The 72,089-nt window shown below is 43.0% G+C and overlaps 3 protein-coding genes, 2 long non-coding RNA genes and 2 pseudogenes across 8 annotated transcripts; 3 read left to right on the forward strand and 4 right to left on the reverse strand.

Moving 5' to 3' along the window:
- Positions 1 to 13,490: 13,490 nt before the first annotated feature.
- LOC127308180 (uncharacterized) lies at positions 13,491 to 14,159 on the reverse strand. Its single transcript, XM_051338946.2, has one exon. The coding sequence runs from the start codon at positions 14,053 to 14,055 to the stop codon at positions 13,717 to 13,719; it is 339 nt and encodes a 112-aa protein (XP_051194906.1). The 5' UTR covers positions 14,056 to 14,159; the 3' UTR covers positions 13,491 to 13,716.
- A 990-nt stretch (positions 14,160 to 15,149) lies between these two features.
- LOC127308179 (uncharacterized) lies at positions 15,150 to 16,476 on the reverse strand. Its single transcript, XM_051338945.2, has 2 exons — positions 16,065 to 16,476; positions 15,150 to 15,483 (listed from the first exon to the last, which is right to left on the reverse strand). Exons 1-2 carry the CDS (start codon positions 16,382 to 16,384, stop codon positions 15,375 to 15,377), a joined length of 429 nt encoding a protein of 142 aa, XP_051194905.1. The 5' UTR covers positions 16,385 to 16,476; the 3' UTR covers positions 15,150 to 15,374.
- Positions 16,477 to 22,271: 5,795 nt separating this feature from the next.
- LOC127308181 (uncharacterized) lies at positions 22,272 to 26,024 on the reverse strand. Of its 4 annotated transcripts, none has more exons than XR_007856321.2 (7): positions 25,149 to 26,024; positions 24,508 to 24,787; positions 24,226 to 24,375; positions 23,426 to 23,610; positions 22,784 to 23,288; positions 22,504 to 22,687; positions 22,272 to 22,415 (listed from the first exon to the last, which is right to left on the reverse strand). It is a non-coding gene; the product is annotated as an uncharacterized lncRNA (long non-coding RNA). The 4 variants fall into 4 exon arrangements; XR_007856318.2 differs by having other exon boundaries at positions 23,391 to 23,610; XR_007856319.2 differs by having other exon boundaries at positions 22,784 to 22,945; positions 23,102 to 23,610.
- Positions 26,025 to 28,895: 2,871 nt separating this feature from the next.
- Positions 28,896 to 30,708, reverse strand: LOC127308182 (mediator of RNA polymerase II transcription subunit 11-like; annotated as a pseudogene).
- Positions 30,709 to 30,777: 69 nt separating this feature from the next.
- On the forward strand, positions 30,778 to 30,963 carry LOC127311047 (small nucleolar RNA U3; annotated as a pseudogene).
- A 3,411-nt stretch (positions 30,964 to 34,374) lies between these two features.
- On the forward strand, positions 34,375 to 35,841 carry LOC127309692 (GDSL esterase/lipase At2g04570-like). Its single transcript, XM_051340445.1, has 2 exons — positions 34,375 to 34,869; positions 34,958 to 35,841. The coding sequence occupies exons 1-2, from the start codon at positions 34,480 to 34,482 to the stop codon at positions 35,642 to 35,644; spliced, it is 1,077 nt and encodes a 358-aa protein (XP_051196405.1). The 5' UTR covers positions 34,375 to 34,479; the 3' UTR covers positions 35,645 to 35,841.
- A 6,324-nt stretch (positions 35,842 to 42,165) lies between these two features.
- LOC139832189 (uncharacterized) lies at positions 42,166 to 45,874 on the forward strand. The gene is made up of 3 exons (XR_011746863.1): positions 42,166 to 42,980; positions 44,516 to 44,576; positions 45,663 to 45,874. It is a non-coding gene; the product is annotated as an uncharacterized lncRNA (long non-coding RNA).
- The last annotated feature ends 26,215 nt before the right edge of the window (positions 45,875 to 72,089 follow it).

Here is a 72,089-nt window from a genome sequence, read left to right on the forward strand (position 1 = left end):
TCCATAACGATAACTCACACCAAGGGATACATAGATAACCAACTAAAGGAGAGATACTTCCAAACTGCAACCCATCTTATATGATAACTTCCCTACTCATGATATGACACTACTTGACAGTAAAAAGTAAAAGATAGTGATGATGTGATACCGTGGCACTCCCCCAAGCTTGGAACAAACCAAGGGGATGCCAATACCGATGATGAGTTACTCCTGCGGCGATGGTGGTGATGAACTCCCGTCATCAAACTTCCAAGGAAGAGGCTCTCCATCAAGAAACGACATCTTGGTCTCGGGAATCCTGAAACTAGCAGCACGGCTTATGTATTTAAACCTGTTTTCATACTCACGATTACGATTACGAACGTCATAGAGTTGTGCTTGGAGCTTGTTGGTGGTGTCGTGAAGTGAGAGGATGTCACCCCAAAGCTTTGCAGTTTCCTTCTCATGTTCAGCAATGAGTTCAGACACAATCCTGTGGAAGATATCCACCTCACGCTCAGCCATCTTCTTGTATTTGAAAACCTCTTGTTCTAGCTTCTCCATCCTGTCTTCCAAGCTTCCTTCTCCTTTAGGACCCTGGACATCCTTGATCTGCAGTTCTCCTTCAACGAGCAGCAACTCCTTGGGGTGCATCCTCAGCTCCTCCATGTACAAGTTGCCAACATCCTTGCAGGAGCTGTCCTTCGGAGTTTCCGACGAAGACATGATGGCTCTAGATCCGAAGCAAATCCTGGCAGAAACAGCTCGAAACAAAACACGTCGAGAAAACGATATACGGGCCTCCAGGGGTCCGGGGGATTATATAGCAAAAATTTTCACGACAAAAGGAAAGTACCAGATCGAACCAGGGTCGGAAAGGGGCGACGGGGCGGCCAGACCATAGGTCGGCGCGGGCCCAGGTCAGGCCGCGCCGGCCTATGGTGGCACGCCCTCGTGCGTCTTTTCCACTCCGTTTCGATCTCGTAATTTTTCATATTTTCCAAAAACAGCAAAAATATTGTTCGGAAAGTAAATTGCGTACTTTTCATTACCAGTACTGTTACCTATTCAAAGTCGAGTTCTGGCGGACTGTCAATTTGCCCTTTGATGAAAGCCTCCGGTGTTTCCACTCGAATAATATCAACATCAACATTATAGGAATCACCTGAGATATAATGCTTGAGTCTTTGTCCATTCACCACTTGCGTGGCATTGCCTTGGAGAGAGCTAATTTTGATTGCTCCTGAACGATACACCTCCTCGACAACATATGGTCCTTCCCATTTCGAGAGTAATTTCCCTGCAAAGAATCTGAGACGAGACCGATACAATAGGACTTTATCTCCAATATTAAATTCTCTTTTGATAATCCTTCTATCATGCCATTTTTTAACTTTCTCTTTAAAGAGTTTAGCATTTTCATAAGCTTCACTTCTCCATTCATCTAGAGAACTCAATTGCAACAACCTCTTATTACCGGCAAGTTTAGGATCTTTATTTAATTCTCTAACTGCCCAATAAGCTTTGTGCTCTAGTTCTAAAGGTAAATGACAAGCTTTCCCATAAACCATTTTATAAGGTGACATTCCCATGGGATTTTTATAAGCAGTTCTATAAGCCCATAGTGCATCCTTCAATTTACTAGCCCAATTATTTCTAGTTTTATTAACAGTCTTTTGCAAGATAGATTTAATCTCTCTATTTGATAATTCTACTTGCCCACTAGTTTGAGGATGATAAGCGGAAGCAATTCTATGATTAATACCATACCTAGCAAGAGTTTTTCTAAAACCTCCATGAATAAAATGAGAACCTCCATCAGTCATAATATATCTAGGCACTCCAAATCTAGGAAAAATAATGTCTAAAAGCATTCTTAAAGAGGTCTCACCATCAACACTTTTTGTAGGTATGGCTTCCACCCATTTAGTAACATAATCAACAGCAACAAGTATATGAGTGTTACCTTCTGAAGACGGAAAAGGTCCCATGAAGTCAAATCCCCAACAATCAAATGGTTCAATAACAAGAGTATAATTCATAGGCATTTCATTACGTTCTGGAGATATTACCAACCCTTTGGCATTCATCACAAGATAAAATAAACTTTCTCGCATCCTTGAAGAGAGTTGGCCAATAAAAACCTGATTGTAGAACCTTTTGCGCGGTTCTTTCTCCAGCGTGATGTCCTCCATAAGCACTACCATGGCATTTACTCAATATCTCCTGTTGTTCATATTCGGGAACACATCTTCGCATAATACCATCCACTCCTTCTTTATATAAGTGTGGGTCATCCCAGAAATAATGCCTCAAGTCATAAAAGAATTTCCTCCTTTGCTGAGCTGAAAAGGTTGGAGGCAAGTACTTGGAAACAATAAAGTTAGCATAATCAAGATACCAAGGACTGTCTCGCGAGCTCACCTTTATTACAGCCAATTGTTCATTTGGAAAACTATCATTAACAGAACAGGATCATAAGCAATATTTTCCAATCTAGACAAATTATCGGCAACAGGATTATCAAGACCTTTCCTATCTACAATATGTAAATCAAATTCTTGCAAAAGAAGTACCCATCTAATAAGCCTCGGCTTAGCATCTTTCTTTGTCATAAGGTATCTAATTGCAGCATGATCAGTATGAATCGTAACTTTTGAATCAACAATATAAGATCTAAATTTATCACAAGCAAAGACTACAGCTAATAATTCTTTTTCAGTTGTAGCATAATTTCTTTGAGCAGCATCAAGAGTTTTACCAGCATAATGAATAACATTCAGTTTTTTATTTACCCGCTGTCCAAGAACAGCGCCTACAGCAAAATCACTAGCATCACACATAATTTCAAATGGTAAGTTCCAATCAGGAGGTTCAACTACAGGAGCAGTTGTTAAGGCTTTCTTTAGAGTTTCAAAAGCTTCCTTACAATCATCATCAAAAACAAAAGGTACGTCTTTTTGAAGAAGATTAGTAAGAGGCTTTGAAATCTTGGAGAAATCTTTAATAAATCTCCTATAAAACCCAACATGACCAAGAACACTACGAATACCTTTAACATCCCTCGGATAGGGCATCTTCTCAATTGCTTCAACTTTAGCTCTATCAACTTCAATACCTCTCTCAGAAATTTTATGTCCCAATACAATTCCTTCATTAACCATAAAGTGGCATTTCTCCCAATTAAGAACAAGGTTAGTTTCTTCACATCTCTGCAAAACTTTATCAAGGTTTCGCAAGCAACTATCAAAAGAATTCCCATAGACGGAAAAATCATCCATGAATACTTCCACAATACTCTCACAAAAGCCATGAAAAATAGCAGACATGCATCTTTGAAAAGTAGCAGGAGCATTACATAAACCAAAAGGCATACGCCTATAAGCATAAGTTCCATAGGGACAAGTAAAAGTGGTTTTCTCTTGATCTTTAGTTTTAGCTACAATGTGTGAAAACCCAGAATAACCATCAAGAAAGCAAAAATGAGTATTTTTAGACAATCTTTCTAGCATTTGATCAATAAATGGTAAAGGGTAATGATCTTTCTTAGTAACTTTATTAACTTTTCGAAAATCAATGCACATTCTATACCCTACAAATACTCTTTGAGGGATGAGCTCATCATTATCATTAGGCACAACAGTCATTCCTCCTTTCTTGGGAACGCAATGCACAGGACTAACCCATCTACTATCAGCAATAGGATATATAATACCAGCTTCAAGAAGTTTTAATACCTCATTCCTTACCACCTCCTTCATCTTCGGAATTAGACGACGCTGATGATCAACAACAGGCTTTGCATCATCTTCCATATTAATAGCATGTTGGCAAATAGAAGGAGAAATCCCCTTCAAATCATCAAGAGTGTAGCCAATAGCGCCTCGGTGTTTCTTCAATATTTCCAATAGCCTTTCTTCTTCAAACTCTGTAAGCTTAGAACTAATAATAACAGGATATATTTTCTTATCATCAATATGAGCATATTTAAGATTATCAGGCAATGGTTTTAAATCAAAGACAGGATCTTCCTTTGGTGGCGGTGTTGTACCCAGATCTTCCACCGGTAAATCATGCTTAAGAATAGGTTGGCGAAGAAAAATTTTCTCAAGCTCATCTCTTTCTTTCCTAAAAACTTCACTCTCGCTATCCTCCAAATGTTGCTGCAAAGGATTATTAGGAACAAGAACAATAGATGCACACTGTTCCATTTTAAAATCATTATTAGGCAAATCAGCTTTATAAGGAGATTTGGTAAATTTAGAGAAGTTAAACTCATATGATTCACCAGCAAATTTAGTCAAAATTTTCTCTTTCTTGCAATCTATAATAGCTCCACAAGTATTTAGAAAAGGTCTACCAAAAATAATAGGACAATAATCACTAGCAGCAGAACCAAGTACCAAAAAGTCAGCAGGATATTTAATCTTACCACATAGAACTTCCACATCTCGAACAATACCAATTGGAGAAATAGTTTCTCTATTAGCCAGTTGAATAACCACATCAATATCTTCAAGTTCACAAGAACCAATTTCGTGCATAATCTCCGTATAAAGCTCATAAGGAACAGCACTAACACTTGCACCAATATCACATAAACCATAATAGCAATGATCACCAATTCTAACAGATAGCATAGGAACACTAACTTGTTTGGGTTTATTAGGATGTGAAACAATATTAGAAGCATCTTCACAGAAAATAATATGACCATCCTCCACATTTTCAGTCACAAGATCTTTAACTATTGCAACAGCAGGTTCAACTTTTATTTGTTCTTCAGGTTCTACAGGTTTCTTTTCACTTTTATGAACCACACTATTTATAACAGAGTACTCCTTCATTTTAGCAGGGAAAGGAGTTTTTTCAATATAAGCTTCAGGAATAACATGATCAGCAGTTTCAACTACAACGCATTTATTAATAGATCAATCAATTTTATCTTTATACGGTTCATGATACTTATCAAAATTCTTCTTAGGAAATTCATAATGAGAGGCAAAAGCTTTATAAAGATTTGCAGCAACTTGAGAATCAAGACCATATGTAGCACTCATATTATGAAATTTATCAGTATCCATAAAAGCTTCAATGCATTTATAATCATAAATTATACCTGATTCTCTATCCTTGTCGTTCTCCCAACCTTCAGTATTTTCTTGGATCCGATCAAGAAGGTCCCTTTTAAACTCTTCTTTGTTGCGTGTAAATGATCCAGAACAAAAAGTATCCAGCAAGGTCTTGTCTTGAAAAGAAAGTCTTGCATAGAAATTATCAATAATAACATTACCAGGAAGCTCATGAATGGGGCATTTGAGCATTAAAGACTTCAATCTCCCCCACGCTTGGGCAATACTTTCTCCATCATGAGGCCAAAAATTATATATGCGGTTACGATCTTTGTGAATTTCACTTGGAGGATAGAATTTAGAATAAAATAAAGGCACTATGTCCTCCCAATCAAGAGAATCACCATTCTTCAGCAATTTATACCAATGCGCCGCTTTACCAGACATCGATATAGAGAATAGTTTCTTTCTAACTTCATTCATGGCAATACCTGCACATTTGAATAACCCGCATAATTCATGCAAAAACAGTAAATGATCACCAGGATGGACAGTTCCATCCCCTTCATAGCGGTTATCCATAACACGTTCAATAATTTTCATAGGTATTTTATATGGTATCACTTCCTTACCTGGCGCCTCATCCACTACCCTTGCAGTAGTAGTAGATTTCCCAAATAGAAATTAAAGAGAAGATCTCTCCATAATGACTTATAGCAGCAGGCAGAAATAAAATCAGCACAAACAGTAAAGGTTTTCCTTACCAATTCCACTTACCAATAGCGCTTCACTCCCCGGCAACGGCGCCAGAAAATATTCTTGATGACCCACAAGTATAGGGGGTGTATCGTAGTATTTTCGATAAGTAAGAATGTCGATCCCAACGAGGAGCAGAAGGTGTTGACAAGCAGTTTTGATGAAGAATTCAATGTAAATGCTCACAGACAAGTATTCAGGGGGTTTTGATGTAACAGGTGAATAAAGTACGAGTAAGTAAAGTGCGAGAGTAACAATTGCAGCGAGTGGCCCAATCCTTTTTAGCACAAAGGACAAGCCGGTTTGTTTACTTATAATGACCAAACGTTCTCGAGGACACACGGGATTTTAGTCTAGTGCTTTCGCTACATACGGCTAAATAATCTTCATTGTTATGATAAGTGTTGTGTGGGTGAACCTATGCTAATGTACCGCCCTTCCTAGGACTAATACATACTTGTGATTATACCCCTTGCAAGCATCCGCAACTACAAGAAAGTAATTAAGAATAAATCTAACCACAGCCTTAAACTCTGAGATCCTGCTATCCCTCCTGCATCGATATACCAACGGGGTTTAGGTTTCTGTCACTCCGGCAACCCCGCAATCGGCAAACGAGTACAAGATGCATTCCCCTAGGCCCATAAAGGTGAAGTGTCGTGTAGTCGACGTTCACACGACACCACTAGAAGAATGACACCACAACTTAAATATCATAACATTGAATATTACTCAACCATAGTTCACTACTAACATTTAGACTTCACCCATGTCCTCAAGAACTAAACGAACTACTCACGAGACATCATATGGAACATGATCAGAGGTGATATGATGATGAATAACAATCTGAACATAAACCTTGGTTCAATGGTTTCACTCAATAGCATCAACAACAAGTAGAAATCGATACCGGGAGAGTTTCCCCTATCAAACAATCAAGATCAAACCCAAATTGCTACGGCGGTGACGGTGTCCAGCGGTGGAGACGGCGGTGATGATGGTGGAGATGATGATGATGGTGATGGAGATGATGTCCAGCTCGATGACGGTGATGATGGCGTCGATTTCCCCCTCCGGGAGGGAATTTCCCCGGCGGATTCCTGCCCGCCGGAGAGCTCTTTTCTCTCTGGTGTTCTCCGCCCCGTAGAGGCGGCTGTAACTCTTCGTGAGGTACCCTCTGGAGCTTAGGTCTTCGGGACGAAGGGTTTCGCGAAGAAAAGGAGGCGAAAGGGGCTGTGGGGCCCCCACACCACAAGGTGGCGCGGCCAGGCCATGGGCCGCGCCGGCCTGTGGTCTGGCCCCACCTTGGGCCTTCTCAGCTCCCCCTTCTGGCTTCCTTCGTCATCTGGAAAAATAGGATTTTCGGTATAATTTCCTTCCACAGTTGATCTTCCGAAATATTGCGTTCTGACGGTGCTTTTTCCAGCAGAATCCTGGCTCCGGTGCTCGATCCTCCAATAATGATGAAACATGCAAAATAGATGAAATAACATAAGTATTGTGTCCAAATATGAAATATATCAATGAATAACAGCAAATTATGATACAAAATAGTGATGCAAGTTGGACGTATCAAGTACCAATTGACGAAACTCCAGAAAGACTCCAGGGGCGCTGCCGCCATCGCGAAACTCCAATTCGGGGGACAGAAGTCTCTGTTCCGGCACCCTGCCGGGACGGGGAAGTGCCCCCGGAAGCCATCTCCATCGACGCCACCGCCTTCATCATGCTCCGTGAGTAGTTCCCCCATGGACTACGGGTTCTAGCAGTAGCTAGTTGGTATACTCTCCTCCATGTACTTCAATACAATGATCTCATGAGCTGCCTTACATGATTGAGATTCATCTGATGTAATCGGTGTTGTGTTTGTTGGGATCCGATGGATGATACATTATGATTAGTCTATCTATAAAGTTTGTGAAGTTATTGTTGCTGCAATCTTGTTATGCTTAATGCTTGTCACTAGGGCCCGAGTGACATGATCTTAGATTTGAGCTCTATATTGTTGCTTAGATTGTATCTACAAGTTGTATGCACATGTCACTGTCCGGAACCAAAGGCCCCGAAATGACAGAAATCGAGACAACCGGAGGGGATGGCGGTTATGTGAGGGACACATGTTTTCACCGAGTGTTAATGCTTTGCTCCGGTACTCTATTAAAAGGAGTACCTTAATATCCAGTAGTTTCCCTTGAGGCCCGGCTGCCACCGGCTGGTAGGACAAAAGATGTTGTGCAAGTTTCTCATTGCGAGCACGTACGACTATATACGGAAAACATGCCTACATAATTAATAATCTGGATGTTCTGTCTTAATGCTTTGATTCCTATCAATTGCCCAACTGTAATTTGTTCACCCAACACTTGTTACTTGTTATTGGAGAGTTACCACTAGTGTAGATCGCTGGGAACCCCGGTCCATCTCTCATCATCATATACTCGTTCTACATGTCATTGGAAGTAGTATCAACTATTTTCTTGTGCCATTGCTCTCATATTGCTATTACTGCTGCTGTGTTACTGTTACTACTGCTCTCATATTACTGCTACTTTCACATCACCCCTGTTGCTAGTGCTTTTCCAAGTGCAGCTGAATTGACAACTCAGTTGTTAAGGCTTATAAGTATTCTTTACCTCCCCTTGTGTCGAATCAATAAATTTGGGTTTTACTTCCCTCGAAGACTATCGCGATCCCCTATACTTGTGGGTTATCATCCATCTACCAGGGGTTTTGGCCTATGCAACGAGACCTCTAAATCTAAGGGGCGTAAAGGGTGGGAAATCTGTCGAAAGGTTCCAAACCCTGCCACATGTCTTCTCAAAGCCTAGTGGAATTGCAGCTACACATATGGTATCTAGCCCCCGAGCTAAAGAGGTGTTTCACCTTCTAGATCGAGTTCCAAAACTGTGAGCCCGGACTGTGCTCAATAACCAGCTGATCCTTGGAGCGGAGATGGTTTCTCCTGATAATATATGGCCAGAGGCCTTGGTCCTGAGCATACAACTTCCAGATCCACTTTATGATAAGTTTCGTGTCAACAATGCCAAGTCCCCCCCCCCCCCCCCCCCAACACACAAGGACTTGGGCAAACACAACACATGCAACCTAACCCAATGGTATTTGCGCTTGGGGCCTTTACCTTCCCAATAAAAGAGGGATCAATGTTTTTCCATATAATCTGATGGACCCATCCCTGAGAAAGCACACCCCATGGGGTGCATCAGAAGGTTGGAGAGACACACAATAACCAACGTGAGTCTCAATGCCGAGGACCTAAATTTCCCCATCCATGGGTTTGCCCTCTTGGCCACCTTACCTGACAAAGAACTCCAATCCGATGCTAGAACATATACATTGCTCACTAGCTATTGAATAGCAGCAAGGCTTTCCACAACATAGTCAAATAGGATGGATGAGAGGGGGTCCCCCTAGCGCACCCTCTGCCGTTGGGGAAGTAGATTCCTACCTCTCCATTGGTGGTGATGGCAGCTTGGCCTCTCGGGACCAAACCCATCGCTCTATGGACCCACCCTGACTCAAATCCCTTCCTCAAAAGGACTTCTGGGAACAATGACCAATTGGCACGGTCAAACGCTTTTTTTCAAAATCAGGCATCAAGAAAACTTTCCCAAGTTTCTTGGCTTTAGTTTCGTGAATAATCTGTTGTAGAGATAACACCCCCTCATGAAAGTGCGTCCTTTGATAAACGCGGATTGGGTCCTACTAATATTTCGGTGAGCAATAAGCAAGAGACGAGTCACATAAGCTTTTACAATGATCTTGAAAATTACATTAATAAGCGCGATGCATAATCTTTTTACTAATTTATGCTGTCAAATAAGAGAAGTGTATATCTTGCCTTGCCTGTTGAAATATACAAACGCGCGGCTTGCAGAACGCGAGTCATCTATACATGTGGATGGCGGGATAGTGGTTAGAAATATAAAGTGTATCACTACTGAAAACAGAAGGAACAATGGGCTATAACAAGAAACTAAGGAGAGATGGCCTCACCTTGTAATAAGCAGAGCATCATGTATACGTATATATGGTGGAAGGAAAGTGATATTGGCGCGGCTCAATCAGATGCTGGGTTTATGACGGCGTAAATCCCCATCATCGGATTGAACCTCCCCAATATCGCTCTGTCCATCCGCCAAGCAATTCTTCTTTGCTTCCCTCCTCCTCTTTCTCATTTCATCAAAAATCTCTCTTATAAGAGAAGAGATCATCACACCGACCTAGCTAGGAATAAATCGGAGATGCCAATCAAGAAAGATCGATCGCATTGTCTCGCTGCTAGCCATATACAAGACAATCAGATCGACGAACGATATCTGCTTGGAGCTTCTTATCATGATTCATGACAGGATTGAAGCAGTAGTCGTGGGGGGAGGTAAAGCTAGTAAAGCTGCTGGCTTTTGCAGGGGGATGCAGGAGGAGTCATGTAGCACTGGCTTGCGAGCTAGGGCTCGTACGTTGCCTAACTACCGGCCTGGCAAAATCCCTGGGTATATATAGCGGCAAAAGATGATTGTCACTTTAGAATTGGATGAATTGGAATAAGGTAGTGAGTGGAAAGATGGGGAGTGACTCCGTTGATCTCCATCATCTTTTTTATCTCTAGCAGGAAACTCGATGCATGCATACTGTACATGCAACCAACGATTAATTAATCAGATGCCAATTGACCATGATAACAAATTGACACACGATCGTATAGAATAGGGATTGATCGGGCAACGATGCGGTTCGGTTGGGAATTAGAGGAGCGGAGAATCTTCTCCTCTCCGATCGAAGGCCATCGGGGGCAGGAGCGCCGAATATGTGGCGCCTCGAATGAATCCTCGGAGGAGCGTAGAAACCATATGCACGCCCTCAATTTCTTATGGCTAATTTGGACTCTCACATCTCTGCATCTGCCTCGGTATGCCTGTGAATCTTTCTCATGCGTTGCGTATGTACATACAAAGGAGCATACGACGAACACGCAACAAGAAAGCGGGAACATCGGCCGTGGCACCCGGGCCGAGGACAGTGGCCTCGCGTTGCTGCTCTCCTTCCCTTCAGTTTCACGACGCCTACTTCTTCTTGCCCTTTGCCTCTGACGAAAAGGCCAGCAAAAGAAATCTGATCAGACACAAGGGAATGTTTGTCACAGGTCAGTGTATATATACGGCGTAAGGAATGTGGAACAAGCATTTCCTTTGATATCTATGAACATTTATTTTTCATGTACTATTTTTTATGATACATGAACATTACTAGTTGCGATATGCTTATTCATGGACATTTAGTTATATAAATTTATATTCTACTTTATTTTTTGGTAGACACATAAATGCATTTTCTTTGATACATAAAGATTTAGTCTGAAGTATATGAACATCATTTCAACAATATAAGGAATTCATTTCAAAAAACATGAACATTTTGTGTGTGATACCAATTACATATTCAATATTCTTTATATACATCGATTAGTTGTTGGTCGAAAACAAATTTTGAAAAACATGCGCGTATTGTTCATTGGAATGGGGGAAGTGATACTTTTTCGTATTTAAATACAAGGCCACTAAATAAAAATATTGTTCTACATATACAAGGCACAATCCCTGGTGTCACAGTACAGTATTGGACCACCCTCCCAACTCCGTGCGGCCACGCCAGGCCCCATCGGGCGGACACCACCGACAACCTACTCGAACTCCTCCGCCCCCTCTCCGCCCATCGCTGTCGGGATCATCATCGGGCAAAGTCCCTGTGGCGCGGCGGCGGATCTCCTCACTCATCGGGTGTACAAAGGCAGCGGCGGTTCCGATCTCAGCTACTCCGGTGGTGGTGGCGGTGGCGGACGCATTTGTTGATTGCTGGCAAGAGTCGGCGGTGCTGAGGAGGTGAGTGTGATCTAGGCCCATGGCCATGCCGGCTGCAGCTGTCTCGCGTATCGGCACATGTTTCTTCTCGCATGCTTTAGTGGTGTCTCACGGAGGCACTCCTCGTATTGCCCCGCATCACAAGGACGCCCCGGGAGGTGGCCTCGGGTATAGCTGTGGGGGTCTCCTCCTTCGCCGGAGGTGGTCAGAAGGCTTGAGTATGGTTGTGGGATGTGGCACCTAGTTTCTGCTGCGAGTTGGGGAGGTATGGTTGTCAGTGAAAACCAAGCTATGACTACGGACATGCTAGGCGATGGCCGCATTTTTTGCACCATTACCTCGTTGAAGGAAACATTGTGCAGCTAATGTCTACCCACTCATGTTGCTTTAGGGGAAAGCCTAAGATCCAGTATCCCAATTCAGACAATAGAGACACCAAGGTGTCGCTGTCTCTCTTGAGAGCATCGTTTCTTGGAGCAGTGTTGGATGGAAGATGCAAGAGGTACAGTGGTGTTGCAACTACCGCATCGACGACAACGGAAATCGGTTGTGTGGGTACAATGGGGTCTTGGTGATGGACATTTCTTGGTAGACTCAAGTATGGTGAGGGCACTTGTTGGCGCCATGTTGGCACCGACGATAGGTCCGCCGAGGGCTACGCGGATCTTATCCATGAAGATTTCTCGTAGGATCGATGGCGGCTTCTGTACCGTGCACATGGGGTGCTCGCTAAAAGTCTTCTAGACCGGGTGAGCGCTCCCGTTTCACCAAGAGGGTGTCTCGTGTATGCGATATGTCCTCGGTTCTTAGTTGGTGAGTGGATTTCGTGTTTTGAGGGCATAAGATCTTGCTGACATTATCTTCACCCATTGTCGAGTTTGTAGGTGTTGCATGATATCTTCGGGTATTTTTATGTATGCTTTTTATGAGACTTTGTTGAATAATATAATAAAAAGGCCACATGCATCTTTAGAGCAACTCCAATAGTATAGCCGGTTGTTGGCTATAAGCAAGATGCCATGTCATCTATAGTCAACATGTAGCCAACAAGTACAATAGTTGGCTATAAGAATGTACTACTTTTTCAATGGATGACCCACATTTCATTCACACACCCTGCCTAGGAGCACGTGTTAGAGCTAGCTCTTGCATTAGAGCCCACTCATATTCTCTCTCCTCTTCTCTCTCATCCAACTAGACACAAATATATTATTTTAATCCTTGTAGCCAGCTGACTAGACCTTAGAGCAAGTACAATAAGTCCTAGTCAACAGGCTATAAGGATTAAAATAGTATATTATTGCTTAGTTAGAGGAGAGAGAGGAGGAGAGAGAAGGAGAGTGGGCTCTTATGCAAGAGTCAGCTCTAGCACGTGCTCCTAGGCACTTTGTGAGAGTGAAAGGTGGGCCACACATTGATTAAGTACTACATTTTTATAGCTCACTATTATATATGTTGGCTCTAAATTGGCTATAGATGACATGGCACTTGGCTTATAGCCAGCTGCTGGCTATACTATTGGAATTGCTCTTATTGTACTTGCTCTTAGAGACCGGTCCATCCCCCATTTCGAGAAAAACAAGGCACACTCCCTTTCTAGTAGAATAAAAGTTAAATAAATTTGTACATTGTACTATGATGCTTATTAATGCAATAGTTGCGTGCAACCACCATATGCAACATGATTAATTAGCCGGGAACACTAGAGATTTTCGAAACAGTTAACCATGCTATGCATTGATTGGAACACTAGAGAAGGAAATAATGATGCCAATTCGATTCAGAAAAGAATATCAGTCCAAGAACAAATGATATCAAATTGATTAGACTTTTGAGCTCCATTCAGAACAGTGAGGATATTAACAAGACCAACAGCCAAATTTTCGCCATCAACGTCTAGCGTGGACCGTCATGATACACCCACACTTCCTTTCTTCAACAGCAACACAAACTAATGCAAGAAGATACAACAAACAAACCATGCACACTACGAACTTAGAAGTTAGGCTCCGGTCCGAACGCTCCCATCAGTGGCCGAGGATGGTCATGTGGGTGTCGAACGACGGCAGCTCGTCGTCCTCGTCGGTGTCGCCATCGCCGTCGCGGTCGATCTTGCCGATGCCGGGAATGGGCAGCGTCGGCAGTCCCGGAAACCTCGCGCCGAAGCCGCCCTCCTCCTCCTGGTTCTCCGGCGCCTTGGGGTCGCCCGGCTTGCACGTCTTGTCCTTGAGCGGGTTGCACCCGAAGCCGCCGGGCGCGGGAGCGGGGGCATCGGCGGCGGTGGCATGCCTGGTGGCGAGGAGCGCGCAGGCGAGTACCGCGGCGAGCAGCAGCGACACGCGCGCGGACGGCGCCATGACCGCCATGACTATATCACAGTCGACGCTGGTGTGCTGTGGGCGGTGGCAAAGATGTACGTATACGTGAGTTTTTCTTTCGCCGGAGTCTGGCTAGAGGAATGAGAGGCGCGGTGGCGCGACGATATAAATGGCAGGGCTAGTTTGCCGGATTTAGCCAGGAAGACACGTTGGTTGCGGCTGTCGCGTGATGCGTATGGCTGGGCTTCGTCTCCACGGTTACTTTGCCACGTTGTTCGCGCCTGTCGCGCCATGCGTGTGGCTGGGCTTCGTCTCCACGGGTCTACGTTGAGAGCGGGTGTTCAGGAGCTAATCCAAGGACATGCAGTAGGCGAGACAGAAGCTTTAACGTAGAGAAACCTGCAGGCTGCAGCAGACTCTGAATCTGTCTCCGCATGCATGCTACCACGCCAAGACAGCCCCTACTATGTCTATAAAAAAGATTGAGCATGCAAAAATTTCTCCATAGAGACCTGCAATAGGCGATGCATCAAGACTGGACCTGCAATTTGCAATCTAGCGCATGCAGAAACCTGCCAAGTTTTCACTTCACTGTCGGAGGATTGATGGACTGCATATTCTTTGGAACGTAAGAACAGTAAAATGTACAATTGAGATGTCATGGCAGAGCTGAATTAGCTGTTTTTTGTATTTTAGCTTTCCTTTTTTACTCATTTTAATGTGTTCTGTACACGTCTTCTATAATTAATGAAACACAGCTCCGACTGCATTTTCGTCAAAAAAAGAATTAAGTTGTCATGGATTCTTGAGTAGGATTTACAATTCACACGAACTTTCAGTTATGCTTTAATAATGAAATAAAAGGCCGTGTGCATCAACAGATGGGTGCTCGGCTGCCCCTACATTATTTTTACAGGAATGTGAACCGAGGGAAGACGCATGCAAGACATCATCAATAAGAAGAAATTCATGAGTTCTAACCAGGAATTATATGAAACTGAAGCGTAAGAAAACAATCAACATGTATTTTAATCCTTGTGTTTCCTTTGATCCAAGCAGTATCTATAAGCCAAGAAAAAAATCTGTGGACTCCAACTATGAAAATTCCTCAATAAGAAAATGGCTTACTCCTCCGCTTGAAATGTTCAATAACCATATGCTTCACATTCGAACAAAGTAAGTAAACATATACAAATGTATACGGAATAGATATTGCATTATCTAATATTTGGTACAATGAAATAGTACAACTGAAGTGGAAAGGGAAGCTCGTAACTCATATGGTTTGTGCCATGCAGGGCAAAATAAGATCTCGATTTGCCGAAGCTGTGCATCTAAAGTGGTTATAAATTCGATCGTCAATCCATTCACAGAATACCGCTAACTTCCCAGTTGTCGTTGTCCTCATCGCGGCGGGTTCTCACAGCCTCTGAGTCCCCCTCGTCTTCTGGGAACCTGCGGTCATCCATCATACGCCTGCAGAAATTTTGACATGCCCGGTTAAGTTTTTGTAAAAGTGTGTTTACATGTCAATGAAGTTTGGTTATCGCAGCAGAAAACATATGAGAATGGTAATGCACTGTCTGAAAGTTGAAGATTGTAGTAGAAACCAGTTACAAAGATAATTAAATCTGAATTTTCTTTCATGGTAGAGCCTGTTATTTCCTAAAGATATCTTTTTTTTAACTGATTTCCTAAAGATATCTGTACACAAGCCCAACCAAAATCTAGTCATCCTATCTGCAAACCATCAACAAAATTGTGCTCCTACAACCACGGCAGGCAGCAGCTCATTCAATTTTGATGACATCTTTCTGCAAATTTCTATCACTTCCCCACGAGTTCAAGTTCGTGTTGGCATCACCACAAACACTGTCTATCTGAAGTCTGAACTCTTCATTATAACAGCATGAAATCCTAAAACAATCAAACCCTGCACAATTCGCATCACATTTGTGTTCTGCTTCAACGTCAACAAATTTCGCAGGACATGAGACTAAGCATAGCTAAGGCATCTCAATTCAGCTAAAGCGTCAAGAAAAAGTTGCCAAGTTAACCTGCGGCGGTTGCGGCGGCCGGCCTCGCGGGCCTTGCGGATCTTGATGTCCTTGGCGTTCTCGTGCCTCCGGCGCCGCTTGATCTCCTGGAGCAGGCCGGCCTTCATCACCTCCCGCCTGAACCTACGGAAGATGGAGTCCTCACCCTCCCCCTCGTCCACCACGATCTGCACGTTGTAGCCCTTCGAGGCGAGCACGGCCGTAGGGGCACGGCGGGGAGCCATTTGGACAGCCGACGGCGCGGAGCTCTTCCCGGAGAACGGAGCAAGCGGAAACTGGAGCAGGGCGCTCAGCATGGAAGTAGCGGTAGGGGCGGCCATGGCGGTGGCCTTCGATTAGTCGGCTCTAGTGGTTGCTGTGCTTTCTTTGAGTTCCGGGTTTTGGATGAGGCTCGGGAAAGAAGGAGGGTGAGGCTTGGCTTATCCCCTTATTTATTCGTCAGTTTTGGAGGGAAGTGACAGTTTTCTTTCTTGGAATATCTTTTCTACTAACTTTCACAATTCGAATAATGAATTCATTTAACAACACAAGTAACATGATTGCCATTTACAAAAAGTACTATCTCTTTGTTGGATAATTCTTCAATACAAATAGACAGATGGAAAATCATTTCGGAGAGAAGCGTCAACTTTTCTGCTTTGGAATACTTTTCTAAGTTTAAGAAGCAAAATCATGAATTACTTCAACAAAATAATAAACTGGTTGGCATTCAAAAAAAAGAACAAAACAACAATTGCTTCTAGATTGATGCAGGGGGGGAGGACACAAAGGTAGAGTTACACCAGGCCGCAAAACTGTTGGAGCAAGTGGTTGTTGAATTCTTCACGATGAGAAGGAGGTGGGCATCATGAATTCCGAAGCTAAGGGTGATGAAATTTAAAAAGCCGGCCATCCAGAGTTTAGGAAAAATGAAAAGGCTTCGCACTTGGTGCGTAGATGGTGGTTGAGAGGGGAGATAGATGGTTTTGCGAAAAGGGAGTGTAGTGCTTCTATTTCGATTGTTTTCTTCTTTGCCTTTTCTCTTCACTGTTTGTGCCTTCGTTTGTTAGGATTTGTATTCTAGCATTAAGATATGTCCGATGATGGTGGTTTGTGGCGTTGTGGTAAAAAACATTGTAATCTGATTTCTATTAATGGAAATCGGGGTTGCCCTATTTTTTTTTAAAACAATGTACCCCCTTTATTTTTTGATACTTCTTCAATAGAAATGGACATATGTAACTATAATCATTATTTCCTATTTCCTATTAAACTAGATCAATCACTGTCTTCGTCTGCATTTTCACAACGCTAATTGATGAAGCAAATAATGATAGTACCATATCGGGAGTCGTGGAATTGTTAGACCAACTTAAATATGGAGCTCGCACAGACCAATCACGACCTTACTTGAACACGATCTAAAAAAAAGAAAAAAATTGTTTCTGAATTGATTACTGGAGTAATTTGCAGGGGAAGGAGGACGCAAAGGTGGAGTTACACCAAGCCACAAAATTGTTGCAGCAAGTCGTTGTTGAATTCTTCAGAGCGAGAAGGAGGAGGGCGTCATGGATTCCGAAGCTAGCAGGGTGATGAAATTTAAAAAGTGTTTGTAAATTGTTGCATGATCTTTGGGTGCTTGCCATCCACAGATTTCAGGAAAAATGAAAAGCTTCGGGCTGAGTGCGTAGATGGTGGTTGAGAGGGAAGATAGATCAGGCAGTGGTTTTGCGAAAAGGGAGTGTAGTGCTCCTGTTTTTCATGTTGTTTTTTTCTCTGTCTTTTCTTTTCACTGGTTGTGCCTTTTTTTGTTAGGATTTATATTCTAGCATTAAAATATGTCCCATGATGTTGGTTTGTGGCGTTGTGGTGAAAAACATTGTAATCTGATTTCTATGAATGGAAATCGAGGCTTCCCCTTTTCTAAAAAAAACATTGTACTCCCTTTATTTTTGGATAGTTCTTCGGTAGAAATGGACATATGTAACTAAAATCATTATTTCCTATTTCCTATAAAACTAGATCAATCTTTGTCTTCTTCTTCATGTAGGTTACTCTTACTAGCAAGTAGCGAAGATTGAATGGCTACACATTACATTTGTGGCTGGTAAAACTTTGAGTATGTGTTGCCATTCGAAACAAACAACATAATTAAGCTTTAGCTTATGGTTGTTGAGCTGTTGCAAAATTACATTCAAAATTAGAAATATTTAGTTAACTAGCAAAAACGGGTGGAACAAACGGGATTACAATTTTCTACCCTGCAAGAGCACACTACATCTAGTGAGGTTGTGGGTTTCCTTGTTCGAGCTCCTTTCTTCATGAACAAGGCCATCTCCTCAGAATTGCTAGCAATCTCCTTAATGTCTTAGACGATGTGTGCATAAAGGCTCATAGTTCCCTACTCCAAACTCGAGATGACACTCACCACTATCACCCTTTGAGCATTGACGTCCAACACAGGAGAATCTGCCTAGCGGCATAGAAGTGCTTCTAGGGTTCCGACGTCCATGTTCCCTTGGAACACAACACCGATGCTTCCTGAATTCTCCGTCAGCATCACGGGGCCCTGCCGCGAATGCATCCAGCCAATGTTCCTCCCTATGGCCGCATTGACGGTCATCTTCAGCATGCCCTGTGGAGGTGGGCTCCATGTTGGAGGTTCAGTGTGTACAGCCGCCGCCAAATTGCTCAGAAGGTGATGAACTCCCTAACCTAGCCCTCATGGCGGAGCGCTTTTAGAAAATATAAGTGAGGATTTAAAATTTTGTGGGGATAGTCCCTACAAAAGGCTCGAAGAAGTTGGCCACAAGTGATTTGTCCTTCCTATATGCTCTTGCTCACACCATTATATTGTAGGCCATGGGAGGCCTACAGGACCAACAAACATAATGGGCCGTCCAGTTTAACGCCTATATGGACTTAACTTTGATCGCAGACTACGGCACCGCTGATTCATTCCAACGGCCATACCGACTCGGACTCGTGATTGGTGATCCATAAATATTGCCCTTACGTGCACCAACCGCTATTAGCGAAGCGAAATCGACACGATGGCCGCCGACCGTCTCTCCGACCTCCACGACGATCTCCTCCAGCGCAGTGGCGAAGGACGAAAAAAATTTGAGGTCGGGCAAAATTTTAAACAAAAAAAGTGACGCAAAAAATAAACTGTTTTGACACATTAATAGTTCATACGATGGTAAGCATAGTCATACCTCCAGCTTCTAGAACCACATGCTCCGAAGTCCCCTGACCTCCTTCCACTTATTGTTCTTGCTCTTGTTCTTCGTGTGCTACATCACTCGCACGTTCTGGGTGCTCGGGTTAGAGCTATTTTTGGCCCCTTCTTCCACATGCTCTTCAGCTTGATTTGGCATAATATTTGCAGTTTCTTCATGGGTGTTTGGTTTACATTGGCTGCTACTAGCAATGGACACAAAATATCTCTTCAAATCTGCAATTGAAATTCGAAAACATAAAATACATTAGTAGTTTGCCAATGTTATGGAGCTCACAATTCACAAATTTAAACTTTATCCAATTGAAAAAAAACATCTACAATTGTACCTCCTCTTTTAGCTAGAGCGTTCTTCCCTTTCCTGTCCATCTTGATTCTTCTGAAACCTCGACCAGAAAATCACAGCGACAAACTCTTCGAACTTTGGACTGCAAAATCTCGTAGTAAACCTAGACCGGCACCAGGTGATCTGTAGCCTGCAGTAGGGACAGTGATAGGCGGTTAGGAAGGTGCGGACGGAGGCCGGGAGGCGCAATGGAAGACGACGAGGCCGGACCGCTGGAGTGCTGTATCCTGGCTGATCCGGTGATCACGTCGACGGTTGATTGTCGAAAACGAACACGCGGGCGGCTGGCTCGCTCGTTTCCCTGGGGGCACGGCGGCACGCGATCGCTGGTGGTTTTCCTAGGAGCGATCGTTCCCGTATACGTATATGGCAGACCTATCGATCGATCGTTCCCGTATAGGCAGATCGCACGGCCGGCCCAGCTAGGTAGCAGCCCAGTTTGTTCCGTGAGCCTATTTCCTCTTTACCTTTCTGTTTTTTTCTTCAGAAACGGACATAACTTGCACAAAACTGATTGTATGTGTGTAGATGCATATATATACTAGTGGAATGCCCGTGCTTTGCTACGGTTTATTGACGTCCGCTTAATTTATATCTTCTAAAAATGTTTGCACTTTATTGCCTTTGCCCTTCATCATTGTAGCTAAACATCATGACTTTTTTAATCGGAGTCATCACTGTCTTGTCACGGTACAATGTTGCAGCCCTATAATGTGTACATACGCGGTCGTCTAGGAGCAAGCACATCATACTTATGGACACGACGCAAGTAACAAGCACAACTCGAGCATATAATATTTTTATTTTTAAAAACTTCAGCTTATATTAAATAGAACCACACACAGAGTTACAATTTCTATTGATCAGACCAACCACACACGGGGCGCTGAAACAGAGAACACAGGCTCATTTACACCCTAGTTTAGCTAACTCGTGTGCAACTAAATTGTTTGCACGATCTACCTTAGCAGCTACAAAACCTGGTAAAAACTAAGTAGGTCCTTCATTTCACGAATCAAGCCAGATATAGCAGACTTGCTGCAGCACAATCATTCTCTATATGATGGCTTTAATACTCTGAATACCGGCCACAGCTTCTGCTACCTCCGCAGTTGGACAATGATCAATATGACCCCAGGCTGCCAGCAAGGTTTTGCCAACTTCATCCCTTAGGATTGCCCCCCACGAGCCTGTGTTTGTGTCTACTGAAAAACCCGCATCAAAATTTAGTTTACACCAGCCTTGGGCTGGAATAGTCCAGGTGACAGAAGAGGTGTTCTTTCTATCGTTGCTAGTATCAATCGGACAGTACAGAGGTTTCTTCCCTTCGGAATCGATAACTTCTTCAATCTCTCTAGTATCATCTGTGGACGCTAAATAAGATTGGAGGAAGACAGACGATTGCACAATCGAACACTTACCATCGCCAAAAATTACTTTATTTCATAAGTGTCAGGTTCTCGACCAGAGAAACAAGAGTTTTGCCCGCATTCTGGCATCTACTTGGCTGAGCAGGACGATGGCCCAATCATCCCCTGTGAACCTTAGGTTGTTCTCAGGTGGCAGGTCCCATTCTTCTCGCATTTTCTGCCTCAGTGCCCTTGCTTTTGTACAGATAATCATAGCATGGAAACTTGTTTCAGCTTCAGTGCCACAGATTGAGCATGTGGGTAAGATATCCATTTTTCTCCTGCATCTATGTACATAGTATAATTGGATGGGCGTGTTTCCCGCCATCCTTTTTTCATGAGTCTCCTCACTGCCTTAACTGGGCATGGTCGTCCGCTCATATGATTGGTAGCGCATGACTACAGTTGTTGCATCACAAACCTGATCGAACTTGCTTCCTCGAAGAGAAAAAGAAAAGGAAAGGGAAACTTAAATTGCCGCTCTATGCATGATCTGGTTGGTCCTTTGGGTGGCGAATTTTTTTTAAATAATACACATTTTTTTGTTTATTTCAGAAATAATACTCGGTTTTGAGATATTTCAGAAATAATACACTGTCGGGTTCAGGAAACCCGAAATTTGAAACTCGGGGTAGAGGAACCCGAAATTTCAAAAATCGGGGTAGAGGAACCCGACTAATCCTGTTTCCGCGCGAAAAAGAAGGAATTGGGGTAGAGGAACCCGAAATTTCAGAATTAGGGTAGAGGAACCCGAAATTTCAAAAATCGGGGTAGAGTAACCCGAAATATGTGGGAATCTCGGGGTCGCCTAACCCGATTCACTAATATCGGGTTTCTAAAACCCGATTCTTTCTTTTCCTTTTCTTTTTCCTTTTTCGCCCTCCCGCCAAAAGAATAAGTCGGGTTCCTCTACCCCGATTTTGAAATTTCGGGTTCCTCTACCCCGAGTTTTAAATTTCGGGTTCAACGAACCCGACGGTGTATTATTTCTGAAATATCTCAAAACCGAGTATTATTTCTGAAATAAACAAAAAAAAGTGTATTATTTAAAAAAAATGCGCCTTTGGGTGAATTAATTGTTGTTGCTAACCTTACCATATCAAACAACTTATTCGATATTACTTCACATGCAATTTTGACAGAAACTATAATCTGTCTACACATTTCAGTTATTTTGTTGTAATAAGGACTGGAGAACAAAATATAAGTAAGCTTCATTTTAGATGACCAAGAAACACAAGTAGGTTCAGTTCAATTGAAAAAATGCAGATTTTTAAAGAATGTACACCAGAAATTGCATATTGGTGTACTGAAGTTCTTTCCATCTTTCCTACATTTGATGTAGACGTCCATCAATCCATCCTAAACCAGATTGTCTGCCACGGAAAATACAAAGGGATAAAAACTTGAATAAATAGGATGAACATAAGTTCAAGCTGGACAAGATCACCCTTTTGTTGTTACCTGAAGGACACGGGGACCAAGAAGAACTCCATGTCAGCATTGCTGGAAGGGAGGTTGAGGATTACAGGGAACAACATTGGCGGCGTGACAGTCAATATAATCCCTGCCACGCCGGGTCTCCTCCCTAATCTAAGGTGCAGCACCATGACCATGATAAGTTCCATTGAAATGCTCAAGCGTTTTTCTAGAAGCACAAACAATGGGTAGAATAAAATATCTTAAGAAAACTACACCAAACAAAAGACTAAAGGATGAAGTGAACTGAAGATGAGTGCAATACCTCGAGGAAATCATTGAATTCCACTTTTATTCGAGGAGCTTTCTTACCAGAAGCTTCACGAAATAAGTGGAACAGAACAAAAACGCCCATGGCAATGTAGCTATAAGAAAAACTGATGTCTCCACCGCTCCAGTCATTACACAAATAACTCATGAACAAAAGCTGACAAAAAATCAGAACGCGCATATTTCCAAAGTTGGTTCTTCGCATAAGCACCACAATGGTTACCAACATACATGACTAAAGATCTTGAATGCTTTAGTGTAATCTGTAGAAATAAAATGCCTTAGCAGGGTAAACCATCTTGTAGATGCTTACCTTTTCTACGAAGTTCGGAGTACAGAACGTCGACAATGAAAAATAATGTGGTACGGATAGGGCAAAACTCCAGGTACCATGTTTCAACTCGTCTGCATCTAGTGAAAAAAATCCATTGCACAAAAGATCATACCACACGGTAAATGGTTTGATTGCTGCAGATTTCGTCAATCGGAACGGAATTAACCTGCAATATGAGAGAATGGATTCGATGAGAGAGAGAGAGACGCCATGGGAGATGATTGGTATGGGCAGCCACGTTCGCAGATGGTCCTTTTCGAGAGATGACCTCCTGGTGGACAAAAACAATGCGGTGGCGACAACCTCCTGGTCTAGGTAGGGTGCGTCGGGGTCAGCTGCAAGACAGGCGTCATTAGCGGCATGCGTCGTGGTCGGTACGAAGTAAGTCTCGGCAGACAGGTGTCGACGACGACAAGTCCCTAGTGCAGCCAAGCTGGCGATATGGAGAGTTCCTAGTGCAGGAAGGCGGTCTCTACGCCGGTGTGTACCTGGGAATACAAACAAACACATCGCTTATATGAGCACTGGCTAATGGTAGACACATCTGTAAATAGATGGTTGGTCCTGCAAAGAAATTAAACATCATCATGCAAACTGACTAAGATATAAATGCATGCAAATATATATTATAGAGAAGTTGTGAGTATTTTAATGAATACATACCATTCAAATTAAGCATGTGGATTTGATATTTAATTTCTAGCCTCTACAGAGAAGGAATATTTAACAGGCTTGTGTTGGATGATTAGCATAAGCAGGCAAGCACCATTTGATTACAGTTTTGTTGAGCTATCTGTATTTGGTTAGCACACGTATCTGTCCTACGACTGTATTGTATATTTTCACGGTGAAAAATTGATAATGGACCAGAAAAACAAACATCCCAGCTAATTGCGCACAATATGTCTACTGGAGTAAACCATTCACGCATCAATGCTGAAATAAATACGACCTTTTATAACTTATGTGTACTGAAATAAATACATAAAAAGAAACCAAATGACAAATCACCACATGATTCCATTTCTCATGCACCACCTACCTCAGAAACTTAAAATGTGCTACCTTTTGTAGATTATTATAACTCCAATGATTATTCTTACCTTTAAAATAAATTCTTTGTTGCGTGATTTTCTAACTTTTGGGCTGGCATCTCCTGACCAAACAAGCTCTAGCACATGAATGTATATGTTCCAATGTCTATACGCGACAGAAGAGCAAACATGTGCTTATATACCAACATGATCCATGACCTGCATGAGTATGATACTTTTAGCACCAATGGCCCTCTTGGACAATAAATCAAATGGAAATTTGTAGGTCATAATTCCACCTGTAGTGTGTGGAAGAACAACAGATCATATGTGAAAACCAAAGCCACTTACAGTCAAATTATTCCTCCTATAGTACTCTAGCCATGTGTGCTTGATCAGATAGATGTTGTTTTGATCAAACTCTTCTCTTGGGGCAAGCTGACGGACTGATTTTGCAGAGGAGCAAGAACCTCCAATTCCCCTCCTGCTGACTCCAGTATGGAAACAAAAGTAATCCAAACCGAGCACTTCCCGTATGTGCCTGCCCATACAGTATTGGTTCAAATTGCTGAAACATAGCCCGGCTTGCATGCCTTGCAATTGCCATGTTTTCTTTCGGCACAACAACATCCTGCACCAGACAAAAAGATATTCAGTTTCCATCGCTAAATGAAGTCAAATGTAGAACTAATTTCTAGATCCACCACATTTTCTGTTCTGCGTTCAGCAATAGATTGATTTCTCTAAACGGCAGAATACAGTGATGCCAGTCTGGAGTCTACACATAGTTCCATAAAAAAATTCAGTAAAAATTACAATAATATGAAGAGCAACATTGTGAAGACCTCGTGAAGACACTCGTATACTACTCTAGCCATAGTGGGTCAACATCCATATGGCATAACCCAATTTTTTTAACAACAGATTAGGGGAAAGAAATATTTCAGCATTGAGCGATTCTAAATAGGAGTACATGACAATAACAAGCTTACCTCTTCATCCACTCGAGAGACTCTGGATCCAGAGTGTGCTAAGGATCCTCTCCTTGGACCTCTTCTTCAATGTCGTTGTTATTTCTGCGGGCAAGCACGCCACCTGACTCGATTCCCATTTCACAAAACCTATAATTCTACTCAGTTTAACCAACTTTATTGTTCTCTGTAGCCACCCCAGTCGAGTCTGTCCAGAACAGAGTTGAGGAGATGACTCTCCCGTTCCTTGTAATCCTTCCTACCCGGCTTGCGTGTTGTGGTCAAAGCAGGAGAGTGTGGCAGAGGTCCATGAGAGGGGAGGAAGAAGAAGGGGATTTCCTCATGAAGGCGGAAGCTGTGGGAGGACGCCGTACCTATGGTAAGTTTGCGCCGCTGCAACCCGTTGCGTCGAAGATGGAGTGAGATGGCAGCGATCTCGGGAAGCATTGAGGTTCGCGACCCACTGGCGAGGGATGGCGCTCAGATCCGTCGAGGGATGGCTCTCCCGTTTTGGAGCCCTTCCCATGGGCGTAGGAAATGTGGTGGTGGAGCCCCATCTAGAACGCGAATGGGCCGGCGGGGGCGGCGTCAGAATGGTTGTTCCGGTAATCATCAATGGGAGGAGGATTGAACGACGGTTGGGTTCCGGCGGAGGAGGAGGGGCTAGGGCGGTGGTGGATGAAGTATGAAAGACCGTGCACCCTGCACCGCCTCCACAGTGAATCCCGAGCACCAGCCGCACTCGTCGCTTAGGAGATCTCGCGTGCTGCCGCCGTCTCCGGACTCGCCTGGATCATTTGAGAGGAAGGATGGACTCAGGCCTCAAGGGGAGAATCGGCGGCATCGACGGGAACCCTAAGACGAGAGAGAAAAATAACGTAAATGGGGCGAGGGAGAAATGACAGATACGGCCGGGATGGGCGAGAGCGTTCCATCACATCGCGATGTGCACGGCCGATCGGATGGACTGGGTGTGTGCGGGCTCAGGGGGACGATTGGACGGTCCGGATTCTTCCAATGACGACCACCAAAGTGCGTTGAGTGTCAAACGACCAACTCCCATTTAATAGTAAAGATATGTGTTTTTTTTGCAAAAAAATTAAGGTAGGGCAGCTGCCATACCTTGTCCAAAGGGGAGCTCCGCCCCTGCTCCAGCGCATCCTATCCTTCGCGCCCGCGCGCGAGACCGCGGCCAGCGCCATCCTCTCGCGCCGATGGCGTCCTCTCTGGCGCCGGACGAGCGCAGTCAACCTGGACATCACGCCCTACTTGCCCGCCAAGGGTCAAGACATCTCCCTCAGGCCTTCGCCGCTGGAGGCCTTCTTCCGCGACGCCGTTGCGGCGCTCGCCGCCTTCCCGCCACGCACAGCCCTCAAGCGACTCACGCTCTACCTGGTGATAGACGACGCCGGCGGCCCGTATTACGGGGCGGACGACTTCGAACCGCAAGACGATGGCAGGGTCGCCGGCCTCCTCGCTGCTCACCCCGCCACGGCAGAGCTGGAACATCTCCTGATCCGTTGCGCGTACGACAGTCAGAAGTACGGCCTGCCGCTGGCCTCCATGCCGTTCGCCGCCACGCTCCGGGTGCTGGAGCTCCAACTCTGCAATTTCCAACCACCGTCACCGCCGAGCATGGCTTTCCCGTGCCTCAAGGATCTGCGGCTCCGGGGCTGCCTTTTCATGGAAGGGTATCTCCAGGCCATGCTCGACGCCGCGCCGGTGCTCACCAGCCTGTTGCTCGTAAACGCCTCACAGAAGCCGCTGGCTCCCCCGGATTCAGCCGACGACACCCCAACCTACCGCACGTTGCCCCTCCGCCTCCGCTGCCTCACATGCACCGTCCTCAACCTCGAGACGTTTGTCGAGGACCAGGAGCTAGAGGCCTTCGGCCACATTGGCATCCAGCTCGACATGCCGAGCCTACGCTCCTTCCGCTATGAGGGGCACCCCGTCAAGCTCTCACTGATATCGCCGGCGCCTGGTCTGGCACGTGTCGACCTCGACGCCACTTACCATGGAGGCCTCTCACAGTCACGGCGCTGCGAGCCCATGCCACGTATGCTCACAAGCTTCTCCACCACCAGGGCCTTGAAGCTCGACGTCACCACCATGGAGGACATCCTCGACGGCGAGAAGGAACACGGCGGGATCATCCTGCCCACCTTCCCGAACCTCAAGCTCCTCCATCTAGACGTATTCCACGAGCACGAGAGCGGCGTCACTGTGTTGTCGATGGCTAGGCTGCTCCGCTCATGCCCAGCGATGTCCGAGCTCCGGGTCATGATGTGGTGGAACTACAATCATGAGATCCAGCGCGAGAACAAGGATCCGGCCACAACCCCCTTCGCCCAATCCATGGACCGATTCGAGAAGCTCGCCTCCAAGCCTTCATCGCGGTGCAGCATCAGCAAGGTCTCGCAGCTCCCTGCAGTTTTGACAGACAACTGCGCGTTGTTCAGCTGTCTGCAGACAAGCCTGCGGAAGGTGACCCTGCGGTTCAATGCTAAGGAGGTCGACTGTTTCCAAGTCCAGGTTGCTAAGTTCCTCGCCGAGAATGCCATGGTCCTCGAGGAGATGCACATTGACGACGGGAGCCAGTTCTGGCCGGAGCACCTCTGCCACAAGCTCCCGAGCTGGAGAGCCGAATCATTCCGCAAGAGGAACCTGCCAGACACGGCCGGCTTTCAGGTGCACCAGCTAAACCTGTAGCAGATTCTTAGAGGCAAACAGGTTAAGATTACGATCAAGAAACGATATATGCAAAAACAACAATATTAATATGAGAAAGTTATTATGTCGCCTCATGAGAAATTAAAGGACATGGAAGAACTGTATTTGTTCTTGGAAAACATGCAAATGTCACCTAAAAACTGAAAAGGATATTCGTTGTACCAAGTAGTCATATGATATTGATGGATATTCGCTGTACCAAGTAGTCAACTGATATTGATGTGAAAACTAAAAAGAAGTATATATCTGCCGAACACCGAATTCAGAGTAGTTGTGTATAAGCAACTTCTCTGGGTTTCTTTTCCTTTCAATCTATCCAACGGTAAAGATTTCCTCCTTATTACATATATCTCTCGACCCTAACTCCCATTTACTCTGCTAATTCTATGGAACTTACTGCTACGTACTGATGATTTGCAAATATCGGTACATTCTGAAGATGAAACCAATCATCCGTTGCTGCTACAAGAGATTTTGATTTTATAGTTGCATGACCACACTTCAAGCCTTTATACTTTCTATATGACAGAAATTATCACAACTAATGCTACACTAATACAGTGCACAACCTCCTAGATGGCTAGATCAATGTACTGAACACAGCTATGTGCATTTGCATGCGGACAAGATAATATAAGCTTCATCAGCAATTCATCACTCCACATATAAATCACGCGGTGAGATATGACCCAGTGCAAACACTGAAACAAAAGCACTTACTCGGTACTTAAAAGAATGAATAGCAACCATTTTTGTTTTGTTTGAAACAGGGCAAACAAACAAAATACTTAACCTGTTTCGATCTAGGAAGACATACAACGAGATGGGTGATCCAGATCTAAACATAATAAAATGATTACAAGACATAAAGGATTGAATAAAAATGTTCAGATATTCTGCTGTCTAGTCTGCTAACTCAGAACTGTCAAGTACGGAGTATCTCTAAATGAATAGAACATAGAAGAACATCAGCAGCACAGAAGATATTCAGAATCAACTTATTTCTAGGATAAGAGGAAATACAATTGAAGGATCTGAAAGCCAACTTCTTTTTAGGATAAGTGGAAAGGCAACTGAAGAATCTGAAATAGCTGCATTACTTTGGAATGTAAGAAGAAAGCATCATGTGCAGCACAAATACAATCATATTAGCACTATATCTTCCTTTTAAGATATGGAACATCATACTCATCAACATCATCACCAAATGAAGTCGGATGAAACAAGGAACATGTGTGGTAGGTATAAGAAGAACGGAACATGCGAAATTGGAGTCAGGTACTCACGTGATCCCTTGGCACTCACCACTAGACTTCTTAAGCAGCAGGTACTAGTATACTCCCTCCGTTCGTAAACATAAGCGATATAGTTTTTGGTAGGGAAATTAAAGAACGCGAGAGAAAATTACACCAGGTTTGGGCGGGATTACCCCTATACATTTGACATGAGAAAATATAGAACTTTGCATAAGATAAGAAACTATAATCAAATCCCTAAAAAAATTCCATACAAGTGGTGTGTCGCACTAAAGCCTATATTCTGGAATTTTTCTCGAAAAACTATATGGCTTATATTCAGGAACGGAGGGAGTATTAAACCATTGGTGCTTTGCTCGATGTTCGGTTGCATGGCATCCATCTTCTCATTTACATACTCCAGTTTTTGCAACAAATCTCGTTAGCAATCTTAGCACTGTAGTCACACTTCTCAAATGGACGATATTCACAAGCACTTTTTATTTCCTCGTGCAATGTTGTTTGAATTTCCTGCTCTAACCATAATATACAATCAATTTATCATGCGCCTCATGGAAAATATTTATGTATTTAGCAAAAAATTAACACCAAGAAAAGTCCTAGGACAGTAACCGATAAATCAGTTTGTATATCTTGGTAGAACTTTTGGTGGCAGGAATGTAATATTGGGTGCAAAGAGACAGACAACATTAAGTACCAGGATGTTACTAGTAAACATCATCAGCAATTGTTGCGGTCAGCACAGGTTCCAAATTTCAGCGAAATATAAGATATATACACATATGAAAAAGAACAGTGGACTAACTGCAGTTCAGAACACTGGCACTCAATCAAAACGCTATGAGTTTACATCACATCAAATAAGATGGTGCACAAAGGTAAACAATTAAAAACGTATACATCAGTACAACTAAGCATGTCATTAAGAAAAGTGAATTATCCACGAGCGAGCAACGAAAGCAAACTTCTGACAGGTAACAAAGGTACACCAAATACAAGTTCAGGTTTAGAACCAGTGCCATACTATCATGGCTTATAGGCTGCTGATTATTTTCACAATTTTTCGTCAAATTTCTACTCGCAACCTCCAAAATCCCTCACGACCTCCTCCTATTCCAGCCATGAGCAAGCCAACAAGGGCCAAACGGATCTAATTCAGTGTGGAGCGGCTACCTTCATAGAGAGCATGAACTCGCGGCAGTGGCCGGCTACGGCGTCGGTGAGAGGTCCCTGCGAGTTTCCCAGCTCCACCATGATCGCCCCTGCGAGCTCCACCACCAGCACTATGCGCTGCGAAGGCACAGACAAAGAAACACGTAGCCGCTACAGGATTGAAGATTAGAACCGAACAATTGGCCTAGAGGAGAGAAACGCGAAAGTTGGCTGCGCGAGTCACCTTCTCAACGTGGTGGAGGCGCTGCAGCGAGCTGCTCCGGCCGTGCGGAACCATCGCCGGCGGCGAGGAAGAGGAGGAAGGTGAGAGCGTCGCTGCAGCTGCAGCCAGGCTGAGGTGCTGTGATGGGCCTTTCAATCTCAGCCCGTTTGGATTCAGCAGAAAAGCCCGACACCAATACGAAGTGCTGTGTGAGCAAAGATAGTACCACCTCGGAAGTGGAGGAACGATTCTACCAGGCTAAATAGCCTGCTCTGGCTATCCCAGCACGACCTTACTTAAACAGGATCTGTTCTATAGGAGGCAAGCACTTAAGCTTGGTTGATGACATCTGATCTGTGGGCCAGAGCGTGATTAACGGCTCGGTTCAGTTGCCGCTGATCCATGGCTGTAGAGGATCGTTCCTGCTCAGCTCACACTGAATCAGGGTGGCTCACAGGTTGTCTGACAGGCGCACTATTTTTTTTCATATTATTTGTACTTCCTATGTTCTAAATTCTAAGATATAAGATTTGCTTGTTTTCGTATGGTTTTTGATGCACCACTTTGACAGTAAATTTTTTTTCATATTATTTGTACTTCCTATGTTCTAAATTCTAAGATATAAGATTTGCTTGTTTTCGTATGATTTTTGATGCACCACTTTGACAGTAAATATATACCGAACTATATTTTTTTCATATTATTTGTACTTCCTCTGTTCTAAATTCTAAAATATAAGACTTGCTTGTTTCGCATGGTTTTTGATGCACCACTTTGACAGTAAATATATACCGAACTATATGGACCACGAATGTATAAATGATATCATTGCATTCGTCTTACATATCTCTTCTATTTCACGTATATTTATACAAATTTTGAGAACATATTGTAAGTAGAAACCATAGTTAAAGTTGTAAGTTGTTGACCAATGAAATTTAAGAACAATTACATTTTGAGATGAAGGGAGTAGCTGTTTGAGGCACTTCTTGATGCTTGTAAATTTCATGCGGAAACAGATTATGTGCTGCAGATTGATAAGCATAATGAAGTTGAGATGACAGCCATTTATTTAACTTTGATCTTGATGGCGGGCCTCTTGATCAAGAGAAAGGGTTGAGAGGCGAACAGTTGTGGAAAGAGTTAATTGCATAAACCCACTACTTTCATGTTGAAATTAACCATATACCATCACTTTACATTTGCGGAACAAAAAATCACCACATTTTACCATGTTTTTTGCCGAACACTCTAATGGATGATTGGAGACGAATTGACATGATTTCTGACCGGCCGACCCCTCCCAAGATGCTGACGTGGCATTTCTCGGATGGAAGGAGGTGACGGCTGTTAACAACCGATCATGGGGCCCACCCATTTTGCCAGACCGGTAACACACGGTTACGGTTTTATTTTTCCCATCCACGCGCTCCCCTCCTTTCTCCTCTCTCGCTCAGACACGGACCCAACGATGGTGGCGGTGACTGCTGAGTCCGACGAGGACGGCGGCGCAGGCGCACACGGTAGTGGCAAAATGTGGTGGTTTTTTTGTTCCGCAAACGTGAAGTGGTTGTATATGCATGGTAAATTTCAACATCAAAGTAGTGGTTTTATGCTATTAGTTGGTTGTCGAAACTTGATGATGTTGAGGTGCTGTGATGGACCTATGAGTTTCAGCCTGTTTAGAAGCCTCTACCAACGCAGGAGATTAGGGAATCGAGCGGCCACGAGCGGAAACAAGGCTAGAAGTTTATGCACAATACATATCGCGTCGTTGTTAATAATGGTGAGAAAAAATGTTAGACCACTGGGCTGACTCCTTGACCCAAACGGACAAGGAGGCGTTATCAGCCAATTTTGTGTCTACCGCTCGATCCAAACGGACACATTTAATTTTTAAAATGGGTCTAGCGCAAGAGACACCTTAGCGGTGAAGATATTTAGGGAGACAAGTAAATCAAAAGGATTGAATAGGGAAGATAATTAGTACTCCCCCCATTTCTAAAAACGCTGCTCAACTTTAGTTATAAGAGCATGGCGATGTAAAAGCCCCGCGCGGCAAAAAAACCGTCGGTTTGCCGCGCGCGGGCGCTGCCGCGCTGCTCCAGCGGAGGCGGGAAAAAGGCGCACGCGCTAAGAGCATCTCCAACAGGCGCTGTAAAATCTGGCGCGCAATACCGGCGATTGGGCGCGCTGTATACCGCTGGCGTGCGGCATAGCGAATTTTCTCCCGGCAGAGGCTCTATTTTGCAGCGCGCGTTGGTGTGCGATAAACGCACCTCCGGCAGAGGCTCTATCTTGCAGCGCGCGCGCGTCACAAACTGCTAATCCGACCGTTTTTTTTTTTGAAAATTCATCCAACAAACTATGAAAATTTGATCAAAAATAAGAATATATTTTAAAAGTACAACGATACAATGCGATATTTAAAACGAAAATACTAATAAACTACTCCTCCGACTGCTCGTCGGACTCCCAATCGAAGTCGGAGCTGCTCAGAGTCGTGTCCGACACCGGCGTCGACGTCGTCGTCCACTGGAAGGAGGAGGAGGAGGAGGAGAGGACGATGGTCGACGGCCCTGCGCCGTTCTTCTTTTCCTCCTTCCTCCTCGCCGCCGCCTCGGCCCTCGCCTTCTTCCTCGCCGCGGACTCGGCGCGGCGCTTCTTGCGGCTCGCCTTTTTCTCCGCTTTCATCGCCGCCTTCTCCTCCTCCTTCTGCGCGTAGTTTTTGCCGCCCGCGCGCTTTCGCGCTATCCCGCGCGGGAAACTTGCCGCGTGTGCTGCCGCGCGCGCTATAAACACTCCACACGCGAACGCTATACGAATGGGCGCGCCGCTTCCCCGAGGACGTCGCCGCCACGGAGGCTTTCTACGCGCAGAAGGAGGAGGAGAAGGCGGCGATGAAAGCGAAGAAAAAGGCGAGCCGCGAGAAGCGCCGCGCCGAGTCCGCGGCGAGGAAGAAGGCGAGGGCCGAGGCGGCGGCGAGGAGGAAGGAGGAAAAGAAGAACGGCGCAGGGCCGTCGACCATCGTCCTCTCCTCCTCCTCCTCCTCCTTCCAGTGGACGACGACGTCGACGCCGGTGTCGGACACGACTCTGAGCAGCTCCGACTTCGACTGGGAGTCCGACGAGCAGTCGGAGGAGTAGTTTATTAGTATTTTGTTTTAAATGTCGCATTGTATCGTTGCACTTTTAAAATATATTCGTATTTTTGATCAAATTTTCATAGTTTGTTTGATGAATTTTCAAAAAAAAAACGGTCGGATTAGCAGTTTGTGACGCGCGCGCTGCAAAATAGAGCCTAAGCCGGAGGTGCGTTTTTCTCACACCAACGCGCGCTGCAAAATAGAGCCTCTGCCGGGGACAAATTCGCTATGCCGCGCGCCAGCGGTATACAGCGCGCCTAATTGCCGGTATAGCACGCCAGATTTTACAGCGCCTGTTGGAGATGCTCTAACACATTCAAATGTGAAGGGAAATTTAAGGACCGAGGGAGTACATGTTTCCTAGCCGAGGATATTTTAACGAGGCTTAGCAGTACTGCCGGTTTTAGTCTGAGCTACTTGTGCACTGGGGAGAAAATAGCTTGCCCCATGTTAGGACAGGAATTGTCGTTTGTGGAGCATTTTCACAACGCTAATTGATGAAGCAAATAATGATAGTACCATATCGGGAGTCGTGGAATTGTTAGACCAACTTAAATATGGAGCTCGCACAGACCAATCACGACCTTACTTGAACACGATCTATCCTGCTGTAGATGATTGTTTCTGTTCTGCTCCTGCTGATCGGGTTGGCTCTCAGGTTGTCTGACGACCCAACACTTTTCCCCCTTTTTGCATTTTTCCCAGCAAAAATGGAAGCTTCCACCATTGGAGTAGCAGCTGTTGCGACTCTCAGCATATCTCAGTCTCCAGTTGCTCGCCAACTCGCAGAAAGCCACAAATGGCAAGCAGTGAAAACGGCACGAATCCGCAGAGGAAGAAAATATGGCGTACCCAAACCTGTCTCTGCAGCGTCACCTGCGGATCATCTTCGTGCAGCTGTGCGTTCTCTACGGCGAGCCGGCGGCGGCCAAGATCTCGGCCCTCATCGTGTTCGGCGACTCCACGGTCGACACGGGCAACAACAACTTCATCTCCACCCTCGTCAAGAGCGACTTCAAGCCCTACGGACGCGACCTGCAGCTGGAGAACGGCCGTCCCACAGGCCGCTTCTGCAACGGCCGCCTCACTGTCGACTTCGTCTCCGAGGCGTTCGGCCTACCGCCCCTCGTGCCACCCTACCTCGACCCGAGCAGAAACATCAGCAACCTCGTTGCCGGCGCCTGCTTCGCCTCCGCTGGCGCCGGCTACGACAATGCCACTTCAGATATTTTCGTAAGCCATTGTCAAGAGGATCGATCGACCACATTGACGCACATCTTTATGCTCTTGCAAGTCTTAGACGAAGTTGTAAAATTTGCAGTCCGTGCTCACGATTTGGAAGGAGCTGGAGTACTTCGAGGAGTACGCGGCCAAGCTGAGGAGCTTCCAGGGAGACGACAGGGCGCGGGAGACGCTCACGGAGGCCCTCTACCTGGTCAGCATGGGCACCAACGACTTCCTCGAGAACTACTACGCCGTGCCGCGCGGCCACGCCAAGGATTACCCCACGGCGGCGGCCTACGGCACCGACTACCTGCTGGGCGTCGCGGAGTCGTTCGTGCGCGCGCTTCACGCGCTGGGCGCGCGCAAGGTCGACCTTAACGGCCTGCCGCCCATGGGCTGCCTCCCCATGGAGCGTGCCGTGCTGGGTGGCGCGTGCACCGAGGACTACAACGTGGTCGCCGAGGGATTCAACGCCGGCCTACGCGCGCTGATCGACAGGCTCAACGCCGAGCTCGACGGCGCCAGGGTCGTCTACGGCGACGTCTACGGCCCCGTCGCCGACGCGCTCGGGCGCCCCGCGTCGTACGGGCTGGAGAACGTCGAGGCCGGGTGCTGCGGCACCACCGGGCTCTTCGAGATGGGGTACATGTGCAACTCCCGGAGCCCGCTGACGTGCGCGGACGCCGGCAAGTTCGCGTTCTGGGACGCCATCCACCCCACGGAGCGCCTCCATCGCGCCCTCGCCGACGCAAAGATGAACACCACGCTCCACGTCTTCCTATGATTCAATCCAATCGGCGACAACCTAGCTGCTGTATGTTGCCTGCACGCTACAACTCGAAATATGTCAATGCAGCAAAAAATCATCCTAATGCACCACAACATCTAAATATATCCACGCAGGAAAAAAAAATTTGGTATGCAACAAGTCCACATTGGTTGCCTCGAAACATCTCTTGGAGAACAACATTGCCATTGCTATCTCCAGTGCTTCACAACATATGCAACATGAAACCATGCAACATATGTGAGTAGCATGCACAATAACGGAACACATTTGTAACACGAGATAATCTGCGTACACCTGAATCATTGCAACTCGTACACTCGAGGGTACACACACAAAAAATACAAACTTGCAATGTGTCCCGGCACCCTTTTTTTTGGGTAATCCACTAGTCACTCACCATCAACAACAGAGGCACCACCCTTATCCCAAGCCATCGTCTCCGTTCAACCGAAATACCTACCACATGTTTTTTTTTGTCTCGAGGGTACACAAAAAATATTGGCTCTTCCTCGGCCGCTGTCTAGGGGCATGGCGGCGGTGGTCGGCTGGCTTCCATCTGCGACGGCAAAGTGGGGTGGTGGCTGCCAGGAAGCGATCTGCAGGCGGCGGCACTGCCGGGCGGCGGCGTCGTGGAGCTTGGTCGGTTCTAGGTCCGGATGGGTCCGGGCGGGCTTCTTCTCAGCTTCGGTGGCTACTCCGTCGTCGGTGGCTCCTTGGGCTTCTCCCGCGTCATGAGGATCCCTCGAGCAGCTGCTCTAGGTTTAAATAAAAGTCATATGCATCGCTTCGATATAGAGGTTGTGGCTCCCCCATTTCGGAAAAAAATATCAATGTCACTAGAGATGAAAACCAGCCACAAGAAACTATAAATAGAAGATGGGTCCGATCCCCAGACACCCTCCCGGTGGAATTCAGACGTGCTTGGACACCCCGCGTTGTACGGGCTCGAGATTGTCAAGGCCGAGTGCTACAGCACCACCGGGCTCTTCGAGATAAAGTACATGTGCAACTGCCGGAGCCCGTTGATGTGCCCGGACGCCGGGAATTTTCTGTTATGGGATGCCATCCACCCCACAAAGCTCCTCCATCGCGCCCTCGCCGACACAGAGATGAACACCATGCTCCACGTCTTCCTATGATTCAATCCAATCGCCGACAAGCTAGCTGCTGTTGTGTGCAGCTAAACTCGAAACATCAAAATGTACTATAATGGAGTGTTCAGAATTTGGTTGCACCGAAATTATTTCGGACCTTGCCAAATACCCGAAACACAAGAAATCCGAATTTATTTCAGAATTATACTAGGAAACATGCCCGTGGTTGCAACAGAACTTTTTGCAACGAAAAAATCTAGAAATACAAAGTCATCTTTCTTCAAATTACACAACATAAGTCCGAGGGTAAATAAACATGTGTAAAAGAATAACTGAGATTGAAAATAACTAAGTGTCACGGAGGATTCAAGGTCAATTTGATTAATGCCTAGATTTGGAATGAGCCTTCAAAACTCCAAAAATCCAATAAGAAAGTCAATTATAATAATTTTTGGCTCTGTCAGCGGTGGTGATAACTTCATCTTTACATTGTAGTTCATCTATCAAAAGAGTCAAGGGCTCATATTTGTTTTCATAGTCTAAAATTGCACATAGATAAATCACAGCAAAGAACAAGGTGATCTCCCATCAATGATAATATAATGATTTCGGGGGCAAAGAGTCAGTTTTGTATTGCATAAAATCACTAGTAGAAACAAGGGCTTTGTTTTTTTTGCTCCAAAAAGCTTTTGCACCGGATTTGGCACGAACCGGTGCTAAAGGGGTCATTAGCACCGGTTCGTGCGGTCTGGACGTCCAGGGGACCAGCCGCGGCATTAGCACAGGTTTGTGCGGGACCTTTAGCACCGCTTCGTAACACAAACCGATGCTAAAGGGTTGGCGTCAGCCGCGAACCCTTTAGCACCAATTCGTGTTACGAACCGGTGCTAAAGGTATACCCTTTAGCACCGGTTCGTAATACGAACCGGTGCTAAAGGTGCACCTCCACAGCCCCCCTTGTGGATCGCCTTTTTTAACACTGTAAAATAGAAAAGAAAATGATAGAAAATAAAAAAAAATGTTTTCAGATTCCTGTATGTTATGCAACCTACTATTAGGGAAAATTAACAAATTTGAATTTTCACTTTTTTTTTGCATAAAAGGTTTGAAAAATGGTAAAACCGCATTAACTTTTGGCTACGACGTCGAAAAAACCGTATAATATATCAAAATGATTGTGGGAAAAAGTTACATCTGAATTCACCCGGGTTTACCCGGTTAGCCAATTTTTGGATTCTAAAATTCCAAATTAAAATATGAAAGCAGGAATATTTTAGTTTTTTGCTAGAAATAATTGCATCCTGCATAAAGATTACTATTACTTTTAGCAAATTATAAGATTTTCAAATTTTCAGGTTTTAGGTTTGGCAAAAAAAATTTAAAAAAATTACAAAATTGAAAATAATTAAAAATAATACAAATTATAAAGTTAATGTTTATTTATTTATTCAAAATTATTATTACATCATTACTTTTGTTTATTAAAAGAATTATTTGAAATTCAAACAATAAAGAAATATGACATTGACCGACATGTTAATAGGATTGATATGATACTAGTATCACATACATGCGCGCGAAGCACTTGGATGCGGGACGAAAAGGATCTTAGAAGTTAAGCGTGCTAGTGCTAGAGTAATGGAAGTTTGAGCACGAGTAAGTAATTGGATTAGAGATAAGGGTAGTTAGAGATAAGGTGATAACCCACAAGTATAGGGGATCGCAACAGTCTTCGAGGGAAGTAAAACCCAAATTTATTGATTCGACACAAGGGGAGACGAAGAATACTTATAAGCCTTAACAACTGAGTTGTCAATTCAGCTGCACCTGGAAAAGCACTAGTAACAGGGGTGATGTGAAAGCAGCAGTAATATGAAAGCAATAGTAACAGTAAAATAGCAGCAGTAACAGTAACACAGAGGCGATGGCACCAGAAAATAGTTGATACTACTTCCAATGACATATAGGATCGAGTGAGTATTTGATGATGAAAGATGGACCGGGGTTCCCAGCTATCTACACTAGTGATAACTCTCCAATAACAAGTGTTGGGTGAACAAATTACAGTTGGGCAATTGATAGGATTGAAATAGCATTAAGACAGAACATCAAGTCTATTAATCATGTAGGCATGTTTTCCATATATAGTCATACGTGCTCGCAATGAGAAACTTGCATAACATCTTTTGTCCTACCAGCCGGTGGCGGCCGGGCCTCAAGGGAATCTACTGGTAATTAAGGTACTCCTTTTAATAGAGCACCGGAGCAAAGCATTAACACTTGGTGAAAACATGTGATCCTCATATCTAAACCTTCCCCTCCAGTTATCCCAGTTGCTGTCACTCTGGGGCCTCGGGTTCCGGACATAGACATGTGCAAACAACTTGTAGATACAACCTAAGCAATAATTATAGAGCTTAAATCTAAGATCATGCCACTCGTGCACTAGTGACAAGCATTAAACACAACAAGATTGCAGCAACAATAACTTCACAAACTTATATAGATAGACTGATCATAATGTAACAATTCATCGGATCCCAACAAACACAACACCGATTACATCAGATGGATCTCAATCATGTAAGGCAGCTCATGAGATCATTGTATTGAAGTACATGGGAGAGAAAGTACCAACTAGCTACAGCTAGAACCCGTAGTCCATGGGGGAACTACTCACGGATCATGATGGAGGTGGTGGCGTCGATGGAGAAGGCTTCCGGGGGCACTTCCCCCAGCGGCGTGCCGGAACAGAGATTTTGTCCCCCGAAACAGAGTTTCGCAATGGCGGCGGCGCCCCTGGAATCTTTCTGGAATATGATCGATTGTTATCGGGTTTTTAGGCCGCGAGGGATTTTATAGGCGAAGAGGCGGCGCAAGGGGGTGCCTGGGGGGCCCACCCCATAGGGCGGCGCGCCCCCCTCCTAGGCCGCGCCCCAGTGTGGTGTGGGGGCCCTGGGCCTCCTCTCCGGCTCCCCTTCGGTGTTCTGGTCCGTCTCGGTGAAATAAGATGTTTGGCTTTTGTTTCGTCGAATTCCGAGAACATTGCCCGAAAAGCCTTTCTGGAACCGAAAACAGCAGAAAACAGGAACTGGCACTTCGGCATCTTGTTAATAGGTTAGTCCGGGAAAATGCATAAAATCATTATAAAGTGTGAGCAAAACATGTCATAAAACTAGCATGGAACATCAGAAATTATAGATACGTTGGAGACGTATCAAGCATCCCCAAGCTTAGTTCCTACTCGCCCTCGAGTAGGTAAACGATAAAAAGAATAATTTCTGTAGTGACATGCTACTTACATAATCTTGATCATACTATTGTAAAGCATATGAGATGAATGAAGTGACTCAAGGCAATGATCTATAGTTTGCTAACAAATAGATAACATATAGCAAAAACTTTTCATGAATAGTACTTTCAAGACAAGCATCAAAAAGTCTTGCATAAGAGTTAACTCATAAAGCAATAAATTCTTAATAAGAGGTTTGAAGCAACACAAAGGAAGATTTAAGTTTCAGCAATTGCTTTCAACTTCAACATGCATACCTCATGGATAATTGTCAACACAAAGTAATATAATGAGTGCAATAAGTAAGCATGTAAGAATCAATGCACAGTTGACACAAGTGTTTGCTTCTAAGATAGAAAGAAGTAGGTAAACTGACTCAACATAAAATAAAAGAAAGGCCCTTCGCAGAGGGAAGCAGGGATTAAATCATGTGCTAGAGCTTTTCAAGTTTTGAAATCATATAGAGAGCATAAAAGTAAAGTTTTGAGATGTGTTTATTGTTGTCAACGAATGGTAGCGGGTACTCTAACTACCTTATCAACCAGACTTTCAAGAGCGGCTCCCATGAAGGACGTTATCTCTACCAGCAAGGTAGATCATCCCTCTTCTCTTTTGTTTACACATGTACTTTAGTTTTATTTATGGATGACACTCCTCCCAACCTTTTGCTTACACAAGCCATGGCTAACCGAATCCTCGGGTGCCTTCCAACATTCACATACCATGGATGGGTGTCTATTTGCAAAATTAAGTTGCTTACTGATAGATCAGGGCAAAACACGTGAAGAGAATTATTAGTGAAAGTTGTAATTAATTGGGGCTGGGAACCCCATTGTCAGCTCTTTTTGCAAAATTATTGGATACGCGGATGTGCCACTAGTCCATTGGTGAAAGTCTGTCAGAAGTAAATGACAAGATCGAAAGATAAAACACCACATACTTCCTCATGAGCTATAAAACATTGACACAAATAAGAGATAATAGCTTTTGAATTGTTTAAAGGTAGCACATGAAGTATTTACTTGGAATGGCAGAAAATACCACATAGTAGATAAATATGGTGGACACAAATGGCATAGGTTTTGGCTCAAGGTTTTGGATGCACAAGAAGCATTCCCTCTCAGTACAAGGCTTTGGCTAGCAAGTTTGTTTGAAACAAACACAAGTATAAACCGGTACAGCAAAGCTTACATAAGAACAAATTGCAAGCATTATAAGACTCTACACTGTCTTCCTTGTTGCTCAAACACTTTTACCATAAAATATCTAGACCGTAGAGAGACCAATCACGCAAACCAAATTTCAACAAGCTCTACGGTAGTTCTCCACTAATGGATTTAAACTACATGATGCAAGAGTAAACATGATCTACTTGTGTAACATCCCAAAATTTTCCAAATTTTGGAATGTTTAATTATTAAATAAGTTGATTGAATTGTTTGTCTGGGTTGAAATTTTACAAGAAATTAAAACTTTTTGAGTTTTATTTAAAAGCCATTCCCAAAAAAATAAAATCACAAAGATGTGTTTTCAAAGCATTTCCAAACCAAACCTATTTCTATTTTATGGTTTTGAAATCATATATGATTTTATTTTGAGATAAAAGGCCCAAACCTTATCTTGAAATATCAATGCCCAAGTAATCATATAGAGTGCTATATGCATAATAATATTTTTGAAATTGGTTTTCACCAATTTTAGTTTTATAAAGTTATTTGAGTCGTTTTCGACTACAATATCAAAATCAGTGTTTGAAATAAAACCTGCGTAAGGTTTCAATTTTGGAAAATATTTTAATCGCTTGATTTCAATAAATCCAAATTATGTTTCTTGTTTTTCCAAATAGTCTACAGGGCAAGTGTCTAAAAATCTACACTTGTATTTTTATTTTGAATTGAAAGAGTAATCAATAGTGTCCGAAAATCATACTGAGCAGATTATAAATTTTACGAATTTTATGTAAATCAGTTTGGATGCCTAAAACTGAAACTAAAAACTAAATAAGAAAAGAGAATAAAAAAACAAAGGGAAACCGGCCAGGCAGCTCAATCAATGAGAAGCCAGGTCGTGCACATACGCGCGTGCCAGGCCGCGCGGCCGAAGCAGCAGCAGCACGCCCCGCGTTTTCCTTTGACTTTTCTTTTCTTTTTCTTTCTAACGCATGGGACCCACATCGTCACCTACCTCCAGCCGGAGACCATCCCTTTGACGAGTTCGTTACAGAACTCGAACTGCCCCAGAAAATCGCCGATTCGGTGCAGATTTATGGCTCCTTTGCTACGAAAAATTTCTTATAAATTCCCACATATCTCCTCTGCAGTTTCCCCTTAAAACCCTAGATTTCGTGCCGCCAGGCTGTCGAAATTTCTCGCCGGAGTTCCAAGCCGCCGCCGGGATTGGAGCTCGAGATTGACGTTCTCTGTCGTCCCCGACCCATATCCTTCACTCCATATCGTTTCCCTCGATCAACCGCGACACCTCACCACTTTTTCTCCATCCGCAGAGAACGAGGCCGCCCGGGAAACGCCGTCGGAAGATCGTCGAAGACGCAACACTTCGGCCGCCTATCGCCGCTGCTCGTGGATGCGAAAGATTCATACAAGCACACCATCGTGACCGCTGTCTCCTTCCGCGCCTCGTCCGACATCTCGACGCCACCAAGGACCTCCGGAACGCCACCAGGAGCCCTGCCTCGTTCTCCTCGCTCTAATCTGCATGCCTTGCTCTTCCGTTTCGTCCTCACTATTTTCCCTCCCGTACAGAGCGCAAGATCGTGTCGTCGGAGTTGTCACCACCCGCCGTCTCCAGCCGTCCGTAACCACCACCTGAGCCTCGCTGAATGACAACAGGAACACAAACGTGACAAACAGAACGTCCGCTGAATTGGATAACCACCAGAACGCCGTCGCCATTCACGTCCGACCCACCATCGTTCATGCATCAGGTACTGTAGTAGGCACCTCGTTACACTGAATTTTCCATGTACAGAGTACAGAAATCGATCGCTCCATTGTACTAGCTAGCTAGTTCACCTATAAGAACTTTCAAATTTCATAACAATAGATCTAGAGCTCCGTTTTAGATGATTTCTCTGACGTTGAGTTCGTCATTAAATTCTCTACGACCTTTCTGTACTGTTTTTCCATCCGATAAACTTTTCCGGACAACTTTTCGTACAACATCAAAATTTAACCGCGACATGTTTAATCTTGTAAAAATTGATAACTAATGTTTGGATACTCGGATTCTAACAAATAATATGACGTTGAACTCACAAAAATGAGGAGAACACAGTGGTGCAATAAAATTTGACTTATGAATTGTTTTCGAATATTCAAATTTAAATATGTAAGTTGAGTATTTTCTGCATGGTTCAAATTCTACAAATTTAGATCAAATGATTCCTCTTGCAAATGGAACTTATTGATGTCCCATGTCTATCAGTGCCTAAAACTTATAGAACTATTTGCAAGTATTCAAGTCTAAATATGAGAACTTGAGTAGTTTCGACATAACTTAAATTCTATAAATTATTTTGAATTGATTCCTTTTGTAACTGAATCACATTGGAACTATCTATCCAGTAGCACACATGTTTAGTTTAGTTGATTATATTCACTTCACATGGTTTTAGATTTGAAGTAATATCTTTCTATGTGTCATACGACACAATCCATAGATCCTACTTGATCATATCTTTTCTTTTGAATATGTGTTACTCATCAATATCCATCGAAACCATTATCATAATTCATTTTTGTAAACATTGAGATTGAAGCTTAAGCTCATAATTCTATTTTTCCAAAATGAATCATCTGATCATAACCCATCTACCAAAATCATTTAGATATTTTCATCATGTCCAGGATCATATCTATCCTAATTATATTTGCCTTGCTCACAATATTCAAACTACACATGAGTTATTTGAGTAAATTGTGACAAATCTTATTTATATATTTTCCCCCCTGCAAATGTTGTGGAGACACTCTACACATGTGTTCAAACCTTGACATCCTTCAGAATCTTTAATCCACATTTTGAATACCATTAATGTCTATCCAATCTCATGCCATTCGATCATATTTATTAAGTTTGGGCTATTCAAATTACAAATGTGTTATTGGAGTAATTCAACATATCATTAGTCCATACCGAAGCCCTTGTGTAACTTAATAGCATCTAACTTTTCACCATGTGGAATCTATGTGATTCTTATCACATGAACCATTCCAATTTTGTCTGTTCCTTTGTAACCAATCTGTCTTTTTCTATTGGTCATTGATGGTACTTCTCTTTCTAAGTAATTGATCTCATCATTCAAATTCTCAAATCATATCCTGCAAGTCATACCTTCAATTTCTCATTTATTCATAAATTAAATGGAAACTAAAATACAATGCATAATAACTCTTTGTTTGTCTTGCTTGATTTTGTTGTTTGAATGTGTGTTTATGTTGTGTTACTTGTATGTTATAGTTGTACGGAGAGCTACGAGTTTTGATTGAGAGAAGAGCAGAATTCTTCAGATACCAAAAAGGCAAGTGTCACACACCATATTGTCCTACTATTTTTCTATGCACTTTGTAGTTATTTTCAGTAGCTATTCATGTGTAGGATTGTTTTAAATATATATATTGCTATGCTATGATCACCTATTAGAACTACCACATGTTCAACACTTCTGTCGCTACCGTATTGTAGTATGCTTAGCTTTGCTATTGTAGATGCGTGGTTGGGATTTCATGATGTGATATGTGGTATTATGAAAGTATGGTTTTATGTAATAAAACAACCTAAAATAATGAATCATCTGGGTGGAAGTGGTAATGCTTGGTTTATGTTGAGTGGTTGCACCGGGGTCATTTCTATGGCAGCACCGTGTGCATCACACTTGAGGTTGGCCACCCAGGAACAAAGAGATTAGCCCGTTGTTCCTGTTTTAGTAGCTTCCAGTACAACCACATGCTATATGGGCTCTGGCTAGATTGAGTAGGTTGCGAGAACTCGACCCAATGTACAGAGGGTGGTAGGTGTTGGTAGGACGGAGCGCGTCCATTGTGGTTGAGGTATTGCTTCTGAAAGGTCTTGTCCTAGTCGACATCTGTCCATTTGAGCAAAATGCGCATCATGGAAGAAGAACAGACTAGGTCATGTGGGGAATGTGTACAACCTCTCGAGAGTGTCAAACTAAGTACTTAGCCGTGTCCCCGGTTATGGACATTATGAGCAACTAGAGTCTGGAACTGTTTGGAGGATCTCATCATTCCAATTTCTTAATAAAACTTGATGGGACAAACAATGGGTTAGGAGCATGCAGAGCTAGGTTGTCTTGTGTTTACATGGGCCTATGCTAGCATGTCCTTAGATGTTTAGGAGCATATGAAGCTAACTGTCTTGCGACGGCATGGGTTATGCTAATATGTTCCTAGACGATGATTTTTAAAGAATAAAATTGTTTATAAAAGATAGGGAAACTATTGCTTTTCGTAAAAGATGCTAAACTCCACCTGCCAAATGAGCACGTAGTTGATAGGCGCCATTTATATATCCACCAAATAGTGACATTTGCCAATACAATTCCAAATGTATTGACCCTGCGTGGCTGCAACGTTTTATGTTGCAGATATTCTGATGAACGAGTGAGGTTCGATGGTTAGGGTTACGAGTCTATACTCGACATGCTCGCCTGTGGCACATGAAGACGAAGGACTCCATGCTGATATGTTTCGTTGTAAACTCTGATATAATGCTAGCTTCGGGCTATGCAATTTGTAATGTTTACTTTGTAATTACTGGATCATGCGATGTAATAAAGACCTTTGTTTCTTGGTATTACATCTTAAACTGTGTGTGCTAGCGATTGATCCAGGGACTAGCACAAATAAGCACAGAGATTCAACCCATACTGGGTCGGATCGCTTCAACTTGAGAGCTCAAAACAATTGCCAAGTATCAAATTATTCAAGACAATATGAAGCATTTTCTGTTTCCACCTAAATAACAATAAGTGATGCGGCTCTCAGCTTTGCTATGAACATGAAAAATAAAACGAAGAACACCAGTGTTCATATGAAAAAGCGGAGCGTGTCTCTCTCCCACACAAGGATTGCTAGGATCCGAATTTATTCAAACACAAACAAAAATAAAAACAAACAGACGCTCCAAGTAAAGAACATATGATGTGACTGAATAAAAATATAGTTTCACTAGAAGTGACCTGATAAGTTGTTGATGAAGAAGGGGATGCCTTGGGCATCCCCAAGCTTAGACGCTTGAGTCTTCTTGAAATATGCAGGGATGAACCACGGGGGCATCCCCAAGCTTAGACTTTTCACTCTTCTTAATCATATATCATCCTCCTCTCTTGACCCTTGAAAACTTCTGCCACACCAAACTTCTCATAAACTTCATTAGAGGGGTTAGTACTCAAAAAACTTTAATCCACTTTGGTCCTGTAGTGACACATTGCAAGAACTCAATAAAACATTAGCTACAGCTCTCCACGTCTAGAAAGCCTTACTTAAAGTCCACAAGAGACAATGCAAAAAACAGAGACAGAATCTGTCAAAACAGAACAGCCAGTAAAGACGAATTTTTCAGTGGTACTTCCGTTGCTCAAATCAGAAAACTCAAAACTAATGAAAGTTGCATAAATATCTGAGGAACACGCATGAAAATTGGCAGATTTGTCTGAGTTTCCTACAGAGAGACCTACTCAAATTCGTGACAGATAGAAATCTGTTTCTGCGCAGAAATCCAAATCTAGCATCAACCTTCTATTAGAGACTTTACTTGGCACAACAATGCAATAAAATGAAGATAAGGAGAGGTTGCTACAGTAGTAACAACTTCCAAGACACAACAAAACAGTAGCAAAATAAAGACATGGGTTATCTCTCAAGAAGTGCTTTCTTTATAGTCATTAAGATGGGCTCAGCAATTTTAATGATGCTCACATAAGGATGAGAGTTGAAGCAAAGAGAGCATCAAAAAGCAAGTTCAAAACACATTTAAGTCTAACCCACTTCCTATGAATAGGAATCTTGTACACAAATAAATTCATGATGAACAAAGTGACAAGCATAGCAAAATAAAACAAGAGTAACTTCAAAATTTTCAGCATGTAGAGAGGTATTTTAGTACCATAAAAATTTCTACAACCATATTTTTCTCTCTCATAATAATTTTCAGTAGCATCATGAACAAACTCGACAATATAACTATCACATACAACATGCTTTTCATGATCTACAAACACATAATTTTTATCAAGCTCAAAAATAATGGGATTAAAACTTTCAAACCCACTTTTTAATAATCTATAACAAGATGATTGATCATTCTCAAGAGATATGGGACTCCTAGATAAAGTCAAGACCTTTCCAATCCCATTTTCATTAGTGGTATAATTAATATTATCAAGTAACATAGGACCATCATCTAGAGCTTTATCATAAACATTTGCTAAGCAAAACTCTTTAGTACCATGCATTTCGATATCAGGCACAAACAAAGCATTATCATAAGATTATCAAAATAGCATGGATTATCATAGATAACAGTAGCATAATTATTCTCACAAGTTTTACTCATAGGGATTATTGCAAGAGAATCCACAGGAACATAACACTCATCATCCTTTGGTAAGCATGGAGGACAATCAAATAGTGTAAGAGATAAAGAGTTACTCTCACTAGAAGGTTGGCATGGGTAGCTAATCCATTCTTCCTCCTTTTGTTCATCACTCTCCTCCTCTTTTTCATCCAATGAGCTTTCAGGTTCATCAATTTGTTCTTTCACAGGTTCCTGCAAATTGTGAGTGCGTTCTTGTGCATTAATGAGTCTCTCTTTATAATCAATGATATAAGGATTATCACTGTAACTTTCTATGCAAAAATTAAGGATAGAAGAGACATAATCTTTAAGGTCCTTACAAGCAACACAAGTTTCATAATTTTTAGACATGAAGGATTCGATCTCAGAAGCTCCATAAATAAGACAAATTGTTCTACCTCTTCGAATCCAAAATGAATATAGTTATTCCAATTATAGTTCTTAATTAAAACTTCTTCACTAAAGCCACATTGGAATTTCAGATGTTTAGTATCCTGTTTAGAGCAACAGTTTATATCATGGCGTTTAAGCAAGATTTTAGCAATTGTATTCAATTTTTCTATCACAGCACTCATGACTTTACCCGTTCTTGATTCTCTATAATTCATATATATTTCAATAAGCTCCAAATAGGTTGTGGGTTCTCCCATAACAACATTTTTTAATTTTTCAGTTTTTCAATTTTTATGGATTTTTGGGTATATAAGAAAAATAAAACAAAACAAAAAGAAACTAGACAAAAGTAAACTAAGCAAAACAATACTAGACAGAAATAAACTAAGCACAAATAAACTAGACAAAAGTAAACTAAGCAAAATAAAATAAAATAAAATAAAAACAGAGAGAGAGGTAGAGTGTACTCCCCAGGTGAACTTATGAGTAGAGCTATGCCTCCCCGGCAACGGCGCCAGAAAATAGTCTTCATAACCAACAAGTATAGGGGATCACAACAGTCTTCGAGGGAAGTAAACCCCAAATTTATTGATTCGACACAAGGGGAGACGAAGAATACTTATAAGCCTTAACAACTGAGTTGTCAATTCAGCTGCACCTGGAAAAGCACTAGTAACAGGGGTGATGTGAAAGCAGCAGTAATATGAAAGCAATAGTAACAAGAATACACAGAAAGAATAAGAACACAGAGGCGATGGCACCAGAAAATAGTTGATACTACTTCCAATGACATATAGGATCGAGTGAGTATTTGATGATGAAAGATGGACCGGGGTTCCCAGCTATCTACACTAGTGGTAACTCTCCAATAACAAGTGTTGGGTGAACAAATTACAGTTGGGCAATTGATAGGATTGAAATAGCATTAAGACAGAACATCAAGTCTATTAATCATGTAGGCATGTTTTCCATATATAGTCATACGTGCTCGCAATGAGAAACTTGCATAACATCTTTTGTCCTACCAGCCGGTGGCAGCCGGGCCTCAAGGGAATCTACTGGTAATTAAGGTACTCCTTTTAATAGAGCACCGGAGCAAAGCATTAACACTTGGTGAAAACATGTGATCCTCATATCTAAGCCTTCCCCTCCAGTTATCCCGATTCTTTGTCACTCACGGGGCCTCGGGTTCCGGACATAGACATGTGCAAACAACTTGTAGATACAATCTAAGCAATAATTATAGAGCTTAAATCTAAGATCATGCCACTCGTGCACTAGTGACAAGCATTAAACACAACAAGATTGCAGCAACAATAACTTCACAAACTTATATAGATAGACTGATCATAATGTAACAATTCATCGGATCCCAAACAAACACAACACCGATTACATCAGATGGATCTCAATCATGTAAGGCAGCTCATGAGATCATTGTATTGAAGTACATGGGAGAGAAAGTACCAACTAGCTACAGCTAGAACCCGTAGTCCATGGGGAAACTACTCACGGAGCATGATGGAGGCGGTGGCGTCGATGGAGAAGGCTTCCGGGGGCACTTCCCTGTTGGAGATATGCCCAAGAGGCAATAATAAAATGGTTATTATAATATATCTTTGTGTTTATAATAATGTTTACATACCATGCTATAATTGTATTAACCGAAACATTGATACATGTGTGTTATGTGAACAACAAGGAGTCCCTAGTAAGCCTCTTGTATAACTAGCTTGTTGATTAATAGATGATCATAGTTTCATGATCATGAACATTGGATGTTATTAATAACAAGGTTATGTCATTATGTGAATGATGTAATGGACACACCCAATTAAGCGTAGCATAAGATCACGTCATTAAGTTATTTGCTATAAGCTTTCGATACATAGTTACCTAGTCCTTTTGACCATGAGATCATGTAAATCACTTATACCGGAAAGGTACTTTGATTACATCAAACGCCACTGCGAAGATGGGTGGTTATAAAGGTGGGATTAAGTATCCGGAAAGTATGAGTTGAGGCATATGGATCAACAGTGGGATTTGTCCATCCCGATGACGGATAGATATACTCTGGGCCCTCTCGGTGGAATGTCGTCTAAATAGCTTGCAAGCATATGAATGGTTCATAAGAGACCACATACCACGGTACGAGTAAAGAGTACTTGTCAGGAGACAAGGTTGAACAAAGTATAGAGATACCGATGATCAAACCTCGGACAAGTAAAATATCGCGTGACAAAGGGAATCGGTATCGTATGTGAATGGTTCATTCGATCACTAAGTCATCGTTGAATATGTGGGAGCCATTATGGATCTCCAGATCCCGCTATTGGTTATTGGTCGGAGAGAAGTCTCAACCATGTCTACATAGTTCGCGAACCGTAGGGTGACACACTTAAGGTTTGATGTCATTTAAGTAGATATGGAAATATGGAATGGAGTTCGAAGTTTTGTTCGGAGTCTTGGATGGGATCCAGGACATCACGAGGAGGTCCGGAATGGTCCGGAGAATAAGATTCATATATATGAAGTCATTTTCTAGGTTTGAAAATGATCCGGTATTTTCTCTGGAAGGTTCTAGAAGGTTCTAGAAGAGTCCGGAAGAAATAAGCATGGAAGGTGGAGTCCCAGAGAGACTCCACCCACCTTGGCCGGCCAGCCTAAAGGAGGAGGAGTCCCAAGTGGACTCCTCCCCATGGTGGCCGGCCACCCCACCAAAGGAAAGGGGGGAGTCCCACTCCCCCTAGGTTTGGTCATATGGAAGGTTTTATGTTGGGGTCTTATTCGGAGACTTTTGACCTAATCCTTGGGGCTTCCACCTATATAAAGAGGGGAGGGGAGGGGCTGGCCGGCCACACCAAGACCACCATGGCCGCACCCCCTCAAGGCTGCCCTAGCCGGCGCCCCCTCTCCCAAACCCTAGCGGTTCCCTCCTACCTCTCTCTCCCACATAGCTTAGGCGAAGCTCTCTCGGAGATCTCCACCACCACCGCCACCACGCCGTCGTGCTGCCGGGATTCCGAGGAGGATCTACTACTTCCGCTGCCCGCTGGAACAGGGAGAAGGACGTCATCTTCATCAACACCGAACGTGTGACCGAGTACGGAGGTGCTGCCCGATTGTGGCACCGTCAAGATCTTCTACGCGCTTTTGAAAGCGGCAAGTGATCGTCTACCGCAGCAATGAGAGCCTCCTCTTGTAGGCTTTGGAAATCTTCAAGGGTTAGTCTCGTTCATCCCCTCGTTGCTCCCATCTTCTAGATTGCATCTTGGCTTGGATTGCGTTCTCGCGGTAGGAATTTTTTTGTTTTCTATGCTACGAATCCCTACAGTGGTATCAGAGCCGTGTCTATGCATAGATGGTTGCACGAGTAGAACACAATTGTTTGTGGGCGTTGATGCTTTGTTGTCTTTAGTTCGAGTACTTTGCATCTTTGTGGCATGGTGGGATGAAGCGGCTCGGGCTAACTTTACATGACCGCGTTCATGAGACTTGCTCCACGTTCGACATGCAACTTGTATTGCATAAGTGGCTTTGCGGGTGTCTGTCTCTCCCACCATAGTGAAGATTCAATTTACTCTTTCTATTGACAACACTAGTATCACCGTTGTGGTTCATGTTCGTAGGTAGATTGGATCTTACTCGAAAACCCTAAACCACGTAAAATATGCAAACCAATTAGAGGCGTCTAACTTGTTTTTACAGGGTTTGGTGATGTGATATGGCCATGATGTGATGATGAATATGTATGAGATGATCATTATTGTATTGTGGCAACCGGCAGGAGCCTTATGGTTGTCTTTATATTTCATGTTGAGTATTGATACGCCTCCGACGTATCGATAATTTCTTGTGTTCCATGCCACATTATTGATGTTATCTACATGTTTTATGCACACTTTATGTCATATTCGTGCATTTTCTGGAACTAACCTATTAACAAGATGCCGAAGTGCCGATTCTTTGTTTTCTGCTGTTTTTGGTTTCAGAAATCCTAGTAAGGAAATATTCTCGGAATTGGACGAAATCAAAGCCCAGGGGCCTATTTTTCCACGAAGCTTCCAGAAGTCCGAAGGAGAGACGAAGAGGGGCCACGAGGGGGCCACACCCTAGGGCGGCGCGGCCCCCCCTTGGCCGCGCGGCCCTATGGTGTGGGGCCCCCGTGCCGCCTCTTGACCTGCCCTTCCGCCTACAAATAGCCTCCGTGACGAAACCCCCAGGACCGAGAGCCACGATACGGAAAACCTTCCAGAGACGCCGCCAACGCCGATCCCATCTCGGGGGATCCAGGAGATCGCCTCCGGCACCCTGCCGGAGAGGGGAATCATCTCCCGGAGGACTCTACGCCGCCATGGTCGCCTCCGGTGTGATGTGTGAGTAGTCTACCCCTGGACTATGGGTCCATAGCAGTAGCTAGATGGTTGTTTTCTCCCCATTGTGCTATCATTGTCAGATCTTGTGAGCTGCCTAACATGATCAAGATCATCTATCTGTAATTCTATATGTTGCGTTTGTTGGGATCCGATGAATAGAGAATACTTGTTATGTTGATTATCAAAGTTATATCTACGTGTTGTTTATGATCTTGCATGCTTTCCGTTACTAGTAGATGCTCTGGCCAAGTAGATGCTTGTAACTCCAAGAGGGAGTACTTATGCTCGATAGTGGGTTCATGCCTGCATTGACACAGGACGATGTGACGAAAGTTCTAAGGTTGTGTTGTGCTTTGTTGCCACTAGGGATAAAACATTGATGCTATGTCTAAGGATGTAGTTGTTGATTACATTACGCACCATACTTAATGCAATTGTCTGTTGCTTTGCAACTTAATACTTGGAGGGTTCGGATGATAACTCGAAGGTGGACTTTTTAGGTATAGATGCAGTTGGATGGCGGTCTATGTACTTTGTCGTAATGCCCAATTAAATCTCACTATACTCATCATGATATGTATGTGCATGGTCATGCTCTCTTTATTTGTCAATTGCCCAACTGTAATTTGTTCACCCAACATGCTGTTTGTCTTATGGGAGAGACACCTCTAGTGAACTGTGGACCCCGGTCCAATTCTCTTTACTGAAATACAATCTACTACAATACTTGTTCTACTATTTTCTGCAAATAATCATCTTCCACACAATACGGTTAATCCTTTGTTACAGCAAGCCGGTGAGATTGACAACCTCACTGTTTCGTTGGGGCAAAGTACTTTGGTTGTGTTGTGCAGGTTCCACGTTGGCGCCGGAATCCCTGGTGTTGCGCCGCACTACATCCCGCCGCCATCAACCTTCAACGTGCTTCTTGGCTCCTCCTGGTTCGATAAACCTTGGTTTCTTTCTGAGGGAAAACTTGCTGCTGTGCGCATCATACCTTCCTCTTGGGGTTCCCAACGAACGTGTGAGTTACACGCCATCAAGCATATTTTCCTCGGCGCTCGTTGCCGGGGAGATCAAGACACGCTGCAAGGGGAGTCTCCACTTCTCAATCTCTTTACTTTGTTTTTGTCTTGCTTAGTTTTATTTACTATTTTGTTTGCTGCACTAAATCAAAATACAAAAAAATTAGTTGCTAGTTTTACTTTATTTGCTATCTTGTTTGCTATATTAAAAACACAAAAAAAATTAGTTACTTGCATTTACTTTACTTGATTCATCATGTTTCCTTTTAATTTTACCACAAAAGACATACCGGTAGGACGTGGGTCTATAATTGGGAGAAATAATGTAGAAGAATTCTTCAACCATGTTAGTACCGTTGACGATTTTGAGGATAGACACTTGGTAGACCTTGCGCCTACTTATGAAATTGCTGCTGCGCATTTAGTTCGCCTGTTGGAAACTAAATTTGTTAATCTTAATCCTATAATCCAACACATGTTTTTCACACTTGGCGATATGGAAGAAGGGGAAAAGAAAGATTTTGTTTTAGAAACCCTACTTAGAGAATTTGGTGGTCTAGCAAGAGAAGCCAGAAAGGTCTTTGCTAAATTTAATATGCTTGGTTCGCATACTAATTTTGTTCGTCTCTTTGAAAAGATGGACATGGATAGAATAAGATACACTAATAATATTGATGATGGAGGGGAGATCAAAGCACCAATACCATGTAAACTCCTAGCTATAAATGATGCACTAGAAAGTAACTATGCTTGGCTTGTTCCTGAAAATTTGTTTGATGAGAGTAGCACGCCTAAGACTAATGAAAAGGGAGATGCTAAAACTTATGTATCTAATATACTATGCCTAGTTGAGAAAACTCCACACCCCGCTGTAGAAGTACCACCCTTTGATAATACTTGATACACACTTTCTGCGCCTAGCTGAAAGGCGTTAAAGAAAAGCGCTTATGGGAGACAACCCATGTTTTTACCTACAGTACTTTGTTTTTATTTTGTGTCTTGGAAGTTGTTTACTACTGTAGCAACCTCTCCTTATCTTAGTTTTGTGTTTTGTTGTGCCAAGTTAAGCCGTTGATAGAAAAGTAAGTACTAGATTTGGATTACTGCACAGTTCCAGATTTCTTTGCTGTCACGAATCTGGGTCCACCTCCCTGTAGGTAGCTCAGAAAATTAAGCCAATTTACGTGCATGATCCTCAGATATGTACGCAACTTTCATTCAATTTGAGAATTTTCATCTGAGCAAGTCTGGTGCCATTTTAAAATTCGTCAATACGAACTGTTCTGTTTTGACAGATTCTGCCATTTATTTCGCATTGCCTCTTTTGCTATGTTGGATGAATTTCTTTGATCCACTAATGTCCAGTAGCATTATGCAATGTCCAGAAGTGTTAAGAGTGATTGTGTCACCTCTGAATATGTTAATTTTTATTGTGCACTAACCCTCTAATGAGTTGTTTCGAGTTTGGTGTGGAGGAAGTTTTCAAGGATCAAGAGAGGAGTATGATGCAACATGATCAAGGAGAGTGAAAGCTCTAAGCTTGGGGATGCCCCGGTGGTTCACCCCTGCATATATTAAGAAGACTCAAGCGTCTAAGCTTGGGGATGCCCAAGGCATCCCCTTCTTCATCGACAACATTATCAGGTTCCTCCCCTGAAACTACATTTTTATTCCATCACATCTTATGTGCTTTTTCTTGGAGCGTCGGTTTGTTTTTGTTTTTTGTTTTGTTTGAATAAAATGGATCCTAGCATTCACTTTATGGGAGAGAGACACGCTCCGCTGTAGCATATGAACAAGTATGTCCTTGGTTTCTACTCATAGTATTCATGGCGAAGTTTCTCCTTCGTTAAATTGTTATATGGTTGGAATTGGAAAATGATACATGTAGTAATTGCTATAAATGTCTTGGGTAATGTGATACTTGGCAATTGTTGTGCTCATGTTTAAGCTCTTGCATCATATGCTTTGCACCCATTAATGAAGAAATACATAGAGCATGCTAAAATTTGGTTTGCATATTTGGTTTCTCTAAGGTCTAGATAATTTCTAGTATTGAGTTTGAACAACAAGGAAGACGGTGTAGAGTCTTATAATGTTTTCAATATGTCTTTTATGTGAGTTTTGCTGCACCGGTTCATCCTTGTGTTTGTTTCAAATAAGCCTTGCTAGTCTAAACCTTGTATCGAGAGGGAATACTTCTCATGCATCCAAAATACTTGAGCCAACCACTATGCCATTTGTGTCCACCATACCTACCTACTACATGGTATTTTCCGCCATTCCAAAGTAAATTGCTTGAGTGCTACCTTTAAAATTCCATCATTCACCTTTGCAATATATAGCTCATGGGACAAATAGCTTAAAAACTATTGTGGTATTGAATATGTAATTATGCACTTTATCTCTTATTAAGTTGCTTGTTGTGCGATAACCATGTTCACTGGGGACGCCATCAATTATTCATTGTTGAATTTCATGTGAGTTGCTATGCATGTCCGTCTTGTCTGAAGTAAGAGAGATCTACCACCTTATGGTTAAGCATGCATATGTTAGAGAAGAACATTGGGCCGCTAACTAAAGCCATGATCCATGGTGGAAGTTTCAGTTTTGGACATATATCCTCAAATCTCAAATGAGAAAATTATTAATTGTTGTTATATGCTTATGCATAAAAGAGGAGTCCATTATCTGTTGTCTATGTTGTCCCGGTATGGATGTCTAAGTTGAAGAATAATCAATAGCGAGAAATCCAATGCGAGCTTTCTCCTTAGACCTTTGTACAGGCGGCATAGAGGTACCCCTTTGTGACACTTGGTTAAAACAGTGCATTGTGATGATCCGGTAGTCCAAGCTAATTAGGACAAGGTGCGGGCACTATTAGTACACTATGCATGAGGCTCGCAACTTATAAGATATAATTTACATGATGCATATGCTTTATTACTACCGTTGACAAAATTGTTTCATGTTTTCAAAATCAAACCTCTAGCACAAATATAGCAATCGATGCTTTTCCTCTATGGAGGACCATTCTTTTACTTTCAATGTTGAGTCAGTTCACCTATTTCTCTCCACCTCAAGAAGCAAACACTTGTGTGAACTGTGCATTGATTCCTACATACTTGCTTATTGCACTTATTATATTACTCTATGTTGACAATATCCATGAGATATACATGTTACAAGTTGAAAGCAACCGCTGAAACTTAATCTTCTTTTGTGTTGCTTCAATGCTTTTACTTTGAATTATTGCTTTATGAGTTAACTCTTATGCAAGACTTATTGATGCTTGTCTTGAAGTGCTATTCATGAAAAGTCTTTGCCTTATGATTCACTTGTTTACTCATGTCATATACATTGTTTTGATCGCTGCATTCACTACATATGCTTTACAAATAGTATGATCAAGATTATGATGGCATGTCACTCCAGAAATTATCTGTGTTATCGTTTTACCTGCTCGGGACGAGCAGAACTAAGCTTGGGGATGCTGATACGCCTCCGACGTATCGATAATTTCTTATGTTCCATGCCACATTATTGATGTTATCTACATGTTTTATGTACACTTTATGTCATATTCGTGCATTTTCTGGAACTAACCTATTAACAAGATGCCGAAGTGCCGATTCTTTGTTTTCTGCTGTTTTTGGTTTCAGAAATCCTAGTAAGGAAATATTCTCGGAATTGGACGAAATCAAAGCCCAGGGGCCTATTTTTCCACGAAGCTTCCAGAAGTCCGAAGGAGAGACGAAGAGGGGCCACGAGGGGGCCACACCCTAGGGCGGCGCGGCCCCCCCTTGGCCGCGCGGCCCTATGGTGTGGGGCCCCCGTGCCGCCTCTTGACCTGCCCTTCCGCCTACAAATAGCCTCCGTGACGAAACCCCCAGTACCGAGAGCCACGATATGGAAAACCTTCCAGAGACGCCGCCAACGCCGATCCCATCTCGGGGGATCCAGGAGATCGCCTCCGGCACCCTGCCGGAGAGGGGAATCATCTCCCGGAGGACTCTACGCCGCCATGGTCGCCTCCGGTGTGATGTGTGAGTAGTCTACCCCTGGACTATGGGTCCATAGCAGTAGCTAGATGGTTGTTTTCTCCCCATTGTGCTATCATTGTCGGATCTTGTGAGCTGCCTAACATGATCAAGATCATCTATCTGTAATTCTATATGTTGCGTTTGTTGGGATCCGATGAATAGAGAATACTTGTTATGTTGATTATCAAAGTTATATCTACGTGTTGTTTATGATCTTGCATGCTTTCCGTTACTAGTAGATGCTCTGGCCAAGTAGATGCTTGTAACTCCAAGAGGGAGTACTTATGCTCGATAGTGGGTTCATGGCCTGCATTGACACAGGGACAGTGTGAAAGTTCTAAGGTTGTGTTGTGCTTGTTGCCACTAGGGATAAAACATTGATGCTATGTCTAAGGATGTAGTTGTTGATTACATTACGCACCATACTTAATGCAATTGTCTGTTGCTTTGCAACTTAATACTGGAGGGGGTTCGGATGATAACCTGAAGGTGGACTTTTTAGGCATAGATGCAGTTGGATGGCGGTCTATGTACTTTGTCGTAATGCCCAATTAAATCTGACTATACTCATCATGATATGTATGTGCATGGTCATGCTCTCTTTATTTGTCAATTGCCCAACTGTAATTTGTTCACCCAACATGCTGTTTGTCTTATGGGAGAGACACCTCTAGTGAACTGTGGACCCCGGTCCAATTCTCTTTACTGAAATACAATCTACTGCAATACTTGTTCTACTGTTTTCTGCAAACAATCATCTTCCACACAATACGGTTAATCCTTTGTTACAGCAAGCCGGTGAGATTGACAACCTCACTGTTTCGTTGGGGCAAAGTACTTTGGTTGTGTTGTCCAGGTTCCACGTTGGCGCCGGAATCCCTGGTGTTGCGCCGCACTACATCCCGCCGCCATCAACCTTCAACGTGCTTCTTGGCTCCTCCTGGTTCGATAAACCTTGGTTTCTTTCTGAGGGAAAACTTGCTGCTGTGCGCATCATACCTTCCTCTTGGGGTTCCCAACGAACGTGTGAGTTACACGCCATCAAGTATTATTTCAAAGTAGTTGTAATAGTTGCTACATGCGGTGAACAACCATGAAGACGGCGCCATGGACCTTGACGCTACGCTGACGATGATGGAGATCATGCCCGTTGATGATGGAGATCATGTCCGTGCTTTGGAGATGAAGATCAAAGGCGCAAAGACTAAAGGACCATATCATATCACATATGAATTGCATGTGATGTTAATCCTTTATGCATCTTATTTTGCTTAGAACGCGACGGTAGCATTATAAGATGATCCCTCTCATTAATATCAAGATAATAAAGTGTTCTCCCCTCGTATGCACCGTTGATATAGTTCGTCGTTTCGAAGCATCTCGTGATGATCGGATATGATAGACTCAACGTTCACATACAACGGGTGTAAGCCATGTTGCACACGCGGAATACTTGGGTTTGCTTGACGAGCCTAGCATGTACAGACATGTCCTCGGGACAACGGAAACCGAAAGGTTGAACACGAGTCATATGGATGATATGATCAACATGTTGATGTTCACCATTGAAGCTACATCATCTCACGTGATGATCGGTTTTGGTGTAGTGGATGTGGATCGTGTACCACTTAACAACTATGAGGGATGTTGTATTAAGTGGGAGTTCATTAGTAATTAGATTAAAACATGAACTAATTATCATAAACATAGTCTGAGTAGTATTTTGAATTAATTTTGTAGTATTGGCATCCGTTTTCTACAATGCGCTAGTCTTTTTATTGAGATAGAAATACTGTTAAAATCTGACAAGAAACTTTACGGATTGGTACCGTATTGTTAAAGAATCAAGAAATGATTAAGTCCTATTGAAACTTTTAGTAAACCTCACATTGTTGATTCAGAGAGCTATGGTTTCAATTAGTACCTAAAGTTATCTTGTCTCCGTGAAACTTGAAATTCAAATCTGTTTGAAAAGTAAGGAGCTGAAAATTTAGTTTTCAGAAATAATCAAGGTATGAGATATATGTGATATCTAAGACCTTATTGCAAGATGATAGAATATAATTTGGTGAGACTACATAAACTCATAAGTTTTATGGGAATGTAGGAAGGTTGAAGACGCAAGGCGTCCCAATCCTCCAACTATTGGGGCACTAACGATATTCGCATATCCATGAAGTGATCGTCCTTAGTATGCACCGTTGCTAAGACTCGTCGTTTCGAAGCATTTCGTGATGATCGGGTGTGATAGATTCTACGTGTGCATACAACGGGTGCAAGCCAGATTTGCACATGCGAATACTGAGGTTAAACTTTACGAGCCTAGCATGTACATACTTGGTCTCGAAAAGTCGTCATGAATCGATGGATAAAATTATGAGTGAAATTGTTCATCATATTACAAAGTTACTAATAGTGAAATCTGGAACACTTGTCATATGATGATCAACTTCAAAGTAAGAACCTCAAGGTTATTGGTATTTGACCAACAAACCTAGAAGTTATTGAAGGTGAAGCGTTTTCTGAATAATGAGGAAAGCTAAAAGAGAAACTACAAAAGATATTTTGGCAGAAAGAAAAGAAAAGACTAGAAAGTCTAGCTCAGGTGTATATAAATGATATACATGTTATGGATGTACTCCTTGTTTGGTCACACAATGAAATTCTTGGGTATTTGTACCATATTGGTTGGTATGAAGTGTCATACAAAACAACGCAATACAAGAATACAATGGCCTAAGTGACTGACAAGGAATATGATAGGAATGCACGTCTGGAACAAAAATAAAGTGTTATTATGTTCGTCGTTGGCATTCTATCTAGCCCTTAGAATTTATAATAAAGAACTTAATAATTGTTATTATGCTCTGGTCAAATAAAAACAATGAGTTGTTCAAATTATGACATTACTCCATGTACGATGGATAAGTTATTATAAATCTTAATGGTGAAACACACATACATAACACTGACGCTAAAATGCCATAAGGCAAATGGTTTGAATTCCACTTATTTGTGGAACCGCCATTCAGGTCATGTTAGAAAGGAACGCATGAAGGAACTCCATGCAAATGGAATTTTGGAGTCATTCGATTTTTTAATCGTTTGGCGCTTGCAAATCTTTTCTAAAGAGAATGACTGAAATACCGTTCATAGGCCAAGAGTTGAATGGGAAACTAACTTAGTGGAAACATACATGATGATATATGTGGTTCACTGGGCATAGTTGTGTGCGGGAGATTCTTCTACTTCATGAAAACTTCCAACAATGAATTGAGTATATATATGTGGATATATTCGATAAGGAAGAAGTTTGAAACATTTGAATAGATTCAAATAAATTTCAGCATGAAGTGGAAATCATCGTAATAGAAAAGTCAAATATCTATGAATGGATCATGGGGGAAATATTTGAATTATGAGTTTTAGCGAACATCTAAGAGAGTTATGAAATTGTTCTACAACTCACGTTTCTTGGAGTATCATAATGATGATGGAGTATCCGAGAGATGTATCCAAACCTTGTTGGATCAATGATGAGATAATATATTGATGCCATTATATTTTTGTGGATTATGCTTTAGAGACTACCGCTTTTACACTGAATAGAGCATCATCATGATCCGTTGAAATGACACCATACGAGTTATGGCATGGGTATGAACCCTAATAGTTCTTTCTTAAATTTTGGTATGCATAGCATAAGATAAATAAGTTTACAACCAAAATCGGATGAATGTCTTTGTTGGTTATCCCAAAGAATTAATTGGGAATTCTTTCCACTATGAAGTAAAAGACAAAAGTGTTTGTTAATGTTACTTGCTTATTTCCAAGAAATTGTTTTCTAGCGAAGTATTTGAGTGGGAGGACAATAGAACTTGATAAGGTTTATGAACCTGAACATAATGATCAGAGTAGCGCAGCATCGGAATTGGTTCCGGAAGCGGCCACGATGATCATAGCTCTCATGACTACAAAGTGTTTTAGTCATGGAGATCGAAGTACATATTGAACCTTGTAGGTATGGTTTACTTTGTGATCAAATAAATGATTTGTGAACAAAGGATTGTTTTTTGAACAATGATAAACCAACTACAAACAAAGAAGTTATGATGGGCCCTGACTCCGTTAAAATGGCTGTACACCATAAAATCCAAGATAGATAAATACTTTTTGAAAGTAAATGGATCTATAAAATTGATGGACTTGGATGAAATATCATTGAAGAAGCTCGACTTGTCGAAAAATAGTTTACGACAAAGTTCAAAGAGTTGACTACAATAAGATTAGATCTTCTGTAGCAATGCTTAAAGTCTATATGGATTATTCTAGTAATCGCTACATATTTCTTTTATGAGATATGCTAGTAGGATGGCAAAATACATTACTTAACAGAAGTGTGTATTAAAGGTGTATACAAGATACAAACCAAGAGTTTTGCTAGTCCGTGGAATACTAGATAAGTATACAAACTTCAATTAGATGAAGTGAGTATCACGGAGTTAGAATCTTCACCAGATGAAATGATCAAAGAGTTATGATTTCATCAGAGACGATGAAGAGGCTTGCATTTGCAAGAAATTAAGTGGGAGCGCTGAGACATATTTGTAATACTTTATGTAGATGACATATCGTTGATTATAAATAATGTTATTATATAATTGATTAAAAAGGTTTCATTGAGAATTAAACTTCAATGAAAGGATATGAACTGAAACATATTTAGTGTCAAGATCTATGAAGATGGATTGAAACACATAAAAGTTTAAGTTAAAAAGTACATAGAATGAATATTGAAGTAGTTCAATATAAAGAAGGTGTTCTTTTCATGTGAAGTTTTTTCAAGACTTGAGTGTATCTGACACTCAATGAGTAAAAACACATGAGTGATTTTAGATCACGAATAATATGTACAAAAATCAGATGTCCTATGCTCTAAATGGTTAGGAGCATATACCAGAATGATTCATGTGATGATCATTGGATAAACAGTAAGAATATCCCTGAGTGCTTTAGAAGAACCAAGGATATATAGTTTTGTATGAGTAATGACAAACAAATCGCTGTAAGGTGTTGCACCTATATTAGTTTGGTCACATATAAAAATAAAAATTTCAATCTCAAATTAGGCTAAGTGTTGTTTAAAAGGTAGCACAATGAGCTAGAAGTTGTCTATGCTAGATTTAGATGAGTTCTAAATGTTGTGACGGATTCTACAAACGAAGGCAGAATATGTCATTGTTTTGACAATGACTGAGGATGTTAAGTCAAGAGGTTCTTTGAGAACTTGGTGTAGTTCCGATAGTGTCAGAACTTTAAAGCTATATTGTATGTGACAATATTAGTGACATATTTCAGACCGCGGAATTAAGGTTCCACCAGAAGACCAAACATATTTAATGCCGACTCATTTGGTAAATGAGTGATGCGTTGAGACGCAAATGAATTGCAAAATACATACGTTTCTGAGCATGTCAGATCCGTTGACTAAAACTTCTCCCGTGAGCAAAACATGATAAAGCACCGGAAGGCCAAGGTGTTATATCTTTACATATGTAAACTAGATTATTGACTCTAGTGCAAGTGGGAGACTGTTGGAGATATGCCCAAGAGGCAATAATAAAATGGTTATTATAATATATCTTTATGTTTATGATAATGTTTACATACCATGCTATAATTGTATTAACCGAAACATTGATACATGTGTGTTATGTGAACAACAAGGAGTCCCTAGTAAGCCTCTTGTATAACTAGCTTGTTGATTAATAGATGATCATAGTTTCATGATCATGAACATTGGATGTTATTAATAACAAGGTTGTGTCATTATGTGAATGATGTAATGGACACACCCAATTAAGCGTAGCATAAGATCACGTCATTAAGTTATTTGCTATAAGCTTTCGATACATAGTTACCTAGTCCTTTTGACCATGAGATCATGTAAATCACTTATACCGGAAACGTACTTTGATTACATCAAACGCCACTGCGTAAATGGGTGGTTATAAAGGTGGGATTAAGTATCCGGAAAGTATGAGTTGAGGCATATGGATCAACAGTGGGATTTGTCCATCCCGATGACGGATAGATATACTCTGGGCCCTCTCGGTGGAATGTCGTCTAAATAGCTTGCAAGCATATGAATGGTTCATAAGAGACCACATACCACGGTACGAGTAAAGAGTACTTGTCAGGAGACGAGGTTGAACAAGGTATAGAGATACCGATGATCAAACCTCGGACAAGTAAAATATCGCGTGACAAAGGGAATCGGTATCGTATGTGAATGGTTCATTCGATCACTAAGTCATCGTTGAATATGTGGGAGCCATTATGCATCTCCAGATCCCGCTATTGGTTATTGGTCGGAGAGAAGTCTCAACCATGTCTACATAGTTCGCGAACCGTAGGGTGACACACTTAAGGTTTGATGTCGTTTAAGTAGATATGGAAATATGGAATGGAGTTCGAAGTTTTGTTCGGAGTCTCGGATGGGATCCAGGACATCACGAGGAGGTCCGGAGAATAAGATTCATATATAGGAAGTCATTTTCTAGGTTTGAAAATGATCCGGTATTTTCTCTGGAAGGTTCTAGAAGGTTCTAGAAGAGTCCGGAAGAAATAAGCATGGAAGGTGGAGTCCCAGAGAGACTCCACCCACCTTGGCCGGCCAGCCTAAAGGAGGAGGAGTCCCAAGTGGACTCCTCCCCATGGTGGCCGGCCACCCCACCAAAGGAAAGGGGGGAGTCCCACTCCCCCTAGGTTTGGTCATATGGAAGGTTTTATGTTGGGGTCTTATTCGGAGACTTTTGACCTAATCCTTGGGGCTTCCACCTATATAAAGAGGGGAGGGGAGGGGCTGGCAGGCCACACCAAGACCACCATGGCCGCACCCCCTCAAGGCTGCCCTAGCCGGCGCCCCCTCTCCCAAACGCTAGCGGTTCCCTCCTACCTCTCTCTCCCACATAGCTTAGGCGAAGCTCTGTCGGAGATCTCCACCACCACCGCCACCACGCCGTCGTGCTGCCGGGATTCCGAGGAGGATCTACTACTTCCGCTGCTCGCTGGAACGGGGAGAAGGACGTCATCTTCATCAACACCGAACGTGTGACCGAGTACGGAGGTGCTGCCCGATTGTGGCACCGTCAAGATCTTCTACGCGCTTTTGAAAGCGGCAAGTGATCGTCTACCGCAGCAACGAGAGCCTCCTCTTGTAGGCTTTGGAAATCTTCAAGGGTTAGTCTCGTTCATCCCCTCGTTGCTCCCATCTTCTAGATTGCTTCTTGGCTTGGATTGCGTTCTCGCGGTAGGAAATTTTTTGTTTTCTATGCTACGAATCCCTACATTCCCCGTCCCGGCGGCGTGCCGGAACAGAGATTTTGTCCCCCGAAACGGAGTTTCGCGATGGCGGCGGCGCCCCTGGAATCTTTCTGGAATATGATCGATTGTTATCGGGTTTTTAGGCCGCGAGAGATTTTATAGGCGAAGAGGCGGCGCAAGGGTGTGCCTGGGGGGCCCACCCCATAGGGCGGCGCGCCCCCCTCCTAGGCCGCGCCCCAGTGTGGTGTGGGGGCCCTGGGCCTCCTCTCCGGCTCTCGTTCGGTGTTCTGGTCCGTCTCGGTGAAATAAGATGTTTGGCTTTTGTTTCGTCGAATTCCGAGAACATTGCCCGAACAGCCTTTCTGGAACCAAAAACAGCAGAAAACAGGAACTGGCACTTCGGCATCTTGTTAATAGGTTAGTCCGGGAAATGCATAAAATCATTATAAAGTGTGAGCAAAACATGTCATAAAACTAGCATGGAACATCAGAAATTATAGATACGTTGGAGACGTATCATAAGGGTAGTTAGATACTAAACTTGTGAAATAACTAAAATATTTGAAATTCTGGAAAAAAAAAGAGGGAGTGGAAAATAATTCGAAAAAAAATTACGGTAGCGGGGTTCTACCGCGGCAACGTTTTGGGGCTTTTCCTACCGCGGCAGACCCTTTAGCATCAGTTCGTATTACGAACCGGTGCTAAAGGTCCTCCGCCGGGCACTCCACTGCAGGCCACATGGTGCCCCCTTTAGCACCGGTTCGCAACTGAACCGGTGCTGGGGGGGGGGGGGGGGGAGTTTTGCACCGGATCCTTTGCACCGGTTGGGCATCCGGTGCATATGGCCCTTACCAACCGGTGCAAAAGGCCCGTTTTCTACTAGTGAATTAGTTTCGTCGAATCGATGGAAATCTTCCTTATGTGCGTGGTTTTCCTCGGCAAGAATTTGTGTCCCTGGCGGAGTGCTGCGTATGTGGGTCAATTGGTTAGACCAGGAGGAATCCTACGTGTTGTGGGTCAAACGTGCGAACCGTTCTTTTGCGGTGGTAGTGGCTGTAATTTTGACTGAAAGGCAGGGGCAAGAACAAGTGGACAAACGGAACTGTTGGGTCTCGTAACAGAAAACAAAAAATTCTAACTATAAGCAAATCCTAATGTGCCCCACATCTATACATGTAGTAGTTCAGTAACGGATGTGATATCGAAAACGTATCCTCGTAGACCGATAGCGGTTAACGTCCGCTAGAACGTGGATGATGTAGTCGAACAGGTGACACCGTACCATAGATATAGCACCTCGTAGTTTGACACACATATGGTGCTCAACGATGCTCCCGGCTCTGTTCCCGCGAAGTTGCGGAAGTAGACCTGCATGGAAGGAGAAGGATGAAAGCAAATCATTACACATAGCTGTCTCACCGGTGAAGAAATTGTATATTTTTCTTGAGAGGAGGTCACTAAGGATTACTGTCATTTATGTTAGTGGTGGTGGCGAGGAAGACCGAATATGCAAGCTTATCAACAATGAGGAATATCACTTCTTGGATATCCTACCGGCAAGAAATAGTTTCGCCGGAGTGTTATTTGTTACCAATTTGAACTCTTATCAAACACACCATTGTATGTTCTTTGAAGCTGCCATTATTTTTCCTTTATTTTTTTTAGATAATAGGGTGCGGATCCCCGGCCTCTGCATCAAAGTGATGCACATAGCCACCGCAATTATTAAAGAATAGTATCTCAAAGTTTACAAATTAAGGGTCACTCAAAGTGAATACAAAAATCAGCCACCTACAAAAAGATCTATCCATCGATTCGCTTATGCTGTCGCCACCCACCCTGGCAGAAGATAGCCCGTACGACCATCGTCATTCGAGTATAGGCGGAATCCATGAGTCCACGGCGTTCCACAGGGAGAAGAAATGACCACATATGGATCCAGTAAGTCGTCTTGTTGATAACCTGCAAATAATGGGATGGTGTTGTCTTGTTAAAAATTATGTCATTTCTACAATTCCAAATAGCCCATAGCACAGCCGCAGTGCCTACTCTAATAAGCTCTTTGGATCTCTTATCCACCCCATTCAGCCAGCTCCCAAATAAATTACCAACACTAGAGGGTGGTTTAATGTTGAAAGTAAAATGTATGATCCTCCAAATATCACGAGCAAAAGGACATGAAATGAACAGATGTTGTACAGACTCATCTGCATCACAAAAAACGCATTTTTTACACCCAATCCATTTACGTTTAATCAAATTATCCTTAGTTAAAAGCTCCTTCCTATGTAAGAACCATAGGAAAATACGAATCTTTAAAGGAACTTTCATCTTCCATAAGTATTTCCGCAGATACTGTGTATGGCCATTCAAAAGTTCAGCGTAGTAGGATTTAGTGGAGTATACACCCGTCGGTGTAAGAGCCCAAATAAATCTGTCCGGTTCATCTAAAATTTGGACACGCATTAGTCTTTCAATTAGATGAAACCAAACCTCTCTATTATTCCCAATCAAGCTCCTTCTAAACCGAAGATTGATCGGGTTACTCCCAAAAACAGACGCCACTGTTATATTTTTATGAGAAGCAATCGCATACAAGGACGGGTATTCATCCGCAATCGAATTGTTACCCAACCAAATGTCCTCCCAAAAACGAGTTTGATTCCCATCCCCGATTTTGAAAGACCCAAATTTGAGAAAATCGTCTTTAACTTTCATTATTCCTTTCCAAAAAGGTGAATCTATAGGTTTAATATGGACTTGGGACAACGTCTTTTCTCCCAAATATTTATTTGTAAGTAATTCCTTCCACACCCCCTCCTCCGTAAGTAACTTAAATATCCATTTACTCAAAAGACATTTATTTTTAATCTCAAGCACTTCAATACCGAGCCCCCCTTGATCTTTTGGTCTACGCACAATATTCCATTTAGTTAGTCTATATTTTCTCTTTTGCTGATTACTTTGCCAGAAAAATCTTGACCGATAATAATCTAGTCTTTTACGAACCCCCTTGGGTATATCGAAGAAAGACAACATAAACATCGGCAAGCTAGTCAACACTGAATTAATGAGCACCAGACGATCACCGTATGATAACATCTTGGCTACCCATGCTCCCAATTTCCCGTCGAATCGATCCTCTACTATTTTCCATTCTTTATTGAGTAATTTCCTATAGTGAATAGGTATACCCAGGTATTTAAATGGGAGTGAACCAATTTCGCACCCGAAAATATTTCGGTATTGGTCTCGCACCTCTACAGCTTTACCAAAACAATATAACTCGCTTTTGTGATAATTGATTTTTAAACCCGAGAGTTGCTCAAAAAAAGCCAATATTAGTTTCATGTTCACAGCTTTCGCAATGTCATGCTCTAGAAACAATATTGTATCATCTGCATACTGGAGTATCGACACCCCACCATCCACCAAATGCGGTATTAACCCCCCCACTTGCCCATCCTCTTTAGCACGCATAATTAGAATGGCCAGCATATCAGCGACAAGATTAAACAACAAAGGAGACAACGGATCTCCTTGTCGCAAACCTTTCAACGTTTGGAAATAGTGTCCTATATCATCGTTCACCCTGATACCCACACTCCCCCCTTGAACAAACCTTGCAACCCATTCACACCACATCAAATCAAATCCTTTCATACGAAGAACCTGTTGCAAAAAGTCCCAGTTCACCTTATCATAGGCCTTTTCAAAGTCAATTTTAAAAAGCACCCCGTCTAATTTCTTCCTATGCATCTCGTGAATTGTCTCATGTAGCACAACCACTCCTTCCAAAATATTTCTCCCTGGGATAAACGCTGTTTGAGTTGGACGCACCACTCTACTCGCAATTGAGGTTACCCGATTGGTACCTACTTTTGTAAAAATCTTAAAACTCACATTTAATAAGCAAATCGGTCTATACTGTTCAATTCTACTGGCATTCTCAATTTTGGGCAGCAACGTAATGATCCCGAAATTAAGTTTATACAATGGTAGTTCACCCTTTCGCAATTGAGCAAACATATCCATTAGATCATTTTTTAAAATATGCCAAAATTTTTGATAAAACTCAGCCGGGAACCCGTCCGGACCCGGAGACTTATTATGTTCCATCTGTGATATCGCGTCATAGACCTCTTTCTCATTAAATTCTGCTGTCAAGATATTATTTTCCTCCGATGAAATTTGAGGCATGTCACTCGTAACGGCCTCTTCCATGGAGAAGAAATTTGGTTCTGGCGCACCAAATAATTTCTTATAGTATTCCGAAATGAACACTTTCAGATTTGTCTCCCCAACAATAGTTCCCTCATCTTGTTCAAGTTGAAAAATTCTTTTTTTCCTATGCCTACCATTGGCCATAATGTGGAAGTATCGCGTATTATTTCCACCCTCCTGAACATGCCGCACCTTTGCTCGTTGAGCCCACTTGGATTCTTCATCCCGCAGAAGTTTACCAAGCTGTATTTCCGCCTCCTTTTTCGCAGCCCGCTCAGCCACAGTTAAAAGGTTTGATTCCGATTTGATATCAAGTTGGTCTATAATAAGTAATAGTTTCTCTTTCAACTTTTTTGCATCGGCATTCAAGTTTTTTGCCCATCCACGAAGGAATTGTCTAATGTGTCTAATTTTATTTTGCCAACGTTCCACTGGAGTATTCCCCTCCTTCACTGAAGCCCACTCTTTCTCGATCATCTCTTTAAACCCTTCCTGGCGCATCCAGGATTGTTCAAAGTAGAAGTGATTTTTATTACCCACATGAGCCTGATCGCCTGAGTCAATAATCAGTGGTGTATGGTCAGACCCCGTTCGAGTCATCGCATGAACAGACACCAGCGGGTACTTTTGTTCCCAATCCACACTAGCTAGGAAACGGTCCAACTTCTCAAACGTTGGAGTCTCCCTTCTACTCGCCCAGGTATATTGCCGACCTGAAAGTTCTAGCTCTTTGAGCTCTAGACTCTCAATAATAGCGTTGAAAATAACAGGCCACCGCGCATTGAAATTGGAATTATTTTTTTCATCCGCCCTCCTAATAATATTGAAATCCCCCCCTACGAGCAACGGAAGAGTCTCCCCTTCACAAATACGAACTAACTCAGCCAGTAAATCCGGTTTCCTCTCATCTTGTGCCGCCCCATAAACTACCACGAAAGACCATAAGAACCCATCTTTTTTGGATCGCACATGAAATTTTACGCAAAAATCACCTGTGACAACACTTTGAGCAGTTAAAGAAGTGCTATTGAAACCCACTAACATTCCTCCTGATCGGCCATGAGGAGGCATACAAAACCATGTGAAATCCAACCCGCCTGCCAAGAACTTAAGAAAGGGAGCTGAAAACGAAGATCTACCCGTTTCAACAATAGCCACAAAGTCTAACTTTTTCTCCCGTACAGCTTCGCAAACTGTCATATGTTTAGCAGAATCCCCAAACCCATCTGAATTCCAAACCATACCTTTCATTGTTTCTTACTTTTTAATTTAATTATTCGCGCACTACGCCTAGTAGGCCGTTGGCTAGACGCATTAGTCTTTCGGCCCCTTTTAACAATCTGTTTACTTGGCACTTGAAGGTCCGCATGACCGTCAATTGTGTCCTCATCGTCATCTAAATCCTCACATAAGTTTGTAGGTCGTCGCATTACGAGACTAACCTCACTATCCTCTTTATGTAGGTTCTTTTGCAAGAAAATCAGACTTCTCTCCTGCTCAATATTTCTAATAACCGAAATAGAAGAATTAATTTGTCCATTAGATTTTCCTAACGAAATACCTAGCCGATCAGCCCTATGTTTAATTTCAGTATCCGAAAAAGATAGAATCGAGAGGTTCGCATTTGTTGTACCTTTTGGGATGTCGAGGTTCTTTTTGCACGCCAATTCCACCGCTCGCTCCAGCGATGGTACGTCAGCGTTTGGTTGAGCTCGAATCCGCGCACTGGAACGGGCCACCACCTCCTCGAGACCGCCGAAAGCACGCATTTCCTCACGCGAAGGCCTCCCCTCCATATTCACTCGACCACCACTGCACCCCTCGCCTAGGGATACCCGTGTAGGTGACAGAGCCGAGGAATTAAGCAGAACGACCTCAGGTGCAGATTGAGTCAAAGGAGACATCGCTGATGAATTCGGCGCTGGGCTTGCCAACTCGCCCCCAGCTTCCTCCTCCACCAGCGCCTCAATATTCAGTTCCGGTCCCCCAGCATCTCCATCATAGGTAACAGGCCTAAAACCTCCAGAACAAACACCCGCAGCTGGTGTTGTTTGATTAGGGCTCTCAAAGCATCCAACCGATGCCGCTGAATCAACATCGGCGTCATTCAGCTCCTTGCGCATCTCAGCAACACTCACTGCCACCTCGCCTCCGCAAGAGCCAGGTGTGTACAGCAGCTGTGAACCCCCATCCTCTGCATGTGCATCACTGGACAGGTTTTTGTGTTGAGCACGTGACATCATTTCCCGCAATTCTTGCTGCGCCGCACGAAACTGCTTCTGAACCTCAGGGGAGAAGATGACTCCCGAGGTCTTTTGTTGCATAGCATCTGGCGGTGTCCCTTTGGACCCCTTCTCTCCACTGTTCGCTGTGACGTCATCGGTAACCATCGCACTAATCCCATTGTTTCCTGTGTCAACCTCCTCATTCTCACTTTTCTCTAAGCCCTCCTCGGGGTTTTCCTCTTCATTGTTGTCATCATCAGGCTGTGGTGAAAGGGGGGGGTCATCTTCCATGTCCGCTTCATCCACCGGATGTTCAACCGAGAATCGCAACTTATAGAACCCATCCTTGACAAAAACTAGCCAAGAAGATGGGATGAGAGTGTAATCGACGCAGCCCACGAAGATCCGCAGTACCCCGTGTTTGCGTGTGAACTTCATATCCACCTTAAACGTTTTCCCAAACAAAGATCCTAAGCTCCACATAGAGAGAAAGTCTCCTGTCGTCTTTGTGGGGATTCCCTTAACTCGAATCCATTTTTTAGGAAGCTGCATAAATGGTTCCATTTGACTGACCCAAGGCACCACTGTGATCTCACACCCACTGTTTGGAACTTTGCAAGCCCCGAAAATGGCCAGCCGATCTAGTTCACTTCTTGAAGGAAAAGGAACTTTAAAAACGTTCTGCTCAATCTGATTGACATCCCATTGAAACTGTTCCGTTGGTACCAACCTTTGGAGCTGAAAAACAATCTGAGAGGCCGACAGCACCCCCCCAGAAACACTGACTCTAGCAAGTCTGACATTATCAATCTTGGGCTTAT

This window comes from Lolium perenne, chromosome 6, assembly GCF_019359855.2.
Source record: "Lolium perenne isolate Kyuss_39 chromosome 6, Kyuss_2.0, whole genome shotgun sequence".
In the NCBI taxonomy this organism is placed as follows: Eukaryota; Viridiplantae; Streptophyta; class Magnoliopsida; order Poales; family Poaceae; genus Lolium; species Lolium perenne.

Bases quoted from the DNA above. Each gene is read 5' to 3' on its own strand.
- LOC127308179 (XM_051338945.2), bottom strand. From the start codon at position 16,384: ATGGCCGCCCCTACCGCTACTTCCATGCTGAGCGCCCTGCTCCAGTTT. The intron at 15,484-16,064 runs GTTAACTTGGCA...AAATTTCTGCAG, and splicing joins GGCCGCCGCAACCGCCGCAG to GCGTATGATGGATGACCGCA.
- LOC127309692 (XM_051340445.1), top strand. From the start codon at position 34,480: ATGGCGTACCCAAACCTGTCTCTGCAGCGTCACCTGCGGATCATCTTC. The intron at 34,870-34,957 runs GTAAGCCATTGT...TAAAATTTGCAG, and splicing joins ATGCCACTTCAGATATTTTC to TCCGTGCTCACGATTTGGAA.
- LOC127308180 (XM_051338946.2), bottom strand. From the start codon at position 14,055: ATGGCGGTCATGGCGCCGTCCGCGCGCGTGTCGCTGCTGCTCGCCGCG.